General features: G+C 40.5%; 2 protein-coding genes across 8 annotated transcripts; one reads left to right on the forward strand and one right to left on the reverse strand.

The window, feature by feature from the left end:
* Positions 1-12,833: 12,833 nt before the first annotated feature.
* EXTL2 (exostosin like glycosyltransferase 2) lies at positions 12,834-32,884 on the reverse strand. Of its 7 annotated transcripts, none has more exons than XM_075182553.1 (5): positions 32,672-32,884; positions 17,204-17,256; positions 16,558-16,967; positions 15,642-15,712; positions 12,834-13,945 (listed from the first exon to the last, which is right to left on the reverse strand). In XM_075182553.1, the coding sequence occupies exons 2-5, from the start codon at positions 17,206-17,208 to the stop codon at positions 13,454-13,456; spliced, it is 978 nt and encodes a 325-aa protein (XP_075038654.1). In that variant the 5' UTR covers positions 17,209-17,256; positions 32,672-32,884; the 3' UTR covers positions 12,834-13,453. The 7 variants fall into 7 exon arrangements, with proteins under 7 accessions (XP_075038654.1, XP_075038651.1, XP_075038648.1 ...); XM_075182550.1 differs by having other exon boundaries at positions 16,558-16,970; XM_075182547.1 differs by having other exon boundaries at positions 16,558-16,970; positions 17,191-17,256.
* Positions 32,809-60,698, forward strand: SLC30A7 (solute carrier family 30 member 7). Its single transcript, XM_075182545.1, has 11 exons — positions 32,809-33,151; positions 33,632-33,733; positions 40,054-40,167; positions 41,773-41,860; positions 42,405-42,534; positions 44,394-44,597; positions 46,254-46,301; positions 50,677-50,812; positions 57,091-57,181; positions 57,815-57,964; positions 58,753-60,698. The coding sequence occupies exons 1-11, from the start codon at positions 33,072-33,074 to the stop codon at positions 58,798-58,800; spliced, it is 1,191 nt and encodes a 396-aa protein (XP_075038646.1). The 5' UTR covers positions 32,809-33,071; the 3' UTR covers positions 58,801-60,698.
* The last annotated feature ends 6,340 nt before the right edge of the window (positions 60,699-67,038 follow it).

The following is a 67,038-nucleotide window of genomic DNA, read 5'->3' on the forward strand; positions in this document are numbered from 1 at the left end:
AGTGATGTTCTGATTTACGAGAGAGTTTTTGTAGAGTTTTTGTTACTTTAGTGTGCCACGGTTGGCAACGAAGTCTACCTGGAGTATGTAGTGTCGCTGGAGCCACCTGATCAAGAACAGTTGCTAGGGTTTAGTGAAAATTAGAGATGGTCACTGACCCCCGTGTTTTGGTTTTGGATCTGGATTACATTCGTGTTTTGGTTTTGGTTTTGGCAAAACCGCCCTTGCATGTTTTGGTTTTGTTTGCTTTTATTTTGCTATTTTTGTAAAAAATACCATTTTTTTGGTCTAAAATAACCTAATTTAGTGCTCCACCAGTTTCTTGGATAAGTGAGATCATTCTAAAGCTAATAAAGTTTGAAAAAAACTGTTTAATCCCTGGTAGGCCGTCCTTAATTCTAAGACTTGCCCGCAAATTATAGAGACAAACCTAGTTGTCTTCCCCTCCATCTTTGACTATTGGCAATGTAGCCATTGTCTTTGGGTGTATATTACACCCTTCACTTGTAGTTAAATAGAAAAAAATCAGCCTGCATTGACTGTACGTTAAATAGAAATGGACAAAGGCAGGTTGGTATCTGTCTGCATCAGACCCCCCTGTCCACTAGTAGTAAAATAGAAAACTATTCAGCCGTTATAGACTGTACAATATAAAACGAAATGGACAAAGGCAGTTTGGTGGCAGTCTGTATAAGACCCCCTCTCCACCAGTAGTAAAATAGAAAAAATTCAGCCGTTATACACTGTAGAATATAAATAGAAATGGACAAAAGCAGTTTGGTGTCTGTCTGTCTGTGTATGACACCCTACCCTTATCGTGAAATTGACAAAACAGCAGCCATTCAAGACTGTACGTGATATAGAAATGACCAAAGTCCCTTTCCTGTTTGGGGGTAGATTACACCCTACACTTATATAGAAAGTTTTAAAAAGATGTTATCGTCATCATCTTCAGCTTCATCCTCACCCTCATCAGTGTGTATATCATCATCACAGACTATCAATTCATCTCCGCTTGAATCCACCATTAGAGAACTGTCAGTGCTTGGAAGTCTTTGATGGTGAAGGCCTTCCTTGTGGAAGATGTAGATCATTTTTATGAACATCATTTTCTCCACATTTTTTGGAAGTAACCTCCTACAGCGATCACTGACTAGGTTCCCGGCTGTGCTGAATACTCGTTCAGAGTACACACTGGAGGGTGGGCAGCTTAGGTATTGCAAAGCAAGTTTGTACATGGGTTTCCAAATGGCCTGCTTTTCTTCCCAGTAAGGAAATGGACTGTCTGACATTTCCATATCAATTACCTCTTGAAAATAATCCTCCACCATCCTTTGCATGTTAATACTCGAATTGGATGGAGTTATAGGCAAGGTCATTTTTTACAAACAGCAGTTGCTTGAGAAACTGAAGGAGGATACGTCGTCAAGCCAAGGCCCAGTTCAGCGGACAACTTGCTGAGCTATAGCTCCTTGCAAAAGTTCACATCTTGCTCATTTTGAAGCAAAGACTCAATGTAGGTCTTAAACCTTGGATCAAGCACAGTGGCCAAAACGTAGTGATCCAAGTTCAAGATTTTAATAAATCGAGGATCATCGTGAAGCAAATTAAGTACTTGATCGACAAGGCCAACATACTTTGTGGAATTGCTTTCTTTAATCTCCTCCTTTAGTTGCTCACGATGCTTTTCCAATAGTCTAATTAAAGGAATGACTTGGCTCAAGCTTGCAGAGTCTGCACTCACTTCACATGTCACAACTTCAAATGGTTTCAGCACCTTGCACAGCACTGAAAGGATTCCCCACTGTGCAAGAGTGAAATACAACCACCCTCCTTTCCCAATGTCATGGCTTGTGCAATACGCTTGGATGGCTTTGCGCTGTTCCTCCATCCTCTGAAGCATGTACAGGGTGGAATTCCACCTAGTTACCACCTCTTACTTAAGTTGGTGGCAGGGCAAGTTAAACTGTTCTTGGAGCTGCTGTAATCTCCTACATTCTGTAGCAGAATGCCTAAAATGGCCTTAAATTTTACAGGCCACCGAAAGCATCTCCTGCACCTCATGATTATTTCTTAGGAAGCTCTGCACCACCAAGTTGATGGTGTGAGCAAAACAGGGAATGTGATGGAATTCACCCAGCTGTAATGCTCGCACTATATTGTTGGCATTATTAGAAATGACATATCCTGGGGAGAGTCCAAGTGGTATAAGCCATGTATCAATGACATCTCTTAATTTTCTTAACAAATTGTCAGCTGTATGCCTGTTAGTGAAGCCGGTGATACAAAGAGGGGCCTGCCTGTGACAAATGTTACGTAGTGGTGTACATGCTGCTGCTGTTCCTGCTGGTGAAGGTGAATGACCAACCCAGTGGCCTGTCACAGTCATATAGTCTTTGGTTTGCCCACTTCCACGTGTCCACATATCTGTGATTAAGTGGACAGTGGGCAGAATGCCATTTTTCAGCGCAATCTCTAAATTTTTCCACACTTTTTCGCATAGTTGTGGAATAGCTTTACGGGAAAAATGGAGTTGCGATGAAATTTTGTAACGCGGCCACAAAACCTCAATTAACTGTGAAAAACCAGCTGCGTTTATTGTGGATATTTGACGCAGATCTAACACTAACATGGTAGCCATGGCGTCTGTGATTCACTTGGCGACTGCTGTCATATTTGCTTCCCCTATCAAATGATTGCTTCACAGTTAATTGTTGTAATGTAGGACTGCTCTTTTTCTTGGCCTTCTTCTGGGATAAAGATTCACTCCCAGCAGCAGCAACAGCAGCAGCAGTGGGACTAATGCTTTCTTCAGAGGAATCAATTATAGTGCAGGAGTCATCCAGCCTTACTAAGTTTGATGCAGGGCTAACTCTGAGCGCTACTGAGGATATTGATGAGGATGGTGTTGTGGGTGTATTTTGTAGCCGTCGGGATGTCGGTGACCAAAGGGTCGTAGCTGATAATGGAGTGCTTGTAATTTTTTTGGAAGAACTTTCAGCTTTTCCCAACACTTTGCCATGAACTCTTATCAAATATTGTAACATGGATGAGGTTCCAAGATGGTTAAGGTCCCTCCCTTGACTGACTGTAGCTTGGCATACACTACAAATGGCTATACAACTGTTGTCTGGATTTGGGTAGAAATAATTCCACACATAACAAATAAGATTTTTACTCACCGTAAAATCCATTTCTCTGACTCCATTGGGGGACACCGCGAGACATTGGGGTGTAGTAGTAGGGTATAGGAGTCTTGTCACTTTAACTGCTAGTAGATCACTGCGCTCCTCCCCTACTTAACCCCTCCTCTCCTGTGAACTCCTCAGTTTTGACTAACCAAGCGTGAGAGGAAAGGAGGTGAAAATAACCTAAAAGGTCTTAAATAACAAAGCCTAAGACCAAAAGTTTTCACACACAAAACCATATACAGAGCAAGGGATGGTGCGCAGTGTCCCCCAAGAGTAAAAATCTTATTTTCTCTTTCCTGCCATTGGGGGACACTGCAAGACATTGGGGATATATACGAAAGCTTCCTCAAGGGCGGGAATGCTCTGGACCAGCTGCGCGCATAATCCTGCGACCAAAGCTTGCATCAGCAGATTCAAAGCCTTGAAGTCTATAAAATTTAGTAAACGTGTGGACGGAAGACCATGTCGCCGCTCTACACAACTTCGCCGACGCCCCGTGCCTAGCCGCCCAGGAGGCACCCACTGCCCTGGTAGAATGTGCCTTTAAGTTTCCCGGGACAGGCTGCGAGGCTATCATGTAGGCTTCCCGAATAGTAGATGTAATCCAGCGGGTAATGGACTGCCTAGAGGCTGGCCGCCCCTGCTTATGGGCGTCATAGAGCACAAATAGGTCTCTGGTCTTTCTGACTGGAGCCGAACGGTCAATATAAAACTGTAGTACCCGGACCACGTCCAGATGCTGAAGAGACTCGTTCTGAGAATCTCGGCTAGACTGTTTAAATGCTGGAACCACAATCTCCTGGTTCAAATGGAATCTGGATACCCCCTTTGGGCAAAAAGAGGGTTTTGTACGCAGGGCCGGTGCTAGGGTTCTCAGCACCCTAGGCAAAATTTCAAAATACCGCCCCCCCAACCCAAGACACGCCAAATACCCACTTCCCAGACCCTCCAACACTTCACTTTTGGTTAAAAAAAAAAAAAAAGATAAGCCTTACCTCCTACAGCGGTCTGGCTGCCGTAATGTTTCATAGAGAACGTTGTCCAGACTCCACTGCTGTCCAGGGGCAATCACAGGATTTCTAGAGGGAAAGTATCCAAGTATTAGATATGGGAACAAAAACTTGTGAGAATGACCCATCACACTGCTCTCCCTGCAGCATACTGCCCCCCCCCACGGCTTGACCATGTCCTCTGTCCCCCCCTGCAGCACAATGTCCTCTGTCGTCCCCCTGCAGCTCCATGTCCTCTGTCCCCCCCCTGCAGCTCCATGTCCTCTGCCCCCCCCTGCAGCTCCATGTCCTCTGTCCCCCCCCTGCAGCACCACATCCTCTGTCCCCCCCCTGCAGCACCATGTCCTCTGTCCCCCCCCCCCCAGAAGCACCGTGTCCTCTGTCCCCCCCCCCAGAAGCACCGTGTCCTCTGTGTCCCCCCCCTGCAGCACCATGTCCTCTGTGTCCCCCCCCCCTGCAGCACCATGTCCTCTGCGTCCCCCCCCCCCTGCAGCACCATGTCCTCTGCGTCCCCCCCCCCTGCAGCACCATGATTTTATTGGCATGTCATGCTCTACATTTGACTTGCAGCAAGTCAATAATAGAGCATGAGGTGCCAATAAAATTATTTTATCCACCATAGTGTTTAAATCAAAGATAGAGCATGAAGTGCAAAATAATAGTCATTTTTCCACAGCATATTTTGCAAATCAAATATAGAGTATGACGTGGAAAATAGTAATTTTTATACCATTGAAAAAATACTATTTTCCACCTCATGCTCTATATTTAATTTTCAAGCTATGTGGGAGAAAAATTAATATTATTGGCAACTTCATGCTCTATCTTTGATTTAAAAACTATGGTGGATAAAATAATTATTTTATTGGCACGTCATGCTCTATTATTGACTTGAAGCAAATCAAATATAGAGCATGAGGTGCAATAAAATAATTATTTTATGCACCATAGTTTTTAAATCAAACATAAGGCATAAAGTGCAAAAAAAATCAAATACCACCCCATTTTTTAGAAAATAAAATAATACCCCCAAAAAAATAAAATTAAATATACTTACCGTTTTTGATGATGAAGGATGGTCAGATGCAGGGAGGCTCTTCCTTAATGGCTGCCCACCGCTCCTCAGCTTCTTTATACCAAAGGAGAGGGGTGGAGCAGCCGGTGCATGCTGGGAAGGGAGGGGGGCGCTGGGTAAACTTTACTCACACTGTCTGTCAGTGACAGGCAGTGTGAAAATGCATCACACGGGGCACAGCAGGCGCCGCCGGGTAAACACATGCGGCGGACATTGAAAAAACAGCGGCGGCCTCTCTCCCACTTCTCTCCACTGGCTAGATTTTCAAATCTAGTCAGCGGCAACGGCGCCCTGCAGGACTCGGCGCCCTAGGCAACTGCCTAAGGGTGCCTAATGGGAGCGCCGGGCCTGTTTGTACGGAGAAAAGCTCTATCCGAATGGAAAATGAGGAAAGGAGGGTCACAGCGAAGAGCCCCAAGTTCAGACACTCTGCGAGCTGAAGCAAGAGCCAAGAGAAAGGCTGTCTTCCAAATAAGGTACCTGAAATCTATAGAGACTGTATAGGCTCAAATGGAGGCCTAGAGAGGGCTCCGAGAACCAGGGTCATACTGGATAACAAAATGGGGGTTGTAAATGTAGAACCTCCTGTAAAAAAGTCTTAACTTCTGGATAGTCTGCAATCTTACGTTGAAAGTACACTGAGAGAGCCGAAACCTGACACTTGAGTGAATCTAAACGAAGGCCCTTCTGCAGACCCTCCTGCAAAAAATCTAACAGGCGGGCCAGCTTAAATTTTGAAGTGTGTAGTCCCTTAGACTCACACCACAGAATAGATGTCTTCCAGACACTATAGTAAATGGCTGAAGATGAAGGCTTTCTGGCCCTGACCAAGGTATCTATCACCTGCTGAGAGAACCCCTTAGATTTGAGAATTAGGGATTCAATAACCAGGCCATCAAAGCCAGAAGATCTAAACCTTGGTAAAGAAACGGACCCTGCACCAGAAGGTCCGGCCTCAAGGGTAGGCGAAATGCAGGAGCTGCTGCCAGCCCCCAGAGATCTGAGAACCACGCTCTGCGTAGCCAATACGGGGCTATTAGGATAGCGGGAACCTGCTCTCTTTTTAACTTCTTTAGGACCCGAGCAAGCATGGGAATTGGAGGGAATATGTACACCAGCCGAAAGTTCCATGGGGAAGTCATGGCATCTATTAATTCGACCTCTGGGTCTCGAGCTCTTGCACCGTAACGGGGAACCTGATGGTTCAGCCTGGATGCCTTCAGATCTATCTCCAGACTTCCCCAGCGATTCACCAGGAGGGATAATATCTGTTTGTTCAGGGCCCATTCTCCCGGGTGAAAGGTATGTCTGCTGAAGAAGTCGACTTCCCAATTCTGAACCCCTAGAATGTGGATGGCTGAAATCCTGGTAACCTGATGCTCTGCCCAAGTCAGAATGCGTCTCGCCTCTCGCATCGCAGCCGCGCTGCGAGTTCCTCCCTGGTGATTTATGTAAGCCACCGTAGTGGCGCTGTCCGACTGCATTTGAAAAAGCTTTCCCATGAGAAATCTCTGGGCTCCTATCATTGTATTGTATACCGCTCGGAGCTCTAGAATATTTATCGGAAGAGACACTTCCTGAGGGGACCACAGACCCTGAAGTCTTAGGTGACCAGTCAGCCCTCCCGAACCTGACAGACTCGCGTCCGTAGTGACCAGCGTCCATGACCAGGCCTGAAGGGATTGTCCCCTCTCCAGATTTGTCCTGGATAACCACCAGGCCAGGGACAGTCTTGTGGACCTGGACAGGTGAATGATCTGCCTGTCCAATAGCTTCTGGGATCCTGACCATTTGTGCAGGATCTCCGACTGAAGCGGCCGGGAATTAAACTGCGCAAATGGGACTGCTTCGAATACCGAAACCATAGTCCCCAGTAGCTTCATGCAACTGAGGATAGAGACCCTCCTCTTCACTAACAGGACTTTGATCTTCCTTTGAAGAGCTAAGGATTTTTCCTTCGGAAGAAGCAACCTCTGAACCCGAGTATCAAATATCAGACCCAGAAACCGTATCCGTTGAGCAGGGATTAATGAAGATTTCGGAATGTTTAACACCCAGCCGTGACTCTGAAGAAACTTCATAGCCATCTCTATGTGTTAAGACAGGATCGCTGCTGACGGGGCCTTCAAGAGAAGGTCGTCCAGATAGGGAATTATTGTTATCCCCTTCTGAAGCAAAAGACCCGCCATGTTGACCATCACCTTGGTAAAAACCCTAGGTGCAGTAGCTAGACCGAAAGGGAGAGCTCTGAACTGAAAATGATCCTCTCCTACCGCAAAACGTAACAGGGACTGGTGTCCCTCCCATATCGGGACATGCAGGTAAGCATCCTTGATGTCTATGGAAGCCAGAAATTCCCCCTTTTCTATCCCTACAATCACTGAGCGCAGGGACTCCATACCGAATTTCTGAATCCTCAGTTTGTTTAACAACCGAAGACTCAGAATGGGCCTGAACGAGGTGTCTGGCTTCGGAACAAGGAAAAGGTTTGAATAAAAACCTTGCCCCCTTTCTCGGGGAGGGACCCGTACAATAACCTGAGCTCCCAGAAGTCATTGTATGGACCCCTTCAGCGCTTTGTGCCTGAGAGGACAGAGAGGAAGGGGGGAAACAAAAAATCTGTGAGAGGGGGGGATGAGCTAGGTCTATGACATAGCCTCAGGAGACAACTCCTCGAATCCAGAGATCTGTTGTGGACAACCACCATTGATCCTTAAACTGAAGATGTGCTCCCACCTGAAGTTCCCCCTGAGAAGAATAGTCAAGCGGCGGATTTGTCCGCAGAGCACGCACCTTGCCTAGTTGCGCCCCTGCCGGACGTTCCTCTAGAAGCCATGTATTGGGCCCTTGACGGGGTACCCCAACCTCGGGCAAAGCTCCAAAATGACTGAAATCTGCCCTGGCGGGGTTTGTTGCCTACTGTAGGAAGAGTAGTGCTCTTTCCCCCGTGGTCTCACGAATAACCCTTTCAAGCTCAGCTCCAAACAGGGTTATTTCATCAAAGGGTAGATTTTCTAACGCTCTCTTAGAGTCAGCATCCACAGACCACAATCTTAACCAGAGACTATGGCAAGCCGCTACAATTAGTGCGGAGGCCTCAGCATTGACAGAAACAGCATCCATGGCTGCATTTGCTACATACTCCGATGTCTCTAGCACATGCTCTGCTAAAGTCACTAGTTCTGAGCCAGGAGCAGAAGTTACAGAGTTACCCTTGCTTTTTGAACCCTTCTCAGTCATTGTCTTTCTCTCAAACCATACAAGCTAATAAAGCCTTGTATTTTAAGAAAAAAACAGACAAGTGGTGTAAAAAATAGACAACAGGAACGACCAAGCCCCTTGTAGTTTTATACACTGAAAGCACCTCTTCCAAGTACCAAATACAGCGCTGTCTGTGAAAAAATATAATGTCATATAAATCACTTTCATACGCAACCCCCTTCAAAAGGCAAATAAACAACTTATAACAAGCCTGCATAATTTGCTTTTTCCTTTTTAGCCGGCATCTTTGGTTCCCAGGAGAGGAGAGGCAGAGCGGAAGAGCAGGGCAGCGCTGTCACAGAGTCTCCACGTGTCTTTCTGCGCCAGGAAGTGCTTGGTAGGAAGGAAACACTCGGAACTCCTCCCCCTTCCTGTAGAGATGCCCGCCTCCTAGGTCTAAACAGACCACTATGTATTGCCGGCGCACGCTGAATTTAAAGTGCCCAGGACGTGCGCCAGTCTCCGCAGATCCAATCACCTCCAAAGAGTGTGAGCGCTGCTAATGTCCCCCTACTTTGCTCATTGTCAGGGGTTGCGTGAACGGGGACCTGCCGGCAAGAGTGTCAGCAAGGTAGGAGAGGCTGAAGTAGCTTCACTCCCCCACCGCGAAAGGAGCTGAGGCTGCAGTGTCCGCGGACCGCTGATCCAAAACCAGGTACCCGGGTCACTGTTTCACTTAATTATCCCTTCAGCTTTTCTCCTTTTTTTTTAATACTATTTTAAACTAGGGCTGCTGGCAGAGGTGCCAAATAAGTGAGCCAGCCTTTACTCTAGTGACCATTGCTCCCAGTCACTAAGAAAAAACTGAGGAGTTCACAGGAGGAGGGGTTAAATAGGGGAGGAGCGCAGTGATCTACTAGCAGTTAAAGTGACAAGACTCCTAGACCCACTACTACACCCCAATGTCTCGCAGTGTCCCCCAATGGCAGGAAAGAGAAAGTGGATTTTTTTGTTTTATGCCCAGGCATGACAATGGCCTTTTTCTTGTCATGTGCCAGAACTGTTGCCACTGGTGCAGGACTTACAAAACCAACCTCCTCAACATCCTCATTAGCGCCCTCGTCGCCTACACAAATCTCACCGTCATCCTCTTCTAATTCCAAAGTGTCATCCTCAATTGGTGTATCACCGGCTACACTCGGGTTGTTCAGGCACACATCAGCAAAAATGCTGAAAGGGCCCTTCTTTATGGGTACACTAACAGAATGCTCATGATTACACATACCACTGGTGGATGGACTCTCCACAGGGATCGGTATCATTTCTGATTCTGAGCATATATTTTCCTCTAATGCCTTACTGTTTTCTTGCAGCTCGCCCCACTCCCTAGGGAATCCAACCCAGCGCTGAACAGCCTGGGGTTGGTTGTCATTATTACAGGGGAACCCCTGCCGCGTGTCCCCCTGCTATAGTGCCACCCACCCCAGGCTGGTTTGCCTAGTGCTGGTTAAGTGAAAATCAGGGTGACCCCACAAAATTTTTCCCTGATTTTCACGTAACCAGCAGTAGGCTGGCAGCACTAGGGTTGATAGTGGCCAAGCTGGGGGACCCCACACTATAATGCAGGGTTTTTTATGTAGCGATTTTTAAACCAAACTCAAGAGAGTTTGCTTAATTGCAGCTTCATACATTTGAGACTTGTATAGCCAGAGTGGCAAACAGACAGGAGTTTGATCTAAATCGATTTTGGAAATAGCGATTTTGACAGAAACACATCTCTGGCGATTTTACATGAAATCTCAGGTTCATAAATCTGCGGGTTTCAACTCTCCTGAGAAAATCGCTAGATTTGAAAAATCGCACCTTGATACATTTATCCCCAGATGTCAAAATGTTGTGCCGAGTCATCTGCATCATCCCTGGGTCTCTTGGGAAAGCTAAAGTTTTTCAAAGCAATTGACTGAAGGAACTGAAGGAGGACACGCCGTCCTGTCACGTAACACTTGAGCTGTCATCTTGCTCACCAGGAGCTCTTTGCATCTTGAGATCTGGGTCAGTTGGAAGCAAAGAGAAGACATAGCTCTTAAACCTAGGATCAAGCACAAGTCGCCAAAATGTAGTGATCGGATTCCAAGATTTTGATAACTCTTGGATACTGGCGAAGCAAAAGAAGTTCTTGATCTACAAGTCCGACATACTTAGCGTAATTGTTTTGTTTCATCTCCTTCTTCAAATTCTTAAGCTGCTTTTCCAAAAGTCTAATTAAGGGAATCACTTGGCTCAAGCTAGCAGTGTCTGAACTCACTTCACAGGTGACTACTTCATATGGTTTCAGCACCTTGCACAACACGGAAAGCATTCTCCACTGCGCTTGAGTAAAATACATCTCCCCCCCTCCTTTCCCAATGTCATGGCTTGTGGAGTAATTGTGGATGGCTTTTTGCTGTTCCTCCATTCTCAGAAGTATAAAAAATGTGGAATTTCACCTTGGTACCACCTCTTGCTTCAGTTGGTGCAAAGGTAAATTAAATTGCTCTTGTAGCTGCTGCAGTCTCCTACATGCTGTTGCCGAATGCCGGAAATGTCCAGATATTTACGGGCCACAGACAGCATCTCCTGCACGTCCCTGTCATTGTTTAAAAAGGTCTGCACCACCAAGTGTGAGTGAGCAAAACAGGAAATGAGGGAATTCACCCAGCTGTAATGCTCTCACAATATTGGTGACGTTTTCAGAAATGACATATTCTGAGGGAAGTCCAAGTGGGGTAAGCCATGTTGCAATGACATCCCTTAGTTTTTATAACAGATTGTCAGCTGTATGCCTCTTAGTGAAACCGGTGATACACAGAGTAGCCTGCCTCTGAAAAATGTGACGTACTTGGGTACATGCTGCTGCTATTCTTGCTGAAGGCGAATCACCAACCCAGTGGGCTGTCACAGTCATATAATCTTTAGTTTGCCTAGTTTTGCTTGTCCACATATCTGTGGTTAAGTGTACAGTGGGTAGAATGGCATTTTGTAGCCCAACAATTAGACCTCTGGTAGAGGTGAGGAATAGCTTTTCTAGTAAAATGGTGTCGTGATGGAATTGGGTAGCGGAGACACAAGACCTCAATTAACAGTCTAAAACCTGCTGCATTAATAGTGGATATTGGACACAGATCTAATATTAGCATAGTCGACATGGCGTCTGTGATCCGCTTTGCAACTGGGTGACAGCTTTCATACTTGCTTACCCTTGCAAAGGATTATTTAACAGTCAATTGTTGTAAACTACTAATAGTCTTCTTCTTGAATGAAGATCCACCCCCAGCAGCAACAGCAGTGGGACTAACGCTCAAGAATTCTTCTGAGGAATCCAGGATAGTGGAGGAGTCATTTAGCCGTAGCATCTTGGATGCTGGACTAACTCTGATCGCAACTGAGTATATTGATGAGGAAGGTGTTGCGGGTATAGATTACAGGTGCCGGGATCTAGTTGAGAGAAGGGACCTAGCTGATGCTGGACTGCTTGTTGTTATTTTTTTAGCATAAGTTTCAGATTTTCCCAACAGCTAGCCATGAACTCGCTTCAAATGACGCAACATCGATGAGGTTCCTAGATGTTTCAGGTCCCTGCATCTACTGACTAGCTTTACAAACATTACAAATGACTAGCCAACTGTTGTCAGGATTTGGGTAAAAATAATTCCACACATAAGAGGTGGATTTTTTTAGTCTTATGCCCAGGCATGACAATGGCCTTCTTCTTATCACGTGCAAGAACTGCTTCCACTGGTGCAGGACTTACACAAACAACATTATTCTCATCAACATCCACATTAGCGCTGTCTTGACCTACACAAATATCCCCCTGATCCTGTTGGAATTCCAAAGTGGCATCCTCAATTTGTGTATCATCGGCTACACTAGGGCTGCTCATCCACACATCTGCAGAAATGCTGAAAGGAGGCTTCTTTATGGGCACAGCATCAGAAAAGTCAGGCTTACACATAACACTCGTGGATAGACTCTCCTCAGGGATTTGTGTCATTTCTGAATCTGAACATGCATTTTCCTCTAATGCCTTACTGTTTTCTTCAAGTGAATGATACATAGTAATAAAGATTTTATAGTATAAAAATTCTAAAAATGATCTAAAGCAAAACCAATTATTTGGATACCTAATATAACATTTGCAATCTGTCTCCACCACTTAATCTTGTTTCATTTGGCAAAGAAGAAAACAATCAACACCTAACAAATGCATTTATCTGTTCTAGGTACAATTAATCAAATAAAATGTATGGTGTAGAGGTGTCTTTAGGAAGCCCTAAAATTATAAAGCTTGAACTACTGTAGAAATAAAATGCACACCACTGTTCATATGTTTGTATTTATATTTTACATGGATAGAGCTTTTTTAAAGAAAGTGCTCTTATTCATTGAATGAAAAAATAGGGACATTAGGCATAAGCCAACCATGTAAGTGTATTTACTGGTACAAAAGGTATAAGTTAGATACAATCTGCTAGAGTATATCTAACCAACGGATCCATAATATCTCATATTGCATAAAAAAAAAAAAAAAGCAAGAAAATCGTCAACAAAAAAAGATCCTTTAATACCCTTCCCCACAATGTTCAAATTGGTTCTAAGAAATTACAGATAAGTAAAAAGCTATACAAAAATACATTTATTTTTTTACTTCATTTTAAAACAAAAATCCTCTGTAAAGAGAATCCAACAATCTAAATCTAGATTTGAATAGTTTAAGAAACTGTGCTTTTCTCACACAGAACAATTAGTAGCCCAAAGGTAAAATGCATACATAAACATATGCATTAATTCATACATATATAAAAAACATTTTCTGTCCTTTATATAAATATGTATTTCAATGTAAAACACAAATTTGTTTTAAACATGATGCACTCTACAAAATATTATGAACTTGTCTTTTATATGATATTTGGACAGAATCCATTTTTTAGGATCTAGAGCTTAGATTTGTGGTTGGCATAGTTTGGAAAACCAAACTGTGAGATCATCATACTGGAATATGTCAGAGGCATCTGTCCATAAATTTCAGTCAGCTTGTTGAGACAGTACGACCTCTGTAGTAGATGCTCTGCCCGATGCCACATTCCTGTGTAGCCACTTCCTGCATCCTTCTCAATATTCCTCATGTCTACGGGTTTTACCAGCACACCAGATGCTCTCCCTGTATAATTTGCCACCAAGAAGTTCATTGTAATATCATCACAATTCTGTGTCTTGTCTATCATGTCATGGATTGAGGTTGGCAGTTCCTGGAAGAGCCGCAGGTAATGCTGGTGAAAAAATGCAGCCCCAATGAGTATCATTGAATACTGGTCACCATGCCCAGTGTTAGGAGCCTGCAATTCAAAGCTGCCATAGCTGAATATACCCGAAGGTGAGACAACATGCTTCCTGGGTACAAAACCCACAATTTGACTTGGAAATTGCTGTAATTAAAAAAAAAAACCATAACTTCAAAATATCTATCACATACTACCACAATACATAACATGCAAACAAACTATGTTGACTTCCCATACAGCTTTCTATACAAAACACTGTGCTATAATAATCTAATGGCCAGGACCAAGCTCTAATGGCTGATTTGCAATAAACAGAGTTCTTCACTCTGCCGGGTAAGTGGGCACAACTGTAAACGTCCTGATGTTCAAACAGGTGGTGCAGCAGCAGACATCTGTAGCCAGTGGGTGTATGGAATTTAGAAGATAAGCTGACATTGTTCAAAACAGATTGAGGAATGGCTAAGGGTGATTAGAAAAGATTACATGAACTATTTAAATGCTGCTATGATTTTTAAGTGATCACCTCTATCAAAGAATTTAGTTAGCCATGATGAGTTACCAAACTGGACAATTGGCAAGATCCCTTCTGACTAATGTTGGGTACACACTAAAAGTTTTTCAGCCAACTATTGGGTCAATCAAGCGATAAATGACCGTTCGGTTCAATATTGCATTAGTGTGTATACTTAAACAATGAACGATAGTCATTCCAAGGTACTGATCATCATGTCATTTGACTGTTCAGCAGAACTATAAATCTTGTTCCAATGTTGTTCCAATCCTGCAGTGTGTATGCACTCACGATCAGGATCTCCATAGAGTTTACAGAGTCATGGTCTTTTCAGCCAATGGTTATGACAGTTGAAGAGAGGGTAAATCTTTTAAAACATGTATAGGGGGTACGCATAAATGGTAATGCTGATCTTGACATTTTTTTTTTTTTTCAGTTGTTGCTACAATCGTTGTAGAAAACACATTGGTCAGAAAACTCTGTAGTGTATACCCAAACTAAAGCTAGGTACACACTACAGAACTTTAACTGTGCCACACAATAATAAATAACCGTTAGGTCTGATATTGCATTAGTGTGTATGCTTCTACAATCATTTTTTATCACACCAACGCACATCGTATGGTTTCATTTGATTTTATAACCGGACTAAAACCTCTATATATGATGGAACAATGTTAGGCAAATTTTGAAGTGTGTTTGCATGCATGATCACAGTGTAGGCAGAATTTCATTGAGTGTACAGAGTCATGATCTTTTCAGACGATGGTTATGACAGTTGAAGAGCACAGATGTGCAGGTAAATCATGTAAAATCGTGCAAGTGTGTACACATGAATCAGCATGCTGATCGGGACTGTCAGTCATTGGTAAAATAGTTAACGATATAGCATAGGGAGAATTTTTCTGCAGTGTGTACCCACCTTTACACTGTAAGCTGGAAGATAACCGCAAGTACACACAATAAGATATATTGATCATCTTTAAACAGCATTTTCCATCACGTTCTATAATAGTCGGATTGATTTCAATTAGATTACCATTAAGTATTGCCCTCATTTTGTGGTAGCACACACTGCAAAATTGGACGAACTGTCCAATATCACTGGCAATATAGATTGAAGGAGCCATCATGCAAACTTTTAATTTGTCTTTATTCCCATTAGTTTTCTCCTTAAGAACAAGAAGATATTACTAAACTCCATGGCAGTTGCAGGAATAAAAACTGGCACGCTAGCCATTCTGGTTAATTACCGGCATAATATTCAAGTCACAAGATTAATGATGTTGGCTGTAGACTTATGGTTGAAACAAGATCTATTAAAATTACCTGCCAGATTGAGAAAGCAAAGGAGATATCATGTGCACTAACGAGCGTGTCATCATCCATCATTAGTACAGCTGTAAAATACAAATTTATGTGAAGCATTTAATACAGTGAGCTGTTTACGTTATTACTTTCAGAGCACAGTGTAAAGAGGCTTATTATACTTACATGTAATTTAAATGTGATTAAACCTCTTTGGAGGTTAATAAAAAGGCCCCTCTGGGTGCCTCGCGGTTAGCATTGAATAGAGGCATCTTGATATCATTAACAAACTTACTTAAGCTGACCATCTAAATGGACATTTTGTAGGCCAAGTTAGTGAATTTAGACAAAGTTTGTCAAATTGGTCTATTTTTGTTTTTTTCTGCCAGAAACAATAGTTGGTCAACTATCACAATATATACATTTGTGTGGTTATCATCAGACTGCTGTAAATGGACATAAATTTAGTCATTTGGCAATCAGACCAGAAGACCATACAACATGTGGACAGTTTGAGATAGAATGTTGAGACAAAATGTGTTTTCTTTCTGATTTAAAACACCCTATGCCAAGTTCATAGTAAAGTCAAGAATCTATTTATTGCAGTAGGTGCAGAATACTGTGCTCCTTTCTTTAGTACCGTATCTGGCCAGTAAGAGGCAATGCAGGACTCTTCAAATGGCTATTTACTGAACATCTATAATGTGCAATTCCTATGTGTCTTTATTAATGTAATATTGGAGTGTAAAAGGTGAAAACTGTTTAACATCTCCTCTCCCATCCAAAAACCCTGCATTTGACTAAGCAGATTCTACAGCAGAAAACAAAAAAAATGTATAGAAATAAAACCTTTAATAGGTAACAAATGTCATTATGTACCATAGTTTCTAGAGAACTAGAAGCTTGAGTAATGCACAATATTATTCATAACACTCACCCTGGGTTTCTATTTCTTTAAAGCTCTGCAGTCTGTTCCTCATGAGGTTAACACTTTGTTTCTTGAAGTAGACAGGCACAGGATGGGGCCCATGGCTTTCCCATAATTCCTGTGGTGTGTCCTGTCCCACATTATTCCATACTACAATCACGCAGTGAAGCTGTGTCATGGCCTGGTAATGGTTCAACATTTTGAGCAACAAATCAGTCCTGTTATATGTTTGCATAATAAGAGTGAAGGAGCTTAGGTGAGAAGAAGTGGGGACCGTTATTCTCCGTCGGACACCCAATATAGGATCTTCGTGGGCAGCAGGGAGAAAAGCAGCAAGGGCACCAAGGAGGAAGAGGAGAAAAATAAGGAAAGCACAGGACGCACGGAGCATCTTCATCCTAAACATTTTTCCCAAAACTCTGCTTAAAAGATAGGAAATTATAGTTAGATTCAGAAAACATCAAAACTATAGTCAGATGCACGCTGTTTTAGTTGTGTGTTCAGAAGAAAAAAAACCAAGATCAGATAACTCATTAAAATGTTTCAGTCATACTGTATTTTTAGGGCTAGTGCCTTCTGTAAGGATATCCCTTCCTTGGCCCTAATTTATGCAAAGTGTTTCGCACAATTAGTGGCATATACCTTATAGTCATACCTCATCTACGTGAAAACGTTCCTCTTCAAGTAGAAGATCTCATTGAGACGTTGCTAGAAAATAAGACAAAAACTTATGATGTAGGATTCCAGGTACCAGAATGACAATGTCACCACAAATGTACAGCTCTTAGGGTTCATTAAAAACTGATAAAAGGCCCATTAAGCCTGAAATACTTGTATAAAAAAAAAAAAGCTTCTTTGGCCATCCATATTATATATACACATACGTGAAGGATTTAGGAGCTTATAAAGAACTGAAGATACATGAGATAAAGTGATAACTAGGGAAGCTTTCTTCTTTCCAGGTAGACTCACGTGTAATGAAGTACATTGTAGTCAGCCTCTCTCAGTGCTATGTGGCCGAGAGTAGACAACAATAACATGTAAATACCATGTCAAACATTTGAAGTTATGTCCAAGTATGGGGACTTTACATCAGTAATAACGTTGAAAAAGACAGGTACATAGATTTTAAACCTTTCATAAACGCTATAAGCATTTTAATCCAGAAGGCGGAAAAAAAAAAAAAAAAGTTGTCAATCCAGCCTCACGGGGAAAAATCTAATATTAGCCTGACCCAACAAATAGCATATATGGCCTGCATCAGCCACCCCCACAATTCTATAATAAATCTTATCCACCCATACAGTAAAGAACACAAATTGATGATCCTTTGACTTCTATAAAGTCCTTGGAATTAAAAATTTGTACTGACCTTAAGCATATTTAAACATGTTAATTAGGTCACCACCTTTTTCACAGTAAACAAATCTGGTTTTTCTCACCTCTTTTTAAGTTAACTCTTACATTACCTTAATTAATGAGGTTGCTGGCCTTTGAACCTGTCCTACTTCTCTTAAAGTGTGGTGCCAAAATCTGTACAACATATTCAACATGTAGTCTAGCTAGTGACTTATACAATAGTAATACTAAATTTGCATCACATGTATTTCTACTACTTTTTATGCAACTCAGGATTTTATTTGGCTTGCAAGCCACAGCCTGGCACAATGTGCTGCTACTCTTCTGCCAAACAGTATTCTTAAATTACTTTTTATCTCAGTTCTTCACAGATGTTTTACATTTAATGACTAAATAGCATAGTTACTACTATAGCATAGATGGGAGGTCTCGTAGGAACATCACACAACGCGTCTCTGCAGGATGTTCGTTCATTTTTGAGCAATGTTTTCTAAACTGTAATTGGCAGAAGTGGGATTGAAACACATCATGTGAAGTTCCTATGGGACCTGACAGCTAACTGTATCAGCGCCATTGTCTTCGATCCTTCTATAAGTTCTCTTCCCTTGTACATATTTTTTATTACTAGACCTACTACTTTTGGACCAGATGAGAGCTGGCGGTCTTTGGGTCTTGTCCATACACCTAGGTGCACTTGTAGGCTGAAGAAACGCCTCAAGACCAGAGTGTAGACGTACACCATGCGGAAAAACAAAGACATTTTGCTGTGCACATTAAGTGCATGTAATAAATGAGGTCCGATATGTGGTCATAGGTTCACTGTAAAGAAAATGTAGGATCCAGCATAGTATTCACTGTGCAGTGTCATAAAATATTGGTGTAAAAGATGTAAAAAAAGATGAAGTGATTATCAGGTGGAGAAAAGCCAAGCTCTTATAGTGTATTTTAATGTGTCCTGTCTGTGAGCTGAAAATATGAACTTCGTGTTTGCAGATTGCTTTAACAGCTTAGCAGTGGCTGAACCAAAATTGAATTTCAGTATTTTCAAGATTGGTTCAACCAAAAGGTTGGCTATTTCTACTTGTAAGTACTGTACAGTTACAGCAGTGTATAATTGTGTCTAAATAGATTATACTGTAGCTAGGGTATATTTTATTGTTTAGTCATTATAAAAATGATTATATTTTCTTTTCCATTTTATATTACATTTTATTCAGTTTTCCAATAAATCCTTTTGAGGTCGATGAATGACCCGTTGTGTTTCTGAATTCTCATCGATAGTTATTATAATTGCGAGTGTCTAGAAATCATTAAGGGCTTGTTTGCAGATACCTGCTGGGAAAATTGTTTATAACACTTGAAAATGAATACACATTTTTATATGTCTTTTAGGGATGCATAAAACACAAAACAGTGTTAGTCAGACATGTAATAAGCAGGTGAATCAAAATGCATTCCGGATATGTCTTTTAATTTTTGTATAGGACGCAGGGTGTCCTGGATGGGCCTAGGTAAGAGAGTACAGTGGAGAATACAGGATTTGGATATCTGTTATAGATTTAATAAGGTTATAAACTTTCTTTCAGTAGCATTTTATTTTCGGACAGGACTGCAAGATATGCAGCAGTGTACCTTGTTGGCCGCACAGCCTCCAACATATAGGTTTGAGGAGATTGAGACGTTAGCATGGATACGGGTTGGGACCCAATACCACCTGTAGGAAAGTTTAAATTAATTTTCTTTTATCCTTACGGACATTGAGATTTTGGCCAGATTGGACTTAATTTTGGTCCACTCTTTGGGGGTCAAGAAATTCTCTGCATCCCTCTCAAATGTCACTTCACACATACAAATCGTTTTGTAGTTGGTTATGGAGCAAAATTAATTGATACAGCATTGAGATTAAGGCCCTAGAAGAGGGATTGTTGCAACAAAGAGACTCTAGCAGGGAACAATGATCAGTTGACACAGAGATTGACAATGAGAATTTTACTGTAGAGACAAGGTTCACTTCTTTAGTCTGCTGTCGTAGCTCAATCCATAATAAGGAATACGGGGAATGCAACTGTAACAGATCAGCTTCTATGCAAGTCCATAATCTTTGACATAGTGGGGAGTGCCAGAGAATGCACTGGGCTAAGTATATTGCCTGATAAGGTTAGGAACTCCCAGTCCAATGAGCCTGATTTTTAAGTAAGATGCGTACGGATTATGGGTTTTCGACCTGTCCAGATAAATTTAGAAAGGTATTGCTGGAGATTCTTAAGTATATGAGTGGGATATAAATAGGGAGCATTTGGCATAGGAATGACAGTCTAGGGAGGGCGTTCATTTTAATAGCTGCAATGTGCCCCAACCAACAGAGGATGAGCTGGCTCCACTGCGCCATATCAGACTTTATAGATTCTATGAGTTTGGAGAAGTTGGCAGTATATAACTGATCATATGATTTGGTTAATCCCAGATATTTGAGCTTTTGGCTTTGCTAGCAAAAGTTGTAATACAATGTCAAGGTCTGAAGAATATCAGGGGTATATTCAAGTCCAGAATCTCGGATTTAACTGCATTCATTTTAGTGAAGAGGGCAGGATAGAAGGCTTCATGTCAATATTCATGGTGAATTACATCAGTGAATGTACCTCCCCTCTAGAACCTCTTGGAGGGAAAAAGTAAAAAGTTGGTACGTATGCATTTATATGGGCACAGAGAGCCCTAAATAGTGTATGACATCAGTTTCTATTTTAAGAAGAGGAAAAAAAAAAAAAAAAAAAGGTACAATGCTATTTTACAGAGAAGAAAGAATTTCACTGCATAAAGATAATGGGAGTTGGCAAGTAAATACAGCTGTGGTAAAAATCAGTTACAACAATGTAGCGCATGATTAACTAACCAAAGCAGTATAAACCATCTGCAGATTAGTAAAGACTGCAAAATGTGAAAATGATCACACCCATAGTGCCCCCATGTGTTTGGTTTTGGGCATTATTATTATACATTTGTAAAATACATAAGCATCATTCCTTCATAGCAATACATACTTGTAATGAAATGATGAAAATGTTGTATAAGCTGGAACACGCTCTAGTATACCAGACCACAGGATGCTACATAAAACTTATTAACTTACAACCCAGCTTATCTATAGTAAGGATCAAGAGAGAGAAGATGATTGAGATAAAAGCTGTAATTTGTCACTATCACTATATATAACTAGGCAACAAAAATAATGCAGAGGTTAACTCAATTTAATTTTCTTTAACATAACCATGTTTCTCGCAACATTCCCCATACTACAACAAATTAGGCCACGCCCCTGATCTATCTATAATTATGATACTATGGAAATGCTAATAGATCAAGGTTTCTTGTACATGGAGAAATCTAAACCACACTATACTGTGGAGTTTGGCCTAAAATGACCATTAAATTAAGGTTGTCTGCAGTAAAGCCTGTAGAAATTGGGGACAAACACAGTAAACTAATAAACAAACTGTGTAAAACAGACAAAGAGGTGAGAAGGCCCTGCTCGCAAGCTTACAATCCATACACCTTTATTATAAACATTTCAAGCTTCCTAATGCCTCAAGGGGTTGCTAACCCGAAACATTGCCGATTGTTTATTTCATGCTCCCTATAACAAAGATGTATTTCTTCCACCTTATCTGTTGTGCTGCTACCATTTACATCATCACGCTGGTGATGTGGGATCTGAGAGTATTCCATCACCAACAATATAACATTTCTTTTGAATGATGTATAATTCCTACAACTTGATGCTTGTAGAGACTCTATCCCACCCCTAGCATCCCTTTTGTGGTAGCCACAGGTCTGGCAACACTGATATCAGGTGAAAGGAGAACTGGCAGATACAACTCATCAAAGCTGTAAAGAAGCCAAGACAAAAGCATGTTAAAAAAAGGAAAAGCAGTCGATCTGGCCCATGGCCTTATCTGTGTGGAGTTTGTATGTTCTCCCTGTGTTTGCGTGGGTTTCCTCCGGGTGCTCCGGTTTCCTCCCACACTCCAAAAACATACTAGTAGGTTAATTGGTTGCTATCAAAAACGGACCCTAGTCTATCCTTCTCTGTCTGTCTCACTCTCTGTCTCTCTGTCTGTCTGTCTGTCTGTCTGTGTCTATATTAGGGAATTTAGACTGTAAGCTCCAATGGGGCAGGGACTGATGTGAATGAGTTCTGTGTACAGCGCTGCAGAATTAGTGGCGCTATATAAATAGATGATGATGATCTGGGACATACTTGCCTACTCTCCAGGAATGTCTGGGTGGGGCTCACGAATTTCGCACATATACTTTCATCTTATATGAAGCAGACACATGCGCAGTCAGCCGTTACATTTGGTAAAGTGATCTGCCAGATATAAAGATGACAGTCGCTGGTCTCTGTATTAGCTCATAAACACTACATCTTGCATGACGCGGACACTTGCATCGTCTGGTCCTGCCAAACACACCGCTCTCCTGGTCCTTAGTCTCACATTATGTCCCTCCACTTGCCCTTGTCACACATTACGACTCTAACTCCCCTTGTCACATATGACACAATGAGGCAGGGTGGGGGTTATATGATACAAGAGGAAAATGGTGGGAGGACATACGTGACAAGCAGAGATTGGGAAAGGCGTATGTGACATACACCCTTCCTACTCTCACCTTGTCGCATATGCTCCCCTATAAATCTCCCTGTATCACATATACCTCCAGCCTCTCCCTTCATACCCCCACAGGATGCTGCAGTGGCCAGTGGAGGAGGGCTCAGGTCTTCTTTCTAGCTGCTAATACCACAGAGTGTATTGCAGCCAAGTGACCCCTCCACCACTGGATACTGAAACAGGTTAAGAGCTGCTGCAGAGTCCTGTACGGGAGAGACTCACACATGTATGCCTATCCTCCCACTGCACATAGCACATCAGTTCTAACAGTTGGGGGAACTCAGATAAGGTGGCAGTATGGAGCCTTAAATGTGCCCAGTCTTACACCAACCACACTACATAGCTGAACCATTTTTTGCTCCAGCTTCACTCATTCCACAAATTGCAAATTTAGAAATACAGGAGGTATATTTACTAAGCAGTGGTGAGTCAAAAATCTGAATGACCATTGCAGTTCTTCTTTTAATATATCAAGGGGTTAAAGCTGGAGAAATTTAAGATTTCTCCTGTCTTAATCTGTTGAATGCTGGTCATTGCACTCCCCTAGACTTCTATGGGGGCTGCAATGTGACCCAAGTTAACAAGCGGTAAAAAGTCTTGCTTGCCAATGAGCCCTAGCATGATAAACTCCAGCGGCAGCACACTTTGTATAGCCGAGGTATGATTCTTACTGCCTGCCACCAATGATAAATACACCCCATGGTGCGGAATGGCGAATTAAAAAGGGCAGATTGTACAACTGCAAGGTGAAGGGAGAAGTCAACATGAGTAAAACACAGATTACGCATCCCAAACAGTGACTGCACTCCCAAAACATTTTCTAAAAGCAGATACTGATGGGGTCTGCTTGATGGGAGACATGTTATAGCGGGTCACTGGTGATGATAGTGGATGTTGATGGGTGTATTAAGACATTAAAATTACAGTGGAGCACTAGACACACCCCTTCAGCTGTCGCTGCCTAGAAAAAAACTTGTGGTGCTCCTTCAAAACTTTGCTCTGAAGCCCACTACTTTCTACCTACGCACTTGCCTGGTATGGTACATATGACCTCACACTCTCAACATCTATGTTTAGGATGTATATTGAGCGCAACATCCTACTTGGATGAGATTTTCAGTCACAAACTTACATTTTTGTTTAACATTTGCTTAAAATGTACTTTGTCCAAAAATTGCAGGTGTACAGTCTGGAGCAACTAGACACATATACTGGTTTTCAATTCCACAGAATTTCAACTTTCAGAAAATGTGTGGAAATGAAAGTATGTGATGGTGTTGAAAAAGGCCAGTAAAGCTCAGCAGTGAAAGGGTTAAAAAAAATGAAACTTTAATACGAGTTGTAAAGTGTTGCAGCATTTGTGCTAAAATAAGTCATGGTTGGGAGATAATTGTCCCGGAACGGTCGGAGGGGCTCTCCACAGCCATGTAACATTGTGGAGATATCTCACACCCCATAGAGACGATCAGGTAAAGTCACAATGTTGGGGTACCAGAATACCCGGAAATGTAGGCAGCCACAATTGAATACCCCCCCCCCCCCCTTATAATTTATTTCTGCAAAGCTGGTGCAAAACTTGAATTTCAGTTTGTCATTAAATGATTTCTTATCCCTCAAAAAAAAGAATTTCTTTTTGTGTTTAGAAACTCCACTGATTTAAAATGCATTAAACCATTTGTAGTTTTGTACAATAAGTTGAGTCATGTGCTAATTAGAGCCAGCAGTGTGTGCACGTGAGTTACATATACAGAAGCACATGAGGGCATTACACACACACAATCAAAATATTTTACATTTAGTAGTGTGTATATATATATATATATCATACATTCATAATATATACCTTACCACAATTTTCTAAAAATTTCCATCATTTTCTTACCTTGTGTGCAAGTTGTCAGGAGCATATGGTCAAGATGCATAGCAGACCTATTCCTTTGTGGCAGTAGACAACAGACAGACAGTCTCGAGTTAGATTTTGAACAAAAATCACTGAGCTACTGCACCAATTTCCTGTTTCAGCAGCATTCCCAGAATGCTCTGCTCTTTGTCCATGCACTCCTAGGACTCTGCTCAGATTACAATCTCAGCAGGTCTCCTTCTTAATGCAAAACAGACAAAGTGTGTGCGCACACACAGCAATCCCCGTGGATAGAGTGTTGTCAAATTTTGACTTAGACTCGCTGAACTCCTCATATAAAATGTTACTTTCATTTGTGGGAACCTCCCAATAGAAAAGAAACAGTTAATACACATCTAGCACTGCCAGACTACGCTGGTATCAGCAAAATCAGGTGAGCAAAAACCATGTGGTGCCCCTGAAGATGGAGATATCAGCACTAGAAAGAAATACAAGTGCCAGCATGCCCTGATATCCAGGGCCTGCTGGGACCTGTAGTGCACCATGGATTTTTATTTTATTTTTTTAAATAAAAATACACAATTAAAAAGACAAAAATCTAAATAAACACGCTCAAACAAAGACACCCCCACATATCCCCCTTTAACAAATATATTTCCTCACCTAATTTCAGAGTGGCAGGCTGGTATTCTTTTTATCTCCACCAGTTGTACAGAAAACAAAGAACAAACATAATTTTATACTGGTTAACCTGTTCTGTTAAAAGCCACACTGCAAATTAGTTATACCTGGGTTTTTGTATATATTTATTATCTGGTGAACTGATTTATATCAACATAACAGAATGGTCTTGCTTCCTTCCTTTTCTAACATGTGGTGAACAAATAAATATTTATATTATCAACTATAAACAACAAACAAACCTTGGAGTCATAAACATAAGTAAGCATAATTTCAATGTAAAACTGCAATGATTAGTCACCTATAGACCAGCAATTGGGTGCAGCACAAGAATAGAATGAGAATTCAGAATCAACATGTTGATCTCTGGCAGTGTTTCTCAAACCCAGTGTTTAGGACCCCTAACAGTGCATCTTTTCCAGGTGACAAGGGAAATTATACTAGCTGTGGATCTATTACAATGTGTCAGTCAGTAATGAATACACCTGTGTTAAGCAAGGCAATATGGAAAACATGCACTGTTAGGGGTCTTGAGGACTAGGTTTAAGAAACGCTGATCTATGGGACTGTTTGCAGTTTTCGTTTCCTTGAGGAGACCTAGAGCTCCATTCATCATATAAATTTACGATATTATTAAACAAATTTTGTAAAGTTATTATTAACAGGTGACATTAATTGATTTTTTTTTTCCTGTGCGTTGTTTTGGGACTTTATATTTCACATTGGTATTGGATGAATCCTGCAGTGTATTGTCTGTTAGAGCAGGGAGTACCTAGACCCGTACTCACCAACAGATGTATCTTCAAATCTAGTCAAATATGGAGGTCTATATGCTCTCCTTACAGGCATTTTTAAAAAAAAATTACTTGAGTGGTGTTACAATATCTTTACTTCTTGACCAACCCCTTGCAGATTGTAAATAATGAGTTCAATAAATCAAGACACGTCATAAACAGCCCCAGCTATATTTAAGATTTTGCGACCCATGCCGGAATTAAAATCACCAGATAAAACAAAGGAGTAAACTGTATAGGCTTCACTGCAGAAGATCAACTTGGAGTGAGAAACAAATTGTGTGCACTCCACGGTTACTGCTTTTACCTTATGCTGAGATCTCGCATGAGAATGGTTTGTGTTCATGCTACACAGGGCATGGCCATGTTTCACTGTGGAGTGCCCAGTATTTCCGAACTGCGGGGCCTCTGCTTCCCTATCAACACTACACGTGGCATTGAAAGGGCAGTAGTCAGCGGGAATTATCTCCCAACTGTCCCTGAGAAAAGTCCTGATCCTCGGGACAGTTGGAAGGCATGATCAGGGGCAGGCTGCCTGGAAAATTTTAGAAATGATGGCGATAATTAGCTTAGCATTCTATAAGGACCATTTTAAAGGAAAAAATAATACAGATGGCCCAGTACCCATCCCAAGGTAGACCAGCACATGGGGGGACTGTGGGGGTAGCACCTCTGCCTAGCCAGCCCCTGTGTATGATTAAGTAGCGATTAGCATTTACCTTGACTTCTAAGGACTGATTGCACCCCAACTGCGCCAGGAAAATACCCTCAACTACATTATGAAACAGCCCCTTTACTTTGGAAACAAGCACTCGGGAATGCAGAGTTTTATTAGGTTGGCGCCCCACATACACTCATCCGTTTGTCAAAAACATAGCAAAGGAATAATTAATCTGATCAGATTACCTTTCTCTACTGCATGTTGTCCACTGCCTATGCTCTTTGCACTGCCTGAACTCGCAAACATGAATGCTCAGGTGTGCGGAATGGTTTATGCACTGCTATCCAACTGTTAGTGCATCGATTTTGATTAAGTAGCTACTCATGCCATAGTTGAAATTTGCAGTCATTTGATCTGCAGTTGCTTGCCTGTTTTTCAGACCTGATACATCTGCCAATAGACACATTAGACAAATTACTTTTTTTTTTTTTTTTAATCAAACCAAAATATTGTGATAATACACCCAGAATTATAAATAAAACCAATTTTTCAAGTCAAAATTGTGTTAGATTTAGGGCTAGATTTATTAAGCTGCGGGTTTGAAAAAGTGGGGATGTTGCCTATAGCAACCAATCAGATTCTAGCTGTCATTCTGTAGAAAGTACTAAATAGATGAAAGCTAGAATCTGATTGGTTGCTATAGGCAACATCCCCCCTTTTTAAAACCCGCAGCTTAGTAAATCTAGCCCTTGAAGTAGGTGATAATTTAGACTAGGGAACGGCAACCCCCACGTCTGGCATGCAAACCACTTTTATTATTATTACCATTTATTCATATAGCGCCACTAATTCTGCAGCGCTGTACAGAGAACTCAATCACATCAGTCTAAACTCCCTAACACACACACACACACACACACACACACACACACGGATCAATTTGTTAGCAGCCAATTAAACCTACTAGTATGTTTCTGGAGTGTGGGAGGAAACAGAGTACCCGGAGAAAACCCACGCAAACACGGGGAGAACATGAAAACTCCTCACAGATAAGGCCATGGTCGGGAATTGAACTCATGACCCCAGTGCTGTAAGGCAGAAGTGCTAACCACTTAGCCACTGTGCTGCCCTGGCACGGTGATGGTCCGAGCATGTCTCATAAAAAGCTTGCGCAGCAGCTCAATTTAATTTATTTTCAGGTGCTTTAGTGAAGCAGCTCCCAGGTTCCGTTGTGGGATAACATGTATTGGGGGCACAACTATGAGGGATAACATGAACTTAAACTGGGGGGCACAACAATGAGGGATTACATGAACTGGGGGCACAACTATGAGGGATAACATGTACTGTGGGGAAAAAGGGCAAAACTACGAGGAATTACATATACTGGGGGCACAACTATGAGGGATAAAGTACTGGATGTACTATGAGGGATTACATGAACAGGGGGCATGATATATCTAATATATAAATGCTTAGTGGCGTCTGTGTGTGGAAAAAAAAAAAACCAAGTTGCAGCGCCATCTGCTGGGCAGAGTTATACACTGACCTACTAAATTCTTAGTGTGTGTGGGAAAAAAAATTCAAAAAGGGCTGAAATTTGGTAGGGCTCAAACTCATTTTCGTGAGGTAATTTTACCTCATGAACACACATGTGTAGAGGCGTGCGTTAGTGTGTGTGTGTGTGGAAAAAACTATTTTCTCAGAAAGGGCTCATCCAATTGACCTGAAATTTGGTATACTGACATTATTTGACAAAAAAATTAGAATAGTCAAGTCGGTTAACTTCCATCATCCCCCCTTCCCCCCGTGGGAGGGGTAGTAAAGGCTAAATTTACGAGTTGAGGGGTCAAACTCATTTTCGTGAGGTAATTTTACCTCATGAACACACATTAAAAAGGCCACTTGCGTCGGGAACTAACGCTCTTCCCGTGAGGAGGCCTGGGCTAGGTCCAAATGCATGACAAGAACCTTTTTAAGACCTTAAGTAGCTTGATTTGACTAGAATGCATGAGTATCATGCACGGGTTAACTTGTATATATATATATATATAATATAAATGTCTAGTGGCATGTGTTAGTCTGTCTGTGTGTGTGTGTGGAAAAAATAAAACCAAGCTGCAGCGCCACCTGCTGGGCGGAGTTATACACTGACCTACTAAATTCTTAGTGTGTGTGGGGGAAAAAAATTCAGAAAGTGCTGAAATTTGGTATACTAAGATGTTTTCAATTTGTTAATTTAATTTGTTAATTGTTAAAAGTGTTTATAAAGATTTAAACAAAATATATATATATTTCTTGAAGGAGAAGTAACAGTTGGGAGTGGTTGGTGGTTGCCGGGGGTGACAGTGGGGAGTGGTTGGTGGTTGAGGCCTGGGCTATGGCCCAAATGCATGACAAGAACCTTTTTAACACCTTAAGTAGCTTGATTTGACTAGAATGCATGAGTATCATGCACGGGTTAACTTATATATATATATATATATACACATACACACACATACATAAATATACACATAAACAGTGGTGGAGGAATTGACGGTATGAAAAATTTAAATGAATAGAATTTGATAGTTTTCCATTCAAAGCCGTACAAGCAGTGGCGATGTGGCATGCCCCTGTATACAAGAACAATTTGACATTCAAGTTACATTCCTGCCTATTACAATGCACATTGTAATGGACCTTATCCTGTAAATGAACCATTTATTTTTGCAGTTTCCCTGCTACCAACTAAACAATATAATATGGTATGACCTGGAACACTAATAAAATGTCTCACACTGTGTGGCACTATCCTGTGGAAGGTTCTAAAAGGAATTACAGCATCAGTCTGCTAAAAGGAATGCCAATTGACTATAACGATAGCAAATTAAACTATTATGTATATTACTAGAAAAATCTTACACCTGTGAATTATATCTTACACACACTAATTGCAATGATGCTTTGTCATATTCTATGGGGGGTATTCAATTGTCGGCGGGATTGCCGAAAATCCTGCGAGCCGCGCACGATTACCAATATTACGATAATCGCGCGTGGAAAAAGCGTTAATACGGTAATTTACTCGCTGGTTTTCAGCTCGCAGCTCTGAAATCCAGCGAGAGATTACCGTATTAACGGTAATATTTTTTGAGCGTGGGATTTGAATATGCCCCTATATGTGGATCTACCTATTTCTCCCCTCATATTATGACAGTTGTGTTGTGGGTACAGGTTTGGGGAAGCGCATATGCAAAGGAATTAGCATATCTACCAACAGTCCCGATTTAAGCGGGACAGTCCTGATTTGTGGGCTTTGTCACAATCAGTAGGAAAGTTGGTAAATATTGTCTTTTAACTGCTGTTCTGTATTGCAGAGCAGAGGTGAAAGGGGTGCAGTGGACATGACAATGAAGGTGTTTGGACAGAAAGACAGTAACCTTGCTCTTCAAAGGCACTTGCCACACCCCCATCCTGCGATGGCCATGCCCTCTGTCTTGTTGCCACCTACCCAAATGTTGGGAGGTATGATTTGGTGTGTGGGGTTAAAGTATCTGAGAGAAACAGGGGTCTTTTTATGCATACTTACCCAGGGCCGTCTCTTCCATTGGGCACAATGGGCAGGTGCCCAGGGGGCCCTGTCAGAGGCAGCGCTAAAAAAAAATCCTGCAAAAAAAAAAGAAAATACTTACCTTGCAGTCAGCTGGCGATCCGGCTCCCTCCCTGGTCTCCTCCTCTGTTCGCAGTGCATGTCAGGCGTGAAGTCAGCAGGCTCGCCCGACGTGCATTGCGGAGCGCAGCACGGAGGAGTCCCTTGCTGCCTGCTGATTAAAGTTGTTTTTTCGTGCTGCAGAGACTTGGAAGAAGAGTGTAGAGGATCGCCTCGGAGAATAAGGTAAATTAAGGTGTTTTTTTTTAATTATTTCAAGGGATGCTGACGGCTGACCAGTATGTGAGTGTGTAAAAAAAATTATATATATATATATATACACAAGTTAACCCGTGCATGATACTCATGCATTCTAGTCAAATCAAGCTACTTAAGGTCTTAAAAAGGTTCTTGTCATGCATTTGGACCTAGCCCAGGCCTCCTCAGGGGAAGAGCGTTAGTTCCCGAAGCAAGTGGCCTTTTTAATGTGTGTTCATGAGGTAAAATTACCTCACGAAAATGAGTTTGACCCCTCAACTCGTAAATTTAGCCTTTACTACCCCTCCCACGGGGGGAAGGGGGGATGATGGAAGTTAACTGACTTGACTATTCTAAATTTTTTTTGTCAAATAATGTCAGTATACCAAATTTCAGGTCAATTGGATGAGCCCTTTCTGAGAAAATAGTTTTTTCCACACACACACACACACACACACACACGCCTCTACACATGTGTGTTCATGAGGTAAAATTACCTCACGAAAATGAGTTTGAGCCCTACCAAATTTCAGCCCTTTTTGATTTTTTTTTCCCACACACACTAAGAATTTAGTAGGTCAGTGTATAACTCTGCCCAGCAGGTGGCGCTGCAACTTATTGTTTTTTTTTCCACACACAGACGCCACTAAGCATTTATATATTAGATATGTAACCCCCTGTCACTGTGTGTAGTGTGGGGTGCAAAGGGTACACAGTGCACCTCCTTCTCAAGCCCTGGCTAGCTGATGGGCATGGGTGTAAATGATCAGGGGGTCCCTGCACATGCAGGTGTTTCTTTGTAGTTAGTGGGACACAGGTAATGTCACTTTGGTGCAGTGTAATAGAAGTCACAATAATTTGGGCGCCAGACCATCTCTATAACAAACTCAACTCTTTATTTACACTCTTCCTCCAGCACGATAATCATAATGGTTGCAGCAATAAAGAAATATATGTACAGCTCCTTACTCTCTCCAGCACAGTTCTTAATGAGCAATACGAATATGGTTGCAAATATATCTCATTACTCCTCCTGCACAGTTCTTAATGTTATCCAGATGTTATGTAACATAAATCATTGGTCTCTCTTACACTCCATACTCACTGCAGATACCCTTTCTGCAGGGGCACATGCATGGATGCTAATAGGCAGGCAGCCTCTCCTCCATGCAGCTCTGACACACTCTGTGTACCTCTCAACTGCAGCTCACCCCTCCTCTGCGGGGATGATGTCTCCTGTGCTCTGACACGTCACTCTGTGTACTCTCAGCCTCAGGATCTGACACTACAGCTACCAGGCCTCTTGTAGCAGCCCTCACTCCAGGGCCTCTTCCATGCAAAGTGTCCCCCTCTCTCTTGGGTTCTCTATAGTGGCATGGAGTTCTCCCCCTCATCCAGTGCACACATTCCTTGCCCTGGCTCAGTCACCACGCTCAGACTTCCAGGGAATGCTGGGGGAGCCTGGGAGCTTCCACCCCAGGTCCCCAGCTACAACTCTCCTCTTGTGTCTCCCTTCTCAGTTCCTATCCCCCCTTAATGACAGCCCCTCCTTCCTCTCACTTAGTCTCACAGGCTGGGCTGGGTTATCACCATGGTAACCAGTTTATGTAACTCTTCAGAAACTTCTATCTTACCCTCTAGGTGACCCCTCCTCTATTCACTGAGGTAAAGGTTTAACTAAAACACCACTAGGGGGTGTTACATTTATATCATTTTTTTTTTATATATATATATATATATATATATATATGTATATATATATATATATATATATATATATATATATATATATATATATATATATAGGGGCCCCGGTGCACTGCTTTGCACGGGTGCCCATAATGTTGTTAAGAGGGCCCTGTACTTACCCACTCTTAAAACCTGTGCAGGAGGGTGCATGGTGATGATTATGAAAATAGTGTCATTAAGCCCCACCTCCACCAACACTGGGAGAATGCCTACTCTTCCAGGAAGGCAAGTATGTTTTTATGAGGCATGCAACTTTTTACTCACATTTCTGGAATCATATTGCATATAAAACAGCTATCATTCCATTGCAAACAGTTTCATTCCACATGTAAAACATGACAAAGTTTCTTAGCAATAAGTGTATGGAATATATAATCTATAGATGTAAACCTGATATGCATAAAAGTTTAAATTGTTATCATTATAGTCAATAGCCATTCCTTTCATTCCGTTTAGTACCTTCCCTGGCCAGTCACACGCGATGACGTCACCAAGCCGAGTCACAGAGCCGCCATTTTTGAGCCTGGCACTTTCATCTCCACGCCTCTCTGTAAGGCTCCGTCAGCGTTGCTATATGTGGTGACCATGCCACGGAAGTCAGCACAACGCTCAGTGTTGTGATTGGTTTCCAAGTGCCTGTGTGTCAAGCCACCCGCAACTCCCCCGGAAGGAGGAAGCGGCCCGGAGCTCAGCACGGTTTGTAAAGCAGAAAACCCATCAGGCTACCGGGCGGCTAAACAGAAGAGAGCTGATCGCTCCGGTGCTTGTCAGCGGCAGGTGCTGGGATACCTTGAAGATTTGGGTGTGTTAGGTCACCGGGTGTAGCAGTGATCGGGTGTTCCCAGCAGCGGGTGTCAGGATGTTGCCGCTGTCTATTAAGGACGATGAGTACAAGCCGCCCAAGTTCAACCTGCTGCGGAAAGTGTCCGGCTGGATCAGGTAGGTGTACACGTGGCACTGCGTCCTGTATGTGCACTGTATGTCTTCTCCACACACACCTATGGTGTATGCCGGTATTGTTATGCACTGTTAAATACAATAACATGCTGTGTCTTGACCTGCTTGGAATTCTCAGTATCAGTTTAATTCATGAATAACATTAAAGTATTTTATGATTTATAAGGACTTAAATTCGCTCTATGTGAGATCTAGTACATTACATTTTTCAGCACCAGTGATCTGGGAAGCCTTATTTTGAGACTAGTTACATTGGTTTACTGTAACTCATCTTGTGGATGCTTGTTACACAATATTCTTAAATGTAGACTTGTTGATATTATAATTATTATTACTACTACCCAGGAATCACTTTTTGCAAGGCAATCATTAGATGACAGTGTTTATTTTGAAGCGCTCATTGATGTTTCTGCCACAACTCCTCATTTCATCAGTATCTAACTTTATCTTTTTCTCCCTCAGGTCAATCTTCTCAGACTCTACATCCAGGAATCTATTCTGCTTCCTCTGTTTGAATTTGTCCTTTGCATTTGTAGAACTTTTTTATGGGATATGGAGCAACAGGTAATACACAATATACATGCTAATTTCTTCCAAGCATATAATCTACTGTGTTCTTCCTCTCCTCCATCACTGCTCTTGACTTTTCCACCTACTTCAAAGACAAAATTGAATCTATTCACAATGATATGTTCTAATCAGACTTGCTTCTCCCCCACTTGTTCTCTCTCTCACTTACTTTGCCACCCATGGCTCCTACCTTCCTGTAACTGTGCCTGAGATTCTCTCCCTTCTCTCCTCCTCTTCTACATTCTGTCCTCTTGACCCTGTTCTCTCTCTCCCAATGCCTGTTGTCACCTTGTTCACCTCTTTAACCTCTCTCCACTGGTATATTCTCCTCGGCCTTCAAGCATTCTGTCATCTCTCTAATTCGCAAGAATCTCTGTCTCTGTCTCTCTCTCTGTCTCCCTCCCTCCCATTGAAACTGCCCTCACTAAAGTAACAAACAACTTGCTTTTAGCTAAGTCCAAAGGTCACTTCTCCCTTCTTATACACCTCTCTGCTGCTTTTGACAGCTTTGATCGTTCTCTTCTCCTCACCACCCTTCACTCCCTAGGTTTTTGCGAAACAGCTCTGTCCTGGTTTTCCTCCTACCTCTATCCGCTCTTTTAGCATGTCTGCTTCCAATTCTTCCACCCGCTTTCTTTTTCTATTGGAGTCCCCAATAGTCTGTCCTTGGCCCTCTGCGCTTCTTTCTCTACACCACCTCTCTCGGTGAACTAATTCAATCATTTGGTCTCCAATATCTCTGCCGATGCCATGTAAATCTATCTTTCCTCCCCTGACCTTACTCCAACCCTCCTAACCCAGTCATTTAGCAGTCACTGCTGTAACTATCTGAATGTCACAGAGCTTCCTGACACTCAGCATCTCCAAATCTGAGCTCATCATCTTTCCTCCTGCCAATGTTGCTATCTCTACCAATATCTTCATCTTGCTTAACATCACTGTTTCTCCTGTCATCCAAGCCCGCTGCCTTGGAGCACCCATGACTCGGCCCTCAGCTTTACCTCTCATATATAGCCCCTCACCAAATTCTGCCACTTTCTACTCTGTAACATTACGAAAATCCGTCCCTTCCTCTCTTTGGAAGCAACCAATATCCTGGTCCATTCACTCATTATTTCTCATCTCGACTATTGCAAACCCCTTCTAACTGTCCTTCCTGACTCACTTGTCTGACCTTCAATCCATACAGAATGCTGCAGCTAGGCTCGTCGTCCTCTCCAACTGCAACTGTTCCGCTACTCTTCTACGTAAATCCCTTTATTGGCTCCCTATCCATTTCAGAATACAGTTTAAGCTCCTTACCCTCACTTACAAAGCCCTTACCAACACTTCTCCCTCTTACATCTCTGACCTTGTCTTGAGGTACATACCTGGTCATTCCGCTCTTCCTCTGACCTCCACATCACTTCACCTCTCATTACCTCCTCCAAGACTTCTGTTGTTCTGCCCCCATTATTTGAAACTCTCTACCCTGTCTCACTAATCTCTCCCCCCAACCTTCAGTCCTTCAAACGCTCACTCAAAACTCACATTTTCAAGCTCTCCTATCCTCCCACCTCATGACCATCACAACCCATCCCTCTAGAATGTAAGCTCTCACAGGCAGGGTCCTCTCTGCCTATTGTTCCATGTCTGTCTACTATCTGACTCCCTCGTACGTCCTGTCATGTCTTTACTTACACTCATCTGTGCTATTCATGTGTATTTTCCTCATCTATTTGATACTTGCTTCTGTATCTGGCGTACGGAAGCTGGCGCCTTATAAATAATACAGTGGCAATAATTATCACTTATATAGTGCTGACATAGTATGCAGTTTGTGCAATCAGGGAATGTTTATCAATTCACACCACTCTGCCCCCAGTGGATTTTACAATCTAATTTGCCTACCACAAACCACAGGGGCTGGTTAAGTCAAAAGCTAATTAATGTGATATTCTGTTATTTCTGGATATAATATTTAATGTATGACCATTATTCCCTGAAGCCCAATTCCGTACCAGTCCTTATTCATAGAGTGCAACTTTAGTTGCTTAAAAAAAAAAAAAAGCGGGTAGTTACTACGTTTTCCCTTACTTTGTGGTTAAGGTTGCCATAACACTCACATGTTGTGCTGGTTTCATTAAGAGATGCTCTACAAAAAATTAATGTGTGTGTGTGTGTTAATGCAGTCAAAACCATGCAGTTGTAAAATTGCCACACACATAAACAGGCCCCAGTAAACCATTTGCTTGGCCAGTGCATAGATCAGGCAACTCTTGTCAAAATTGTCCATTAATGCAATTGCCTGGTCTGTGTCAACAATTGCTTTTGTTTGCCAAGTAGCTGCGCCGAAACTTGAGCTAAATATAAATGGTAGAGGTGCCTCTTGGGTCATCAGGATCACCTGAGCTGCGCTGTGTGACCCAACACATGTGCAGCCGCAGATCAGGTTGTTTGGCAGTTGTGCCGATAGAACAGATTACAAAATTTTTGGCCAGTGCAGGAAATGCTTATAATGTATGTGTATTGTCATGTTGCAATACTATACAAGAAGCTTTTTATCCTAACTACCTGTTTGACAGGTTGACCTTCAAAACATAATCCGTGTCCTTGATAAAAAGATAATTATACACATTATATATAAGAAGTCTCTAATTTAAACCAGGCGTTCCCTGAGACTGGATTATGTTTTTTGGTGTGTTCGTTTTTTTTTTTATTATTATTTATTGTTATTATATAGTCTGACATTGAAACATACACCTTTTTAATGTCTCCAAAAGTACGTATGCAACCGTTGCAGGAAGATATTTAATATTGGCTTTTTCTGTTGTTTCTTTCCGCTGGACATCAATCTCCTAAAAGAGGACAACAGTTTACACTCAAGCATCATATTCCAAGTTTTATTTTATAGTTTGCATACACTTGTGTAGGCACTCAGTTTATAAGTTACCTGTGTTGTAGAGTCTAGTGCAGTGATGGCTAACCTGTGACACTCCAGGTGTTGTGAAACTACAAGCCCCAGCATGCTTTGCCAGTAGATAATTAGCTGATGGCTGGCAAAGCATGCTGGGACTTGTAGTTTTAACACCTGGAGTGTCACAGGTTAGCCATCACTGGTCTAGTGCATACAGAGTGCTGCCCAGACTTCCCCCTTCTCGTCCTATATAATGTGCTATATATGATGGCAAAGTATATGTATGGTGTAATGAGGAAGATGGCTCCGTGCTTAGGATATGTGCATTTTGCTGCATTCGTGAGATCATTGGCGGTTATTATGTCACTAACCTCAGCTTGTTTATTTTGTATGAAATGCAATCAATGCAGAATGCTTTGTTGTGAAAACGATTAGATCACAAGTTAAATGCTCATTGACTATTGATTAATATGACCAATGTTGGTAGTTTTAATATAACTAGTGTCTAGTGGTGGCTCAAATGATTCAATGGATATCAATGGACTAAAATCAATCTCAATTTATTACTTAATAATAAAACCATATAATATACAATACTAACTAAAATCTTACCACATATATCTGTTAATGTGGGCAAATTCCATTTCAATGCATTATTATATATACACACAACCCACTCTAATAGTGTGATCCCATTATATGTCTAACTGATATAGCAAGTGATGTTGTATGTAAGGCCAATAAAGTCCAATACTGTCACGTTCTCCAATGTTCCATATAGATAAACCAGTGTTTATATATTACCCATTTCAGGGTTGCTCGATCTCCGTTTCCTGAACAGTCTTCATCAGCAATATAAAGTAATAAAAAAAAAAATAAAAAAAAAAGCTCCCTCTTGTTTCAATAAAGCCCCATCATAATGGACCGAGCATTGCAATTTTTTCCTTAAAATTCTAAATTCTGGTTAAATTTCTATTTTCACAATTTGCACGTCCCTGATAGTTTTGACTCCCTTTGATATATAATGTACCCTACCGGGGAATATGAAGATACTTGAAATCGATGTTTATAAATGTCAAAAAAATTACTTCTAATATCCTGTTAGATATTATATTTCAATTTAGTGGATGAATTATTCTTTGTAGTAACTGGGTAATGGTTTTTGATGCAAACACATACTATAATATTTTTTTATTGTCTGAGAGGTGAGCTGTCATTGCTTTACAATGAGACACTTGTGACAGCTGTACCAGTGTGAAAAATTATTGGTACCAAAACAATCCAGGACCTCCATATTTTTTTTTATAGGTGTCCCTTTTTTTTTTTTTTTTTTTTTTTTTTTTTTTTTTTTTAATTTAAAAAAACAAAAACAAAACAAAAAACAAACAAAACTTTTGGTGCCAGAAACGCCAGGTGCTGCCATTGGGAATAAGTGTGATCTGCTGTTCTATATTAGCAGTGCAGAAGATGTCAGGTTTGTGTGTGCTCAGACACCTTATTTTTCTTTCCTGTAAGGCATATTAATACTATACATGCTGTACTTAATCACTCACTGCAGCTTTTGGTCGCATCCTTTTCCTCTTGTTGCATGTTAAACAAAACTTTACAGAAGACAAGTTGCGTCAGTAGGCACAGTAAAATTGTCTTTTTTAGGGTTGTGCTACTAATTTTATTTTGCAGTAAAGTGCATCTGTTCAGATCCAGAATTGTATGTTCTGTCACCACAGTAACCTGTGACCTGCACACTAACCTCCCATGCTGCCCTGATAATTTCTGTAAGTAAATTGACTGGCCGCCTCAGGGCTACATGATGGAGTGTGGTCACACGTTGCAAGGTGCCGTGTCATACTTTCACTTTATCTCCTACTTGGAGGCTTGGGCAGACTGACAACGAACTCTTGGTGCCACTTTTGGTGCTTTTATATTTTGCAGCATCCAATCAGATTTCATTGTATGCCTATGGACCGTATCAAATCACACGCAGGGTTTGATTACAGGAGAGATGCACATGACATGCCAACATCATCCCATATAGCTTTAGTTTAAAGGCTTCAATGGGAGCTATCATGTCCCAATGTCATAAAGCTAGTGTCATGCTGTGCACTGGAGAAAGGGACGCAGGCATAGGGCAGTAGTTGGAAATGTAGTGCATAGCACAGGGTGGAAGAATTAATGTTGCCATCAAATCTAGGAAAACTTTTAAGGAGCCAGGAAAGAAATGAATCAATGGAGCTCAATAGAGTTGATTGAGACTAGGTTGGCACAGAGGATGTGGAGCAGTGATAGAAAGGATTCATGTTGGAGGGGGTGACACAGGTTACTGGGAAAACTTCGTCAAAACTGATGTACACATCTTGAGGCCCATTTTTCTAAAAAGTTAATAAATTAAAATTACATATGAAAATGGCTATTACGTTTATGTAACCCATTCAACACTTTATCAGACATGAATGACACGGCTTTAACTGTCACTGCATAGAGAGCAAAGAGAACAGTGATGAAATGATAGCAACATTATTTCGACTGTCAGGGTTATTACAGAGGTCAGGATAGCTACCTGTGTTATACACGTGAGCTCTCTACAACTGCAGGAAATAGTCTGAAATTGGAGGGGGTGTGACTGAAATTAGTACTTCTATCCAGAAAGAGTCATAGGTCATTTTGGCATTAAATATATATCTAATGATACATTGGCTTTAGACTCCTAATTAAATCAACATAATTGGTTAGTCTGTGGTTTTTATAGTTAATAATTTCTTTTGAGCACAGTTTGGGTCATTGGTGGGTAACACAACAATGTGTGACTTAGTACGTGCTGATTGGGTGATGACATTCATAACTAGATTTTATACTAGGTAAAATGCTTCTTTCTGAGAACCGTTCACCCTAGTTACAGTTCTTCTTAATGTAGCAATGCCTCATCCCCTTACTATAAATACGTTTTCTCTCTTTCTCCTGGAATGAGCTTTGTCTGTGAGACTCTTTAAACTGTTATACCACTTTTTGGAAATTGAAGGTCATCGAATTGTTTTTGGTCAGCCAAGACTCCAGCTGCAGCACAATTGAATTGAGTCACAGCTGTGTAGTTATCAGCAGCACCCTGCTTCCAGGTTCTAGATATGCAGAGCCTGCCTTGTTAAATACCTAAACGGCCTGAGCCTGCATGCTCCTTTTTGGGAATCTTATGGTTTTCAATGTAATGGTGGGGCTCCTGGTAGGACATTCACCTGTCAATTCCCCTTTAAAGAAGAAAGCTGGCACTTTAGTAATTATCCTTTTCATCACTGTCTACAGCCTAAAGTCCACTGTTTGTTTAAAAAAAAACCCAAAAAAAACCACTTCCCAAACATAACTTTGAGTCGTGGTGGTCATTTCAATAGTGTGTGAAAGTAACAAGTTTCTTATATGTCCTTTTCAGTTTAGGTTTGATTTCCGATTCCTTCCATATGTTCTTTGACTGTACTGCATTATTAGCTGGCCTGGCGGCTTCCGTAATATCCCGGTGGAAAACAAATGAAACTTTCTCATATGGGTAAGGTGTATAAATGTATAAATCACATGTGATGTCAATGTATGTATAAATCCCTGTAAATATCTTAAAACCTTGTAGTTGTAAATTCTGTAGATAAAATCTTTGCACAGTAATGTTATAACTCAACTATGTATTTGGGACCATTGAATATAAGAAAGGATTAAGGAGATACTTACAGCCAATGACTGAAATTCTGTTCCCTGTATGATGACGCTTGTTTTGCAGGCTCCTGTGTTTTTATTGTAACAACTCCTCAACAGCTTCAGGTGTATTAGAACCTTCCTTCGGCAATGTGTTAAAAGCAAAATAAAATCCTATGTATTGATCTGTTGTAGCCCAAATGGGGTGGGAACCTGACAAATCACAATTTTTAAAAAAACAAAACGCATATCTGCTTACTAATGCTGGTCTCCAGAAAATCATCAAAGTTGGTAGTCACGGAGACTTTTGTGGTCAGCCAATCACAAGCCGCCTGTGTGGGTAATTGCAGCAGGGATCAGTGTAAGTACAGGGGTGGGTGAGTTTTGTTTTTACCCACGCCCCCTCATTTGGACTAAAATGGATCATGATAGAAGTGTTTATTTTTTGTGTTAAATATTTTACAAACTGGTGAGTAATGGTCTGGGGCGTCTCTTATTCAATTAAAGTTTATTTTAAAAGTGTGCGTGTTTCCTTAGTTTTGTACTCCCCTAGCCACCAGGAGTCTGAGCCCAGGCCGTCTAAAAAAAATAAATATATTTAAATGTTAAAGACTATAGGGATAAAAGAAGTCCTGGAACTGCATTCCTGTGTGTTCTAACACAAACTAAGTATTTCCTTTTAGTAATTTGAATGTTTACTTTTTATGTGTAAATGTCAGCACAGTCCCATTTTATTTTAACTAATAGGAAATGCTTTTCTTGCTGTACACAGACATCCTTGTTATTCTGAGAGATACTTTGTGTGTGTTGGCTACCTTTGCACATTTAATAGTTTTTGTGTACTCCACTTCCGTCAAATACTGGAATTTACTTTATCCTAAAGTCTTAGCGGTCATCAATAAATATAATTTGGTAATTTTGCTTTAATATGTACCTTCCCGTGTTTGTTAGGAATAAATGGGTTGTTGTTTTTTTTTTTTGTTTGTTTTTTTTTAAACTTGATCAATTTTATATGTATAAAACATACTTCTCCCCACTTATGTTGTTAGTTAGCCTCTAGGTGGTAATGGTGATAGTATGTAATTACTTCAAGAGTTCTTATAGACTGTTGTAAAATACAGTACCACATGCTGGTTCTGAGATTGAGTTATAAAGCGGTAAGATAGTGGCCCTGCGACCATACTGACAGTCTACCTTAATACAGTACTAAGTTGTGTAGTTACAGGAGATGAATGGCTTACTGTGTATTACTACTTTACAGCATGTTTACTTAGATATTTCAGGATTCTAGCAATGGAAACCGGATGTATGTGATTAAGTTAAGGTCCTTCTTTGTTATGCAAACACAGCCACTAGAATGGATTTAATTAACCACAATGTATTTACTTTTGTTATGACCTTTTCACATAACTGAGACTTTGTTTTGCTTTGTTCATAACCCGTATGCGTTTGTCTTACTTCCCAGTTATGTCCGGGCAGAGGTCCTGGCGGGTTTTGTGAATGGTCTTTTCCTCATCTTCACAGCGTTTTTCATCTTCTCAGAGGGCGTAGAGGTATGTATTGTGTAGACTCCTCTACTTACTGGGTCCCCTTAGCTTGTGAATAACAATTTTTTTTCTTAAATTAAAAGAAAAAAAGAAAATCATTGCGCTCTGGAATGGTGAATGTGTTAAGCAAATTGCTGTAGTTGCAGCGTTTTATGTAACTTTCTTAAATTTTCCTTTTTATTCAGTGTCCTTTTCAGAATTTTTTTTACATATTTGGAATGTTGGTTTCACCAGTCGGTAAAATATTTTATTTAGCACTTATTTAGATCATTTTAAATTGTTTTGATCCCCAGCACAAATGATGAGGCAAAAATCCCAAAACATATGTTCATCCTTCACCTTCCTGTAGGTACATTATACAATTTGGGTAAACACAAAGTACCCAAATTGTAGTATTGTTCTTTTGTAGGTATAATACCCCCTTTTTAATGGATTTCTCTGATGCATGCTGTGTACAGCATGTATATATGAAGTGAGACATTGAAGTCTAGTTTGCCTATCTTCCAATGCTCCAGGTCTAATGTGCTTGTCCTCTTCTGTTTCTCTACAGCGATCCCTGGACACACCTGAGGTCCATCATGAACGGTTGCTACCAGTTTCTGTTCTAGGATTCTTTGTAAACCTTATTGGAATATTTGTGTTCCAGCATGGTGGAAATCATGGCCATTCACATGATGGAGGTATCACAAAACGATAAATTAAAACTCACTTCTTCATTATGAGCTTTCTAAACCTCATTTTTGATGCCACACTGTACATTGTCTTTCAGTTAGGTCCATATGTATATTTGGACACTGACACAATTTTTGCTATTTTAGTTGTTTGCCAAAACCTATTCAAGTTGGTTAGATAATGAATATGGGCCTTAAGTGCAGACTATAAGCTTTAATTTGAGGTTATTTACATGCGAATTGGAGGAAGGGTTTAGGATTTAAAGCTGTTTAATATGTAGCCCCCACTTTTTCAAGGGACCAAAAGTAGTTGGACAATTGACTCAAAAGCTGTTTTGTGGACAGGTTTGGGCTTTTCCTTCATTATTTCTTTATCGATTAAGCAGGCAAAAGGGCCGGAGTCTATTCCAAATATGGCATTTACATTTGGAAGTTGTTGCTGTGAACCCACAACATACGCTCAAAGGAGCTCTCAATGCAAGTGAAACAGGCCATAGTTGGGCTGCAAAAACAAAATGCCAGGGAGAGAGCGGAAACCATAGGAGTTGCCAAATCAATAGTTTGGACATTCTGAGGGAAAAAAGAGGTGAGTTCGGCAGCACAAAAAGATTTGTCCATTCAAAGAAGACAACAGTGGTGGATGATCGCAGCATCCTTTCCAATGTAAAGAATGACTCCTTCACTACATCCAGCCAAGTGAAGAAAACTCACCAGGAGGTAGGCTTATCATTATCCAAGTCTACCATAAAAAGAAGGCTTGACAAGGGCAAATACAGAGGGTTCACCACAAGGTGCAAACCATTCACAGGCCTCAAGACTAGAAAGGCCAGATTAGACTTTGCCAAAAAAAATAAATCTAAAAAGCCAGCCCAGTTCTGGAACAGCGTTCTTTGGACAGATGAAACAAAGGTCAACTTGTACCAAAATAATGGGAGGTAAAAAAAAAAATATGTAGAAGGCTTGTGGTATGCTCCGGATCAGCCATTCCATCATCTGTAAAACACAGTGGAGGCAGTGTCATTGAATGGGCATGCCTGGCTTCCAGTGGCACTGGGTCATTAGTGTTTATTGGTAAGAAGACAGAAGCAGACGGATGAATTGTGAAGTGTATAGAGAAATACCGTCTGCTCAGATTCAGTCAAATTTAGCAAAGTTGATTGACGGAGCTTCACAGGAGAGATGGACAATGACCCAAACATACTACAAAAGCAACCCAGGAGTTTAAGGCAATGAAGTGAGATATTGTACAACGACCTAGTCAATCACCTGATGCATTTAACTTGCTGGAGACAAAACTAAAGGCAGAAGGACCTATGAACACACAACTGAAGACAAGTGCAGTAAAGGACTGGCAAAGCAGAACAAAGGAGGAAACCCAGCATTTGGTGATGTCCATGGGTTCCAGGCAGTCATTGTCTGTAAAGAGTTCTCAACAATGTATTTAAAAATTAACATTTTATATATGATGTTGTCCAATTACATTTGAGCTCCTGAAAATTGCGGACTGTGTATAAAAATGGTTGAGGTTCCCTAAACATTTCTTATGACATTTTTGTTCTTCTCCCTGAATTAAAGCTGAAAGTCTGCACTTCAATTCCATCTCCATTGTTTAATTTCAAATCCATTGTGGTGGCGTACAGAGCAAAAATGTTGAAAATTGTGTTGCTGTCCAGATATTTCCGGTCCTAGCTGTATGTTCTCCACATAATTTTGGTTACAAAGTGAATGAATTTTAGTTTTGAATATTAAAACTCTGTAAAAAGTGCAGTGAAATAGTGCAAACTTACTGAAGTATGCCCCCATCCCCCAACCACTTTATTATGTGCGTTTTATAAGGTGTGCAAACGTAACTGTCTCTTATTTTTCAGGCCATGGGCACAGCCATTCATTATTTAATGGTTCCTTAAGCCATGGACACAGCCATGGTGGTGGACATGGACACAGTCATGGAAAAGGTCATGGTCACAGTCATGAAGGAGACCATGGTCACAGTCATGGAGGAGACCATGGACACAGCCATGGAGGCGATCAAAGCCATAAACATAGCCATGGTTTTGGCTCCTCTTGCCCTGGTATGTAACTGAAAGAAGCACCCAATAATGAGTTAATTTAATGCTTGATTTATTAATCCATCCAGTCAAACAGGCAGGGCCCGATTAAGGGTTCCGGCTGCCCTAGGCTATTTCAGCCGTAGCGCCCCCCCCCCCCCCCTTCAGCCTGCTCACCTGCCCTCTTCAGCCTGCTCACCTGCCCCGTTTAGCCACCTCACCTGCCCATCTGCCGCCCCTCCCCCCGAGACATTAGAACGGACTTACCTGCTGTGGAGTCCTCTCTTCAGCGCTGTGTATGACCGGCAGTCTGGCAGCGATTGCTGCTAGCTGCCTGTCGGTGTGGCCGCGGGCGCTTCTTACTCTGGTGGTCACGTGAGATGTGGAAGTCCTGATCTCACGTGACCAGAGTAAGAAGCGCCCGCGGCCACACTGACAGGCAGCTAGCAGCGATCGCTGCCAGACTGCCTGTCGTGATAGTGACAGTCGGGACCGCTCCTTTAGACCAGTGGCAGTCCCGATGAATCCGCTTGCCACATTTAGGGGAAGAAAAAAAAAAACCCATCTCAGTGACGTTGCACCCCCCTGGCTCCAGCGCCCCAGGCTGCAGCCTGGTCAGCCTATTGGCTGATCAGGCCCTGCAAACAGGTCTGTTGTGTGTTGGTGTAATGTAATAATGCTATGCACTATGAAGAAATATTGGTACAATGGGGCTCCATTAGGCAAACAATAGTTTACGAAAGTGGAGCAAGGAAAGTTATTTTAGAATTGTTTAATCTCGGCAATGGAATTCTCAAATAATCCGCTTCTTGCTAGTATTTCTTTATGCACATTAAATATTTTCAATTGAGGTTGTTTTTTTTCTTTTTTTTTTTTTTTACAGTTTAGTTAATCTTCTCACATGCATCTTGTATACCACAAGAACAGTAGAATGGTATATCAATGTGATGCAGACACAGTAATAGACTGCAGTATCTACATTGCTATAAATGTATGTTTTACAAAGCTTTAACCTTCTTTGTATGCAATAAATGAATCTGTCTTCAGTCATTTCATACACTCTCTAGTAATCTGCCAGCTCCTCTGTCCCACGGAAATTATTTCCTCTGACGCCCAGCTCATCATTCTCCTATTTCCACTGGGGATTTGCACACCAGAACAGAAACTTTTGTCACTTAGGGTTTGAAACCTTAGGATAATTACACATCTGCAGGTGGTCTCCGATACCTGGTTTTCTGCAGTTCAACTCATTTGCTGTGAATAAGATTAGGCTCCATTAGATACACATCAGTATAATCGACAGTGCATCAAGCCAACAATTAAAGACAAGTTATTCCTTTTTATATAAATCCCTATTTTGTTTTTTGTTCTTTAAATTTAATGTTAAACACAAAGATTGAGGGGGGGAGGGGATATAAAATTGGTCCATTGGTGACTTATATAAAACACAGAATTGTGTTTTATATAAGTATTTACAATGGGTTGAATTATGAAGTTCTCTCTGTGAGACATCTTGTATTGCCAGGTAAAGGGACATTAAAATGAATATGGTCTAAGCAGGTTTACTGAGCGTAGTTGTGGATTTGATGCAGATAAAAATGTAAGCAAGAATTAAAATTTCTGTTTTGATTTCGATGTCCTTTCTGCTGTAAAACTAACATAATTATACTCTAATTGCAGATGAGCCACCTGAGGAAAATAGAGGGCCCAGCAAGCAGATTTTAGAGGGTATGTATTAGCCTTTTATGTATAGCTATACAGATATGTTGCACCAGTCTACATGTTAAGAGGGTGTTTTGTAACCTGTGTTTGAGTTGGAATAACAGATTAACAGAATTAGTGGGGATGTGTCCTATAACTCTCCTATTGCTATTTGCACACAAAAGAAAGGGGGTATTTTTGATACAATGAAAATACGTTATTTGATGTGTGCTCTGTTTTTGTTTAACATGAAAAGTGCTTTGTAGTCCTCATCTCTAAATCTTTGTATTATGTATTAGGAGTTTAGAATTTAGGACTTTGCAATAATCTAAAAAGAAAATGGTTATGGAAATGTATCCCAATCTGAGAAAAGAGTAACCTGGTTTATGAGATTTGTAAACCACTGGAGCAATTTATATTGCCCAATCCTTAGATCTAGTGTCATTTCTGCAGAATGCTACCAATGGAGTTTGACTGTTTAATTTCGATAGCAGTCTGATATTCAGCTTCAAGTGTCCAGCAGAGGGCAGCACAGCACTAGCATGTAATGTATAGTTTGATTTCTGACTTGCATTTTACTAATTCTAATCTATAAGAAGGTATTCACATGCTATCTGCTATAAAAATAGCATCTTCCTGACAAAACCAAAGAGATCAGCATATGCAATGTGCATACAGCTAGTTAAATATTCTTATATTTATTTGGAGAAAATATGGAACAGTGACTACTTCAGTGCATGACTTATAGGGGGGAATTCAATTCTCCCCCGGAAGCAGCGCAGCGTTAAACCAATTACTGTTCTTACGGTAAATTTAACCCGGCATTCTGCTCACCGCTCAGGGAGCTGCAAGTAAAAAACCGGCGTTGAAACTACTGTAATAACGGTATTTAAGCGCACTATTACCGTAACAACGATAATAGTGCGCAGGCCACGTTACTTTTTACAGTAACGCGGCCAGTTGAATTCCCCCCATAGTCTAAGACTTCTATATATGCAAAAATATGAATTATTGGATTGTAAAGACTTATGTAAGCTTGAAGATTGCTCCTGGCACACAAACATTCAAATAATTTGAAATGCAAATGTCATGAGATCATACACATGGAATACATTGGAACAATGCATTTTCTCTTTAAACTATATGTATCTAAAACTAATTAAAAGATATGGTTTGAAAGTGGCAATTTCAGTTTTAGAAGACAATTAAAGATGCATGCAAAGCAGTTTGCACCCAATCTCATACACACAGTGATAAATATTTTTGAGGATGGGAAAGAGAATGGTATGTATAATTTTAAAGGTATTACATTACAGATGGCTATGTGTCCAAAATTACATTAAAGAAAAAGGGAGGAGTACAACCGCACTAGGTCTAAAACCAAGTATCCTATATATATCAGTTTGTAATTGATGATATAATATCGTCAGAAATCAGCAGAATCGCTGAAAGGTGCACCCTATAACCTAGAAATATATTGGTAACAAGAAGGACAGAACAGATGTTATGGCGTGGGGCACTCTAGGATAAGAGGTTGTGAAATGTATATGTAATAAAATGCAAATCTTTATTGGTATATATTAAAATACATACATCCTAGCAAATGAAAGCTACGCGAAATGATTAAAAGAAAACAAAGACAGTGAAATTAAAAGTTGCAAATCAACTGCAACAATCGCTCTGTGGTCAAATTCTTGAGGCTGATAAATCATATAATATGATGTAAGTACATGAATCAGTGGGCAACTATAGAATCTTGATGCAGAGGTATGTCTATAAGATTTAATAAAATTATCTATCCTCTGTCTATCATACCATGGTAAGTACCATAGACTACTAGATTAACTAATCTCCTTTAATTAGGAGCCCTAATCGCTGTCCTAGTGCAGATTTCTAGGATAGAGATCTAGTATACTAAATTGTTATATCTAGTATGTGTCAATTATATAGTTTGAACACTGCAATTGATAACAGGCTCACTATATATATATAAAAGAATGGGGACTGCCCCTGAAAAATAGATACACTTAGCAATATAATTGCTTATATATAGGTCTGACAAATTTAGAGGCTGTGTCTACTATGATTCTTGACACACATACTGATAGTTTGTCCAGAAAGTTAGTATCTCACGAGATACTAACTTTCTGGATAAACTATCAATATGTGTGTCAAGAATCATAGTAGACACAGCCTCTAAATTTGTCAGACCTATATATAAGCAATTATATTGCTAAGTGTATCTATTTTTCAGGGGCAGTCCCCATTCTTTTATATATATAGTGAGCCTGTTATCAATTGCAGTGTTCAAACTATATAATTGACACATACTAGATATAACAATTTAGTATACTAGATCTCTATCCTAGAAATCTGCACTAGGACAGCGATTAGGGCTCCTAATTAAAGGAGATTAGTTAATCTAGTAGTCTATGGAATTTACCATGGTATGATAGACAGAGGATAGATAATTTTATTAAATCTTATAGACATACCTCTGCATCAAGATTTTATAGTTGCCCACTGATTCATGTACTTACATCATATTATATGATTTATCAGCCTCAAAAATTTGACCACAGAGCGATTGTTGCAGTTGATTTGCAACTTTTAATTTCACTGTCTTTGTTTTCTTCTTTTTTTTTTTTTTTTTTTTTTTTAACGAATAAAATTTTTATTGGTTTTTTTCAAGGTTTTTCAAAAGGGGTACAGAAGAAAAAAAAAAAGGGGAAAGGGTACATAAAGGGGATGGAACACATACACAATATCCTTGAAAAAATACAGCGTCAAAATCAAATGCAATTGACTATACGTTGTGCACATTCGGCTTGATTAATACTTTACACCCCATCAAACAAAAGATCATTCACCAGCGTCATTGTCATTAGAGGGCGAGGTAAGTGAACGTGATGGATTTCCCTCCCCATCTGTCACATAATTATGCCAGGCTCTCCACTTAATCAGCGGGGACAATGTTGACGTGGAATATGGGACACCCAGGGTTTCCATTTCAAAATTGAAATTAATTTTGGAGATTATCTTGGCCAGAGTAGGGGGGAGAGGCTGCTTCCAGGCCTGGGCTATAGCTGCTTTGGTTGCTATCAGTATCTGGCCTGTCACGTATCTATCCCAACTGGGAAGATAGGGGGGATAATATTGCAATAAAGCTAACTCTGGTGTGGGGAGGACCGAGTGACGAAGGACTGAGCTTATCAATTGAAAGGCCTTATTCCATATAGGCCTTATTACCGGGCATGACCAAAATATATGAAAAATATCGCCACGCTCAGAACAATTACGCCAACATAGTGGGTATATAGAAGGCCAGATCTTATGAAGTTTGTCTGGAGTAACATAGATTCTATTCAATAATTTTACCAACATCTCAGTGTGATTAAGGCACTTGGACATTTTAAAGGAGTTGGCGAAAATATGTTCCCAGTCTTCCTCTGACAAATCTAACTGAAGGTCTGATTCCCATTGGATCTGAGGTTTGGATTTGGGAGCGATATCAAGACTCAATAAGGTTTTATACCATAGGGGATATCCTGGCTCTACTACTACCTTTTAGTTAATGGGGAGTAATACCTGGCTAAAGGAGGGCCTATTGCCGGAATGCTCAACGGTAAGGAAGTTAATAGATGCCTGATTTGAAGGTATTTGTAAAAGTCACCTTTGGGCAACGAATATAGGTCACTGAGGTGTGAGTAGGAGCAGAGCCCACCCGAGTCCAGCAAGTGTCCTAGAGTCCGAATACCCCTACCAATCCATCCAGAAAGATTCAAGTCTGGTATTTGTTTGGCGATTATTCGTAGAGACACACCCGTCGTGGGACGCAACAGTCCCTCGGTTCTCTGGCATAATCGATCCCACACAGTCAAAGTATCTCTGATAAGTCTTTGTTTTCTTTTAATCATTTCGCGTAGCTTTCATTTGCTAGCATGTATGCATTTTAATATATACCAATAAAGATTTGCATTTTATTACATATACTTTTCACAACCTCTTATCCTAGAGTGCCCCACGCCATAACCTCTGTCCTGTCCTTCTTGTGTCCAAAATTACAGAAGAATTTGTATCTGGATAACTCCTAAGTCCCTGGATTGCAATGAGCTGTTACATTTATTATCATAGTATCACAACGCATTCTAGACAGCACCATATCACCTGAGTTGTGCTTAATAGAGAAGTTCTGCAGCTTCCTTTTTCATAGGGGAAAATTCAATTCCCCTAGAATATCGCTGCGGTAAGTGTATTACCAATAATACAGTAACTTTAACCCGGCTTTCTGGTTGCGGCTCCCTGAGCCAATTGAATCCCCCCATAGTGTTTTTTTGTTATACTTTCTATCAATCGGATGCACGAATGTTAAAGTGTCGATATTTTGTTTTTGTATTATTAGGGGTATTTTTGCACATTGTTGCTGATGCACTCGGAAGTGTTGGAGTGATAATATCTACAATCCTGATGCAGCAGTATGGTTGGATGATCGCAGATCCTATTTGTTCTATGCTCATTGCTTTGCTTATCTTTGTCAGGTGAGTGCAAGGATAGCGTGACTAGAGCTTGATACATCCAGCATATTCTGTCGGCAGAGTACTGGTGTATGGTTGTTTACACTTTCATAAATCATTAGTAAATGGTAGAACTAAAGCATTGCAGACATGTCCATTTATTTATTTTTTACATATTTGTACTAAATAAATAAAAATGGGCAACATTGTCTCTTTCAAAAATATATGCTACCTACCTTTCATCATTGGTTGGGTACACAGTCTAGTGCAGGCCTGTCCAACCTGCGGCCCTCCAGGTGTTGTGAAACTACAAGCCCCAGCATGCTTTGCAGGAGACAACCTGTTGATAGCTGGAAGGCCATGCTGGGACTTGTAGTTTCACAACATCTGGAGGGCCGCAGGTTGGACAGGCCTGGTCTAGTGTATCTAATGGTACCTGACTCATACACTCTTCTACCACCAGCGATTTTTTTTTTTTTTTTTTTTTTTCTTTTCTTTTCTTTTCTTTTCTTTTTTTTTTTTAAAAAAAAGATCTAGATATGTATAGATAAAAGTGGGGTCAATGGGGGGAGTGGATCACGGATTGTTCGTTATTGCAAGTGTAGAGTGGAATCATGACAAGGAGAGACCTATTCTCTAAATCAATGGATTTGGCCAAGTTGAATAAAACAGGAAAGCATTTGACTGCTCAAGGGGTGGTAGTACTAGGTAGGGATAGGACGGTGTTCCTATCTTCCCTGAAATGCCTTGTATCCTACACTTTTGCAAAAAGATCTGGTCTATCATGGGGTAGTATGTGATCTTTTAGGGTCTTTTTTTCAAATATTGCCTATGGGTCTGTTTAGTAAGCAACACAATGTCCACATTTCTCAATATATGCTGAGGTTTTTTCTTTTTGCTTTAAGCTTTTACTTCCCTGAAAATGCCAGATCTTTTGGGCTTTTTAGGAGACTGAAAGTGAAGCACACCTGCAAGTCATTGCAGATACTTGGTTCTCTCAGTACCTCTGTTTATAGTTTCTATAGCTTTCTCCCCTGACAGTCTATAACCACCTTATTGTGTTGCTAAGTACCACACAGAAATACATGGCTTCTAACACCCACTGCAATATAAAAGGTTTATTCATATTCTATAACTAGTGAATAAGAAGTTTCATTGATGGATATTTATTAAAGATCCAACAAAAGAAAACTAGTGGGGAAAAAATACTGCACACCACATGCAAGATGTTTCTAGTGTAGGTGCTTGTTTGTTTTTCACCTTTTACTGGTGGCAGTTCTGGGTCTAATAACTGCCTAAAGATCAAATTAGCAAGTCCAGGCAGAATGAGTAGTCTGCATGGTACTATTCCCAGAAACTGTCGCCAGTTGTCCTTCCCTTCCCTAGACCACTTTTGGTAGATACTAACCACGGCATAACACCCCACACTGCCGTTTTGGAGATGCTTTGACCTAGTCTAGTGATCTGTGTATAGTAATGTAAAAAAGAAAGTACATCCTCTTTCAAATCTTTGTTTTCACTTGCTAAAATGTGGTAAGTCTAACATCATGTGCCTAATAACACATAACAGATTTTACTTAGTCATTAGCTATTCAAAAAAAATAAGCCAACATGAAGAAGTCATGTGTATCTTTGAGGTTGTGTCTTTTGACTAAAACAATCCAAAACTAGTTGTTTTTCTATTCAGCCATTGGGTTGTAGATTTGCTGGTGTTTTAGTATCATTGTCCTGTTGCATGATTCAGTTTTGGCCAAGCTTCATTTATCAGGCAGGTGGCCTCACATTTCTCTCTAGAATACTCTTGTATAAGGAGGAGCTCATGATCAACTCAACAATTGTGAGGCGTTCTGTTCCAGTGGATGCAAACAAACACCAGTCATTGACCCTCAGCCACCCTGCTTGACAGTTGGGAACGAGGTGGCGATACACTGGTTTTCTCCAAACATGGCCTTGTGCTTTAAGTGTAAGCAACTCCATCTTGGTCTGTCTTTCCAGAGCACATTGTTCCAGAAGTCTTGTGTCATTCAGGTGCAAATCTGCAAAAGACAAGGGGTTTTTATTTTCATGGCTAACCTTCTATGAAGGTCACAGTTGAACAATTTTTTTTTTAAGCTTCCCTGACAGTAGCATTATGAAAATGTAGCTTTTTTTTTTCATTCTGTCATGGGGGCTGAAGATTCTTTGAAGCATAATACAGTCAGATCTTTGGATGATTTTGCAAGGACACCCATCGCTGTCTTCACTGTTCTCCATTTGTAAATAATATTTGTCAGTCTGGAATGGCGTACTTCAAAACTGTTTGAAAATGGCCTTCTATCCGTTTCCAGACTAATAAGCACCAAATTAAAAAATAGAAAAGTTCTCTTAGATGATTGCAAATGTCTTTTCTCCTTGGAATGGTGTGAACACAAACTTGACTGAACTTCCAGCGGTTCTTGTTTTATATAGAGGTTGTGGTATCACTACCTGAAGATCAAATAATCTACTATATAAAGGCCTAGTGGCATGTGTGTGAAAAAAAAAACCAACCAAGCTGCAGCGCCACCTGCTGGGCAGAGTTATACACTGACCTATATATTTCTTGAAGGAGAAGTGACAGTTGGGAGTGGTTGGTGGTTGCCGGGGGTGACAGTGGGGAGTTTTTAACACCTTAAGTAGCTTGATGAAGGATGTGGCAATGAAGATGAAGGATGAGGTGATGGAGAAAAATGATGAGGTGGTGACATGTGGACAAAACCACGTTAAAAAAGGACACTTGCGTCGGGAAGTAACGCTCTTCCCCTGGGGAGGCCTGGGCTAGGCCCAAATACATGACAAGAACCTTTTTAACACCTTATGTAGCTTGATTTGACTAGAATGCATGAGTATCATGCACGGGTTAACTTGTGAAGTAATAAGCAGCATCTGGCTGATATTACCTATTTTATCGATATGAAAGCATTAAGGGGTGTACGGAGTGTACTTATTTACACACGTCATAATGTTAGCTATGTATTATTGAAATAATGACCTAGTAAAATGAGGTTACATTTGTCAAATTTATGGACTTGGCAGTACTATGTAATTGCTAATGAATTAGGGGCGCTATATAATTTAATAGACGATGATGATGATCCTAATAAGTTTAAAAAAAAAAAAAAAACCTTGGAAGAAAGTACACCCTCTTTCAGATCTGAATTAGCAAATTGTGTTGCATTCAGATCTTTGCTAAGTTGAGATGTCATCAGGAGATCAAGAGTACAGAGGACAGAAATCTCCAAACATTGTACAGTTTCTAGTTTAGCAATAGCGGGTAATTCAAATAGCTGCATAGTTTCATAGTAGCCTTGAGCATTATCTTTCAGCGTGATGTGTAGGTAATGAGCTTTAATTTTTTTTTTTTTTCAATGTTATTACCATTATTGCCGTAATTTGTTCAGAAATGAGGCTGCTATACTAATTGAATTTACCCACATACACTTTTTGCATTTGCTGAAACAAGTTAGTGAACATATCTATTGCAGACCAAAATTTCTAGATATGGAAGAGGTTGGAAAGAACATTAGCAAATTAATATTTTGGGGAAGTTTTCGGATTGTATCCTGAAAGCGGTTTACCTTTTATAATTATCTAGGTTTTTTTTTTGGGGGGTTTTTTTTCCATTAAAACAAAAAAATCAAAACTTGTCCCAAATTTCAATGTCCTCTTTGGGCTCGAATTACATCAGCTTGTGGAAAAGAAACTTGATAGTCTTTAGGTATTTGGCATTATCAAATAGAAAATAAGAAGTCTTTAGAAATCCCTAGCAAAGCTTTCCCTTTAAAACTCTGCTGCCTATTAGCCTAGTGTACGTTTTACCCAGAACAACACTTCATTGAGCTCTAGAAAGAATAAACACAGGATACTCCTAAAAATTAATTTGTTTTAAAAGATGTCCTTAGTTACCAGAAATATGGTTGAAAGAAAGTGTCTGGCATTTTTACATACCTTCAGTGATCGATGTCTTCAATAAGCGTGCCAACGTAAGATGCTTTCTGCAAGTAGCACTGCAGGCAGAGAAATGGATGGGCAATTAGCAACTTGCCACTCTCGCAAAATACTTCAGTCATAGCATCAGACAGCAGAAAACTGTAGTTCTTTCCTTTCTGAAAGATTGCCTTTTGAATGCAGTCTCAAGCTGGTTATGTCCTGGCCCACCTGGCAGCCGAATCTGAGGCATGTACTGATTATACATGTTCATAGACGTGTATTACCAAATCTGAAATATCGGCACATGTCTGCATCTGACTGGGCTACTTTAGCACATACATGTTCAGATGCTATCATCGTCTGACCACATCCTACCTAAAATGGCCTAACTGGCCATCCAGATCACAATGCTTGTTGGCATCTAAAGGGGTCTCTTGGAACAGTAGTGAGTGGCTATGGCTGTACGGCAATCAATTGGATATTATCTTAAGAAACCCTTCTTACGACTCTTTATCTTCTGACCTGAACTGAAAGAGTAAAAGTCTTCAAATACTGAGATCCCCTGATCCAGAAGGTCTTCGTGGAGACTCCAATGGTCCAGCTTAGTAGTTGAATCCTTTGTAATAGACAAGAAGCAGTAACAGATTAAAACAAAGTTTTCATGGGGGAGTTGTTCTTTCATTGCGAGTTGGTTGCCCAGTGAGGAATAAAAAGGACATCTTATGCATGTATCTTTTTGAACATTTAAAGTAAGTATGTTGGGTTTTTAAGAAAAAAAAAAAATCCTAGAAAACCTTCACCGAAGCAACAAACTTGAAACCTTGAGGTTTGTTTTTTCTTACATATTAGCACATCCCAGGAGATACAATCTTAGGACCCATGAAAAAAAAAAAGCATTTACTTCTCAAAATAAAATGTCACATATTGAGAAATCGAGCTTCAAAGAGAGGACAAGGGATAACCGCTCCGATCAAAATTCTAATTGATCCCCAAGTTGCAGGGACCATTTTTTTTATTTAGTTTCGATGAGCCCATTACGGAATTACAGAATGAATATAGCTTGAGTGCTGGTAAACAAACCATTTTACTGTTCTTTTATCATTTACTTTCTTGTACTAGTGTAGTAGAAGCAGATTTAGAAAGAGTTCCCCAGAACAGCTGTGTGGAGAAAGAGAGAAGGCAGAAGGGAAATAGAGTAGAAATGAGGAAGTAGAACTCGACTTAAAAATAGGCTAAAAGCCTTCTTCACCTAGAAAGGTCTTGTCCTCTGTAATTAACATGCAACAAATCTCTATTCATTCGTTAATGGTGATCATCAGTACAGATTTACATTGTTAACTACTGGGCTTAAAGTCATTTAGTCACAGATTGTCACAAAACTGATAACCTTAAACATATTTGTTGCCTTGTGCTGTGTTAGAACCACCATCTAGATATATGTTGAGCTGTTTCTCTGTGTGTGTTTTTTTTGGTAATTCTGCGGTCACCACATTTCTAGTCAAAGTACCACTTTGCCTTTACCTCACATCTGGATGTTGTATTTGCTGCTTGATTTGAATGTGCTTCCTGCTGTGGGTTTATAGCGGACAACACCCATTAATTGAACATTGAGCTTTTGTTGGGTTTTTTTTCATGTAATTGCTTAGTAGCAGCATCGATCACCAACCAAATGTCACTGCTCACAAACTTGCGCTCTGAAAGCTAAGTACATAGCTGTAGTATTTTTGAAGCACCAGTGATGCTTGTGTGTGTGTTTGTGTGTACATAATGGTTTACTGGCAGCAGAAATACGTACTGGATGGAAGCAATTTCCAAACTCCATTCCACTCCAAGCAGGACAAGGGAGATGACTGTTGACTAGGGTCACAGCATTTATTTGCTGAGATTTGCATTTGTAAGGATGAGGCTTTTAGATCTTAATTGGAGGAAAGCATTCTGCAGAGGGTGAGCAGGATTACACCCCAGTTTTACAGTGCTTGTCATCCTGGGCTATCAGGTTTAGGGGAAGTTTGAGGAAAAATTGTATTAACCAAAAGTGGTTAGGTCAGAGTCTTCCAGCAAAGATGGTAGCGGATTTATACATGCTTAGGATAGACATAAATGGTTCCTGATCTGAAAAAAATTTTTTTTTATGTTTTTAGGAATAAAAATGGGCAGATGTTATTGTCTTTGTGGTTCTTGTTTGCCAGTAATGTCTAGCTTGGTTGGTCAGCTGAATGAACCATAAAACCCTAATGATGGTTGATTTGCACAAGTGCGATCATCCTCCATATGTCCATACACTTGTACTGTGTAATTATGATATTGCCTTATAAAGTAATTTTTTTTTTTTTTTTTTTTTTTGTTTCTTCCAGTGTTATTCCTTTGCTGAAGCAGTCAATCGGTATTCTGATGCAGAGGACGCCCCCATCCCTGGATAACTTGCTTCCTCAGTGTTACCAGAGGGTATGTAATCGCATTTAAAGGATTTGGGGGGGGGGGGATGCAATTAGCTTGCTGCTGCATTTTCCGAAGTTGTATTGGAAGTAAAAGTTAGACATGTTGGTAAATTAAGACGTTGATGCAGCCTTTTTTTTTTTTTTTTTTTTTTTTTTAACGGAGTGTGTGTGTCCTTTATCCCCTGCAAACCCCCCCAACACCTCCATGTAATTTGCCTTGATATTGGCAGCTTTGAAATAATCAGCATCAATCATTATAGGAACAGTTTTTTTCACTTTTTTTTTTTTTTTTTTTATGTTTTAATAACTGGAACGAAGTAATGTTTAATTACTTGTGTTAATATACTTTAGAAGTTTTAGCACCAGCATGTTTTAAACTAACTACATATGGCATGTGAGAGGATAGGACTGCCTGAGCAAGTTTGTAGCTCAGAAATGACAGATTAATAGTAATGTAGCTTTTAGTAAATCTTTCTTCATCTTTGTTTTTCAAAACAAATTGCCATCTTGTGGCAGTGTACATGTTGCTGGTCCTCCACAGGAATGCCTCATGGTTGCAAAACAATTATGTTTTTCAGGACCTTTGTAAGGTGTTTGTTTTTGATCAGTTGTGACATATTGGATATTTTCATTTCTGCAGGTGCAGCAGTTACAGGGTGTTTACCACCTCCACGACCCGCATTTTTGGACTCTCTGTACAGATGTTTACGTTGGGACCCTGAAGCTGGTGATAGGCCCTGAGGCAGATGCTCGCTGGATTCTGAGTCAGACTCATAATATTTTCACACAGGTATGATATGCAAGGCATTAATCCTGGCATCATTAGGATCTGGTTATTGGCAATAATAATATAGCCCGCACACCTGAGACACTTGTCCAGACATTTTTACCGAAACTTAATTTTTTTTTCCACCTACATCAAAATAAAATTAAAATTTTCATCCTATGTTAGTTAGAAATCAATCCTCAAGCTGGACGCCTGGAAGTTATGACACTGCGGTCCTTATGTGTAGTTGGACGCAATTATGCTGAAACCGTAAATGTAAACTGCGTTCTGTAGTTTACTCTGCACGACAGTGTAACTGTTTCAGGACTAGCAAAGCCTGGTTAACCCACCGCATTAGCTGTAACCAGTCTAGGCTCTGAGGTTTAATTTTGAGGTGAGGGGCACATGCCATGTCTCCCTCCCTCTCTGCCACAAGATGCACTTAAAGCCGCAGAATGGATACTTTTGACATTTTACTAGTCACAGCAAGGGTTGGGACCTAATCAAGCTCATGAACTGCTAATTGGATATAGAGAGTGCGCCAATTTGAAAAGCTTGAAGTTTAGCCCTCTCGAAACACGTATTCATCTTTGTTTTACTTATTACTTAATACACCGACCTCTCTCTGACGTGTTTCTGTATGTATCCTTTAAAACACGTTTGCAAAGAAAATATAAATTGTTGTACATAAAAGTGATTCATTTTTTTTTTATTTTTTTTTTCCCCCTCCGAAAAAAACCAAAACCGTATTCCTTAAAGAGCCTGAAAACAAATTTAATACTAACTCTTTCCTTCACTGTTCCTCTTCTTAGGCTGGCATCCGGCAGCTGTACGTACAGATAGACACCGCAGCCATATAAACCTTCGTCTGACCTCATTTCTTGGACCAAAGCGCATACAGTAACACTAGGACTTGAACTCCTGCTCTGTGATAAAGCCACTGCAGCGATGCACCCATTTGGGACCAAGTATATCCTACACGATGACTGTGTGTGGAGAGGGTCTCCCATTTGTGCTACATTTCCTTCAATGACAAATCTACTTTTTATACAGTACACGGACTGCGTTTCAGATGTTGCCTCCTTGTAGCATCTGGTCCAGTCACTAGTGCAGGATACCCGATTCCTCCTATGGGCTCATTATGAAGCTGTACTCGGTGCAGTCACTCTCCCAGGCACATCCTCTAGTGTGTAAGCACCTTACGCAAATTAACTGTGGGGCTAGACTTGTACAGTGACACTCATCCAGTATATCTGACAAATGTTTACTTACTCACTGGAAATCAAGGGCAACATCAGTGTTTGTTTGAAATGCAATAACTTGGTACAAAATGTTTTTTTTGTCTGCCCTTACTAATGCCAGAAAAGGCTGCAGTGCTCTTTCTGCATGTACTCCAATGCTTTCTAGTGACTTGCAGCCCTCACTGCAAGGGGTCAAGGGGTATATATTCCTTTTATTTATCAGGCTTATCGTAGATCTCTGAACCGTGTTATAAATCTGCTGAACTAGCAACACTGCCATTGCGGAGAGTGTACATGAACTTTGTGCCAATTACAGTCCCAGCTGGACACTGGATAGTAAAGTTAACCCAAGTGCCTTCCTGTACCATTTGGATGGGTGACCAGTAGCCATCACAGCACAGGGAGAGAGGCCTCCTGCAGCTCTTATCTCAGATTCACTCTACTTGTAACATTGTAATACATCATCCAGCTTGGGGAACTTCTCTGAGCATTATGATTTATTGCTGCATCACCCACCGGAAAGCTGGAAAAAACACATTTTAAAATGACTTGGCCGGCACCTCAAGTGCTATAATCATCCAATAAATGACGTCCAACTGTCTATCTTAACCAGACTTTGTCGTATATATGCCTTTTATATGTCATCTTTACTTTTTAAGCATCTGGAAATCAAGGTTCTCCCTATAGTGAGAATACAACGCTGAGGATGCCTGTATTCACCTCTTATTGCAGAGCTTCTATCATTCTCCAAGGAGGAAGTATCTTAAGTTTCAGTACAAGGGCTCCTGAAAATGATCCAGGAACATTACATTATAGGTGTAAATTAATTCTGAGCCTTCATCCTCCTGATTATTTTTAACCGTTATTCCTAACTGAAGGCTTTTTATAGAAGATTTATAGACTTTTGGTAATGACAGATGAGTGGCTGAATAAAGACCTTTAGAGTTTATGTAAAGTGGCGGCAGCCGTTTTGTGGACTTTTCAGCCCATCAGTTTACCTGGATGACACTAATTTCCAGTGATGGGAAATTGATGGGGTACATATTTCTGAATAGTGGTTTAGCCCACAAAATGATTGTACCCACTGTATAGGAAACTGGTCCACTTGATGCACAATCTGTGAGGGGGGGAAATCCTTATTTCCAACTGTGCCATTATGTTGTGTTATTACCCCCTCCTAATTTAATTCAAGAACTGTAAACATACCATATTTATCCAGGTATCCTTAATATGGATAATGTTAACATGTCACTTGTACATTGATATAAGTGTGACGATCTGTCATCCCTAAAACTGGATATTGTTGCTGCAGAGGAATCCACCCACATTGTCTCTTGCCTATCTTGTGTCTAAGGCTTCCTTCAATTAGTTGCTAGTCCTCTGGCTTTACAGACACAATCACAAGTTCAGTACAGAGACCTACTCACAACAATCAATGGGTTATTGAGCAGGATAGATTGTATCTTTTTGACTTTTTAACGAAATAAAAAGAGCTGGAACTGTATTTTACATCCCAATGTGTATCTATGGCTGGTTATTTCATACTGTACATTTTTAAGTGTTTAAAAATTGTATTTGTGTAAAGCAAAATATTTGATTGTGTAGTTGAGATCTGATTTCCGTGGATCATTGCAAACGTGACTTCTTTCATCTGCTTTTCTACAACCAGGAACACATCTGTGGGAAGTGCCCTTGTGCAGGCTCTCTGCTTGACCATTTGCAGGAGGGGAGGCTGTGCATGCCAGAAATTTAAACTTCTCCATGTTCTGCTTGTTTCCCCTCCCCATAGACTGCGCCGGGCCCCATTGAAAATTAAGAATTACCTGCTCCCCCAACTTCAATTTAAGTACCTCTCATCACAAAACAAAATCTTGTTTTTACAGGTGGAGGCAAAGCCGTATCCTTCTCTGCTTGCCGTTAGCAAGGAACATCATAATCTACATAGCAAATGTTTCCACCACCCGCAATCACTATCCTATCAGTGCACAAGCTTTCTACATATACTATTGCTCAATAAAAATCCTGGGTGCATGATGTCACAAAACAGCACTTGCACTGTGCCTGCTTTTGTTCATCTTTTCTAAGTAACCCTTAGGGTGTAAGGCAACTACAGAAAGTTGCCAGGAAATTAGAACAGCTTAAAGATGGTGGCTCAGGGGTTAGCTCTTCTGCCTCACAGCACTGGGATCATGAGTTCGATTCCCAACCATGGCCTTATCTGTGTAGCTGTATGTTCTCCCTGTGTTTGCGTGGGTTTCCTCCCACAATCCAAAAACATAGTAGAAGGTTAATTGGCTGCTATCAAATTGACCCTAGTCTATGTCTGTCTATGTATGTTGGGGCATTTAGACTGTAATCCCCAATGGGGCAGGGACCGATGCGAGTGAGTTCTCTGTACAAAGCTGCGGAATTGGTGGTGCTATATAAATAAATGATGATTCTTCATTGGTTTTCAGAGACAACTGCAGTAAAATGAGGCAGAGTCAAGCTGCATATTACATAATTTCTTTTAGTTTATTTTTGTACCACCACCATAATATGCATTTCTCCACAAAAAAAAAATTGTATAATCCCGCATATCCGTACAGGATTGCCCTCAATACACATTGCCTAACACTTCACTGTGATGCAAACAATAGACATTTAGCATTGTTACTAATTAACTGCTTGTATTTTCTATAGTCTTTGCAGCCTGTGTCACAGTACATGAGTGAGATGTCAAAGTTAAGCTGGGTACACACCACAGTTTTCATCCAATAATCGGCTAAATCAGCTGACATACGACCGCTCGTTCAAAAGTCGGGTCAGTGTGTGTAGTGACATGATGGGCGAAAGTCTACCCAAATGAACAATTGTCGCCTCATTTGGTTGGTCGTACAGTTTAATATTTTCGTTCCAATCTCATTTCCGTTGTGTAGTGTGTATAAACTTCCGACCAATCCACAACAGTGAGTACGAAATTAGTCATTGCTCACGACAACATGGCTGTAAAAAGTCGCTAAAGGGACGTCCGGTCTTCCCTTTATCGTCCTAAACAAGGCTAGTGTGTATGCAGTCCATGGACCGAGCGATCGGAACATTGATCGCATGTAAAATCGCTTGGCATAAAAAGTTGGTTTAAATTTCTGTAGTGTGTACCCAGAGTTAGACTTGTTCTTGTTGAAATACAGTGGACTAGCATACAGTGACGCTAAACATGCAGAAGTAAATTTAAAGTTACACTACTACCTGCTAACTTGACAAGACCCCTAGCTGGAGCGCCCATCAAGTCAAGCGTATTTGGGGAATTTTTTCCAATGTTCTGGTATAAGCAACTTGCTCTGACAATTGTGCAGGCATTAGGATGATTGATCACCATGCCTATACAACCGTGGAAATCGCAAGTACCAGCATAATGCATGAAAGTCCAAATGCTTTTTGTCCACAGTCTGTCCAATCGCATAAGCATTCTGAACTAGCCTAGCACTTCTTGCTACCTTATACACCCCCTAACCATTTCCTCCTGGATCCGCACACTACTGCCACACTCCCTCATTTGAAATCTATGTCTCTCACTGTGTCCATAATCTATGGATTATACAACATTACCACAACAGCCATCTATAAATGCTCCATCTGTACAGCAGATAAGATATTTAGGGTTGTTTGCAGTAAAATGAATCTTGTAATTTTGCTGTGTACAGAAGTTAAATGAGTCTCTCATGGTATGTTGCATAAGCTTTTAAACTATGTCATTCTTCTAGAAATGCATTGTATTTTCATAAAGTGTTTGGTTTTGTAACCTGTATACAAAGGAAGAAAAATTGTACCAATCAACTTGTGTACTTCCTTGAAACCTAGCCTTCAATTCTGAGTCATGCACTGTTTTTTCCTGAAATGAGACTGATTAAGGTCAAGTTTCTGCATGTAAGTAAATTTGGTGAGCATTAGAAACAAGCAAACTATATCTTAATGCAATAGAACTTTAGAACTGATTTCGATATTTATGGATTCAATAATAATCTTATATACCTTGCTAAGAAGTTAAAATTCTGAAATTTGGGAGACTCGATGCAATGCCAGTTTATTTTTTCATGATCAGATTTTTATGCACTTGCATCTGCAGAGCTGGATTAAGAGGGGGTGGTGGAGGAGGTGCATGCAGGGAACATGTGTCCCTGAACCCCCTCTCAAGGGGCACCTCCTCGAATCAAGGGAGTAGATCATGCTGTCGAGGAGCAGGTGTGGCAGGACCTACTCCCAGACAAAATTCTGCCTCCCTTAAGCATTGCAGCGTTATTACATCACATGTCCTCTGGAAATTTTAAGTGTGGTGCCCTTTAGGTGTATTTAACCTGGGTAAGGGCATTGATATGCTGCACATACACCAATGTAAATAATGCCAATTACAAAGAAATACAGGTAGCTCCAGTGTTTTATGACTTTTTAGGACAAGCATTATTGTAAAAGGGTACATTAAAGAAGAGACTGGTTGTATAGTAATATTAGACAGTACATTTGAACGTTGTAATTATTTTTTACTTTAGTGACCTGAGCATTCATATCAATGCCTGAAAGTGCAAAATATTACCCAAAGTGTAAGGAGGACATGTAGCAGTGTATGCGCCTGAAGAAAAAACAGAGGCAGGCATCTGCCCCCTGGGCCGGTTCCTTAGTGGACTACCTCGGGCTTGGTCACTGGGCCACCTGCTTTTTTGTGTTCCTTTAAAATGTTCCGAAAGTCAAGTCTTGCCATCCCTCCCCTAAGCACGAATGTGTTGCTCCTCATTATTTTTCAACTTTCAGAGATGAAGACAGTGGATCTGGGATAATACTATTGGGAGGAAATAAGTTTTAAACGGAGTCAGTTTACAGTCTGTGTCGCCACTTTTAATGAACTGTGACTTGGTTGAGTCAGCGATCTGGGCTTGCAAATAAAATTTTAAGGGAATGTACTGCTTCATGCACAAAGGGGCAGTGAGAGTGGGTGAGTAGCAGTGATTTATACATGGAAATTACATGCGAGTATGAAGATGACATTAGTTTGAGCAAGAGTATAGAAATGTATTTTTGTTCATCACAACATATACATATGAAACTGGAATATATGTAAGAACAGTTGTAATAAAATATTTGTAAGCTACAGAATCACTTTCAATTTATTCTGTAACTTAAAGCATTTTATTTATTAAGTAGTTGGATAAAATATATACATATATATAATTGTAAAAGCAACATTTTCATTAGCTGCCATGCAGTTATGTAAAGAAGCCTGGGTTTGGTGACATGATGGTAGTTATAGAGAAAAAAATTCCATCCGCACTGGGTGTATAATCATCTAAGGGAAATTATAATTATTTTTTTTCCAAAATTTTGTAGATTCTTTCATTTCTACTCAGTTTAGTTTAAATGCATAAACCAAGAGGTGCATTCTGCCATACTTGAAATTTAACTCAATGAAAGAAGTGTGTAGGGGCACTCCATGGAGGTTTTCTAGCACATTAAAAATGTTCATCTTTATTGTACAGTATATCAATTAAAATGAATTCCTGAAAATCCTTAATCTGTGAACAGCAAAATATTAAAAACAAATATTATGATAAATTTGTAAAAAAGTATCAATAAAATGACAGTATAGACTATAATTCCAGTGTTGCCTCCGCTTGATTTTCACATATGTCTCGTATATAATAACATTCAATCTTCATTACTTACCTGAAAAATTAAGCATATGATGATGTTCATGCCCTTATCTTTAGAATAATTTAAGTATACCAATGTTTAGGGCTTTATTTGTCTTTGGGATTGAGGAACTTTGTTATAAATTTACACGACATGCATTCAATCAAAATTGTGCTTATACACCTATCCGCAACAACATCAAAACCACTAACAAATGAATGGCACCTGTCAAAGGGTGAAATATATTAGGCAGCAAGTGAACAGTCAGTTCTTGAAGCAGGAAAAATGGGCAAGCGTAAGGATCTGAGTGACTTTGACAAGGGCCAAATTGTGATGGCTAGACGACTGGGTCAGAGCATGTCCAAAAAGGCAGGTCTTGTGGGGTGTTCCCAGTATGTAGGGGTTAGTACCTACCAAAAGTAGTCCAAGAAAGGACAACTGGTGAACCGGTGGCAGGGTTATGGGCGCCCGAGGCTCACTGATGCATGTTGGTAGTGAAGGCTAATCCCTCTGGTCCAATCCCATAGAAGGTCTACTGTAGGACAAATTGCTGAAAAATTTAATGCTGGCTATGACAGAAAGGTGTCAGAACACACAGTGCATTATAACTTGCTGCATAGCTGGAGACTGATTAGAGTGCCCATGCTGACCCCTGTTCACCGCCGAATGCGCCTACAATGGGCACGTGAGCCCCAGAATTGAACCATGGAGAAATAGAAGAAGGTGGCCTGGTCTGATGAATCACGTTTTCTTTTACATCATATGGATGGCCGGGTGCGTGTGCCTTGTTTACCTGGGGAAGAGATGGCACCAGGATGCACTATGGGAAGAAGGCAAGCCAGGGAAGGCAGTGTGATACTCTGGCCAATGTTCTGCTGGGAAAGCTTGGGTCCTGGCATTCATGTGAATGTTACTTTGACATGTACCACCTACCTAAACACTGTTGTACACCAAGTACATCCCCTCATGGAAACAGTATTCCCTGATGGCAGTGGCCTTTTTCAGCAGAATAATGCACCCTGCCACACTGCAAAAATTGTTCAGTAATGGATTGAGGAACATGACAAAGTGTTCAAGGTGTTAACTTGGCCTGAAAAATTCCCCAGATCTCAATTTGATTGAGCATCTGTGGGATGTGCTGGAAAAACAAGTCTGAGCCATAGAGGGTCCACCTCGCAACTTACAGGATGTAAAGGATCTACTGCTAATGTCTTGGTGTCAGATACCACAGGACATCTTCAGAGATCTTGTGGAGTTCACGCTTGACGGGACAGAGCTGTTTTGGCGGCACTAGGGGTACAGGACTACACAATATTAGGCAGGTGGTTTTAATGTTGTGGCTTATCGGTGTATATGCAGGTCTTTCACGATAAAAGGTTTAACATCTTTCAGGTGACTGCTTATTGTAAATTTACACTATAAGCATACAGTCAAAAAGTGCCTGACTATACTGGTCTTTGACCTTTCAGATAACTTTAAGATCTTTAAAGGTTCTCACTGGCAGTCTTATTTTATTTGCAGACTCAATAGAATTGTTGGGGTGTGGACGAGTTTGGGGTTTCCTTCACTAAGGGGGGTATTCAATTGACGGCGGAATCGCCGAAAATCCTGCGCTCAAAAAAATATTACCGTTAATCTTGCCCACATCTAGCCCTATCCACATCATGGTCTCGGTATATTGCAAACCTCTGCTCACCATGCTTATTGTTCCCATCTGCCCCTTTTGTCTGTTATCTCCTCCTTTTAGAATGTAGACTCTCTCAGGCAGTGTTCTCTACCATATGTCTCATGTCTGTACTCTATGTGTCATGTCTGCCCACTCTCCGTCCTCCTCTCTGTCCCTGTTTTGACTTGTGCTTTACTGTTTTTGTTTGCAATGTGACTTGTTAATTTAAGTGCATCCATGCATTTATTATTCTGTTTATCTGTACCTAATGTTCTTATCTGTATGTACTTATGTTTTGTTGTAACCTCCTATGTTTGGTTCTGCATAAGCCTTGTGGCTCCTTACAAATAAAATATAGTAATAATAATAATGCCTACAATAGAGTTCGACAATTTTGAAGCCAGCAGGATTTAGTTGTATCTGCCTGTTCATTTCCTGTATATGAATCTTAAATCTAAAGTGACTTAGGCAATTTGAAACCAGCAGATATTCATTTGTCTCTGTTTGTAATCAGTATAACTGTGCGTTCT

This window comes from Mixophyes fleayi, chromosome 8 (assembly GCF_038048845.1).
Source record: "Mixophyes fleayi isolate aMixFle1 chromosome 8, aMixFle1.hap1, whole genome shotgun sequence".
NCBI lineage: Eukaryota > Metazoa > Chordata > Amphibia > Anura > Limnodynastidae > Mixophyes > Mixophyes fleayi.

Excerpts from the sequence above, each read along its gene's own strand:
- EXTL2 (XM_075182547.1), bottom strand. Across the intron at positions 15,713-16,557 it reads TAAAGAAATAGAAACCCAGG|CTGTACTAATGATGGATGAT; the intron begins GTGAGTGTTATG and ends TGTATTTTACAG. Across the intron at positions 13,946-15,641 it reads TTGCTTTCTCAATCTGGCAG|CAATTTCCAAGTCAAATTGT; the intron begins GTAATTTTAATA and ends TTTTAATTACAG.
- SLC30A7 (XM_075182545.1), top strand. The coding sequence starts at position 33,072 with ATGTTGCCGCTGTCTATTAAGGACGATGAGTACAAGCCGCCCAAGTTC. Across the intron at positions 41,861-42,404 it reads TCTTCTCAGAGGGCGTAGAG|CGATCCCTGGACACACCTGA; the intron begins GTATGTATTGTG and ends GTTTCTCTACAG. Across the intron at positions 44,598-46,253 it reads TTTTGGCTCCTCTTGCCCTG|ATGAGCCACCTGAGGAAAAT; the intron begins GTATGTAACTGA and ends CTCTAATTGCAG.